The sequence below is a fragment of the Paramisgurnus dabryanus genome, chromosome 21 (genome assembly GCF_030506205.2).
Source record: "Paramisgurnus dabryanus chromosome 21, PD_genome_1.1, whole genome shotgun sequence".
Lineage (NCBI taxonomy): Eukaryota > Metazoa > Chordata > Actinopteri > Cypriniformes > Cobitidae > Paramisgurnus > Paramisgurnus dabryanus.
Genome location: NC_133357.1, coordinates 27,928,346 through 27,989,434, shown reverse-complemented (window position 1 = coordinate 27,989,434; position 61,089 = coordinate 27,928,346). Strand labels below are relative to the sequence as shown.

General features: G+C 37.5%; 1 protein-coding gene and 1 long non-coding RNA gene across 3 annotated transcripts; one reads left to right on the top strand and one right to left on the bottom strand.

Annotated features, from left to right (window-relative positions):
* Positions 1–18,759: 18,759 nt before the first annotated feature.
* Positions 18,760–30,973, bottom strand: LOC135776126 (uncharacterized). 2 transcript variants are annotated; one of them, XR_010544050.2, is made up of 5 exons: positions 26,596–30,973; positions 19,609–19,702; positions 19,379–19,510; positions 19,195–19,295; positions 18,760–19,084 (listed from the first exon to the last, which is right to left on the bottom strand). It is a non-coding gene; the product is annotated as an uncharacterized lncRNA (long non-coding RNA). The 2 variants fall into 2 exon arrangements; XR_010544049.2 differs by lacking the exon at positions 26,596–30,973 and having other exon boundaries at positions 19,609–19,892.
* A 3,008-nt stretch (positions 30,974–33,981) lies between these two features.
* On the top strand, positions 33,982–59,048 carry cdh26.1 (cadherin 26, tandem duplicate 1). Its single transcript, XM_065286485.2, has 19 exons — positions 33,982–34,188; positions 35,363–35,416; positions 35,754–35,849; positions 36,028–36,183; positions 36,305–36,452; positions 36,620–36,795; positions 36,892–37,020; positions 38,036–38,221; positions 38,461–38,732; positions 39,106–39,248; positions 41,106–41,333; positions 43,569–43,787; positions 44,795–44,928; positions 47,576–47,623; positions 49,244–49,303; positions 55,421–55,468; positions 56,499–56,540; positions 57,280–57,363; positions 57,563–59,048. Exons 1-19 carry the CDS (start codon positions 34,105–34,107, stop codon positions 57,779–57,781), a joined length of 2,526 nt encoding a protein of 841 aa, XP_065142557.1. The 5' UTR covers positions 33,982–34,104; the 3' UTR covers positions 57,782–59,048.
* The last annotated feature ends 2,041 nt before the right edge of the window (positions 59,049–61,089 follow it).

Below are 61,089 nucleotides of genomic sequence, written 5' to 3'. Positions count from 1 at the left end.
TACATTTACATTTATTCATTTAGTTAGCTGACGCTTTTATCCAAAGTGACTTACAGTTATATTATACTTCTATACTTACAATAGTGCACTTATAAAACCATGTGATTTAATTATATACCTAGTTGGTTTATAAGAGCTTAAATACAAGTAGGCTATAGAGTTAAATTATAAATTATCATTCAATTATATTCAGTTATTTGTAATACTGTCATTGTAAAAAATCAAAGTAGTTTTAATGTAGCTAGTGTTGTGGCAAAAAAAATCGTAGCTTAACTCTTCATGAGAAAAACTCAGAAGCAAAGGTCCAGGTGCCAAACAAAAATAACTTTATTCGCTCGAGCCAACAAAGTTCATTCAAAGATCATCCTCGTCTCAGTTCTGACTCCATCTCTTATGCAGTAACATCGGATACTTTTTATCTAAGATGACGTCTACTCTACTTGCAACTTCTCTCTGCCTACCACAATTCACCTATTGTTTGGTGTAGCAAAGACAGCTGGACTCTTTCTCAAATCTAAGATGCCATAATCTGCTTGTTACTACGCTTGGCCTTGCCATACTTGCAGTGCTTCTTTGTGCTTTGTGAAACATAATATATTTGTGAAAACAATAAGTGCATAATACGTAATAAGACATAATATATTTATGATCAGTAATAAGTGCATAATCAATTAAGAGACAGAATATATATTGGTGGAAATAATAAATGCATAATAAGTGCAAAATCCATAATAAGGGCTGTCAGTCATAAGTTTCTAGGTTTACATGTGTCTTTAAATCTGCCCAGGGCCGAAATCAATGTTGTTTTAGCGGAGCAGCATCTTTTTTTTTAGACCAAACTCATTATTCTCTTATCCAGGCTAACAGAGGACTTGATGATAGCATCACCCAAATAGCAATATTGTAGAAGGCTCTTGAAGAGGAGATCGTTGAATTTGACCTTCACTGACACTTTGTACACACAACATTGCAGAATAAAAGGCACAAAGCATCATCAGAGACTCACACCACCCAGCTCAGTAACTGCTCAGATATAAACACCCAATACCTGAGACACGGCAGACCGTGTGTCAAGATAACAAGAAAAGTATAATGTATTCACATGGGTAAATTCTGTTCAGGACTACAGCTTTAAAACTGCAGAAATTATGCATATGCTCATACATGTATGGTAAAGTCAGTAACAAATAGTTTCACTATCACGTAATCTGCCAGTTTCATTTGAATGAAGGAGACAGAATAACAGTGGCGGCTGGTGACTTTTTTTTTAGGGTGCTCGATGTGAAGTTCGGCACAACATGTATGTAGCCCGTCATGTGTGTGGTTTGTAATTTCAAAATATGTGTTCTGTGCGTCGAGTGATCATATGTGCATCACGTGTCTTGTCAAAATAAGTGCCTGCTGCAGACGCGTCTAAAGGGTTTATGATAAAAGAGAAGCTTGCGGTTGCCAGATGCTTACATAATCTCATGCGTAACATACTGTTAAGGGAGTGTCTTGCGTGTATTTTGTGAAACGAGGCGTCTATTTTATCATAAATGGTTTTGATGCATGTGCAGCAGGCACTTATTTTGACAAAACACGTGATGCACATAGTTTACATAACGTAACAAACACATATTTTGAAAACACAAAGCAACACTTATTTTGAATTTGCGCCCCTCGGAGAGCAGTCACGAGCCGCCACTGCAGAAAGGAGTGAAATAAAACATGACTGGACTTCTCACTTCATTTTCTTCACTATGCAAGTTTACAAAATAACTTTAAAATGTTGTAAATTAAAAAAAAAAAAACATTGGTTTAGCCACCTGGATGACATAACTGGTTGACCTTGTTGCTATGGATGATGTCATCAAGATTACTAACTATGGCCACAGTGATTGGCTGACAGGCAATGGGTCTTTGCGAGTGATTTAATTATATGTATATTGTAGAAGTAGTATCATGATCACAGCGAAGAAATGACCACCAACTAGAAATAACCTTTTGTTAAAATGAAAGTTACTTAAAAGTTTTTTGTAGAATCATACAGCCAAAAATTGTTCATTCATGTCATTATGTAGCGCCTTTATTTTTATAAGTGTATAATCAGACATTTAATGAACATACTAGAATAATGATAAATGAAAGTAAGACCTAATTTAAAAAAACAAACATGATACAAGAACAGCTGTTACTTCTTGTTTAACTTATAGATGAAAATAAGGCAACAGCCATTATAGTCCTCTTGACTACCCCTAACTTTTCACAGAATTGGGAGCTTGTTTTAGAGCTAAATCGATTTGTGAAATACAGAGATAAAATGTAGCTGTCCTGTGTCATGATCGCCACTGTGGCTCCCTCTGCTGGCCACAAAAGGCTTTTCTACCCAAGCTATCAGGACTTCATTCCCCACAATCCTTTGCATTACACTCATTAATGCCACACGTTTCCTTTAACCCGGACTAATGCTGCGTTCCAGGCAACCCGTAACCCGTAACTCACGAGTTCAAAACCACGCCTCACGACTCTGAACTGGGAGTACATCGATCTAGTACGAGTTCACGGGTGGGAAGTCACGGGTTTGACTGCCGTTCCAGTGCACTTTCACCGGTAGAAGGTTGTAAAAACACGAGTTACGGGCTGCCTGGAACGCATAAGGTCGTGAGTCGTGGTTTTGAAGTCGTAACTCACGGGTTTAAAAACCTGCCTGGAACGCACCATATTTATTTTAATCAATGCTCTCTCACACTCACACAACTCGCATTTGCGAATTATTGTTAGCGCACGCCTCCTTACCAAGCAAGGTAAGTTTCTCAGGCTGTGTCCAAATACCACTTAACTACTTACATGACATATTTCCTATATTTTGCCCAAGTGTTAAAATGGGCAAAAAAGATTCCAAGCGTACATGCAAAATTATTCAGCCCATGTGACACACTTAGCAAGTATAAAAATTGTCAATCCAGGGGTGCTTCTCAATTCTTATTTGTGCATCCTCGTTTCCTTTCCTTGCTTCCTTTCCTCGCGTCTTAGCTCCACCCTTCTAGGATGCAAGCGAGGAAAGAGTGAGGACTTAGGAGACGAAGTATTAAGTGAAATTATATCCCCTTTCCTTACTCTCTTTATAATGTTTATTCCCTGCTGAAAAAACAGCATCAAACCAGCATGGGAATTATGCTGGTCTATGCTGGTTTAGCTGGTGGTCACCAGCATACCAGCACCAAAACACAACATATGCTGGTCTTGCTGCTATGACCAGCATGGGATTCTGGTGCTAATGCTGGTTTGGTGCTGGTTTAGCTGGTGCTAATGCTGGTGCTTGTTAAGCTGGTGTTCACTAGCAAACCAGCACCAAAACACAACATAAGCTGGTCTTGCTGGTATGCTGGTTTTTTCAGCAGGGTTATCAGTTATCTATTAATCAAGCATTATAAACCACAAATATTTAATAAAATAAAGTTAAATATATATATATATATATATATATATATATATATATATATATATATATATATATATATATATATATATATATAATGTCTATACCACTGATCATTTATATAGATCGGTGGTTTATACATACATATTAAATATACTATGTCTGAAATGAGTTTACAATAATTTAATGATTAATAGCAAGATTTATGTGTGTTTAATGACGTGACGATGTGAAGGGGGAGGAGATTTATACGTGCCTCAGGTTTAGTTGATAAAACACTTCCGCATAGGATACACTTGTGTATCCTCGCTCATGACTCCTCAGAAAGCCTCCTAACTCCTCGTTCCTCACGGTGCCATTAAAGAATTGAGATGTCCTACATGATGGCGGAGCTAGGTCAGTTTCCGGGTCGTAGGATGTAGGACGTAGGAGCGAGGAGACGAGGAAGCACATTGAGAAGCACCCCAGGTAGTGGCAGCAATTTGCACACATAGATATGTACACTAGATGTCGCCTTGAGGAAGCATGCGTCAATACCACCGCCATCTTGGAATAGGGGGTCTTGTCATAGAAAGTAGCTAGGCTGCTGTCTCCGCCTGTACTTTGAATTCATGGAGGATGCCGGACTTTTTTGCTGTGTATGGATGTTAGGCCTACTGGCACTATGCATTATATTTAGAAAAAGTAGATTTTCTTTATATCAAAACGTTTAATTTTCTCTGCACTCAGTGAAAAATACGTGTCTGACCATTGGAATGAAAAAAAAAACCTAGAAAATTTAATTCATGATGATTTATGGTGATTTTATTTCTGTTACACTTTTGTCTACATTGGTTCCCCGCAATTGACAAGTTATCTTATCAATTAAGAGAAAACATTTGAAAGAAAAAAATGTGTTCCTTATGAATTTTTATGAAACCTTTAATACCACTAGATGTCGCACCCAATTTATAAAAAACTGAAGCATTTTTTTTTTACACTCTGTGTATGTTTTAATGATCGTTCTGAATCTGATCTCTAACCAAATTCCTTCACAAAAATGCAATCATTTAAGCTTTTTGATAAAAGTTTGGATTTTTGAAGAAAAATATCCATATTTAAGAGTTTATAGTCCGTTTCATCGTGCGTTGACGTCGGACGTGTCTGGTCCGAACTTTACTTCCTGTTTCAGTTTTTTAATGGTCTGACTAGTTGTTGAAACTGAACTCTTAAAAAAATACATTGTTGAAAAAAACAAATGTTTTGGTTTCCTATGTAATCTACGTGTTGTTTATTTTGCTTGTTATATAAATAAACTACTTTAAACAGATTTTGTTATTTCGTCTTAGCTGAGCTTAACGGAAGTTACGTGTTTTCCACGAAAGCCGCTTGTTTCTGTTGTTACTGCTGAAACCGTCTATGAACGGAGAAAAAATATAGATTGGATGAAACTGCTGGAGGGCAACTTTTCAAAAAAGACTGGCGGGGAAAGAGTTAAAATATTTTTTCCTTAGAATTCTGTTCCTAAAAATCACAGCAATCAGCCGACAGACAACTTTTGTTACAGAAAAGCTAAGAAAAAATCAAAACAGATTTGGAAAGGACTTATATGACTCCTCAGTGTGTTATGATGTCCTCAGTGTGTTTCACGTGGTTTTATTTGCTTTAAATCATATCAAGCTCCCATAAGAACAAGAGAAAAACATAAAGTAATTTGACAAAACCGAATCAGAGAACAAAAACATGACAATAGCCAGAAATTAAAAACAGCAAGCACATTTACATATAACATTTACATTTTGCCTTTAGGGGCAGACGCTTTTATGCAAAACAACTTACAAAGGAGTGTCACAAAAACACTGGCAGAGCAAGACTGTCTATAGAATTATTAAATAACCAGTTAACCAAAACTTTTAAAGCAAAGCATTTCTTTCTTTGTCTTGCATTTCTCACTTGGCACCCTTCCTTGTAAAACAACACGACGGTGTGTGCATTATTTAAATAAACTGAACTGAAAAATACAGATTGTGTGTTGCAAGAAACAAACATCCATCACTGTTGTAATGCTGCCAGCAATGTCAACAGTCCCTCAGGTATGTGTGAAAGAACATACATCATCAGTTAACTATATATCATACAGTATATCTCCATGTTTATGTCTGTGACAGCAAGCACGCCTTACAAGAGCTTACAAATCTGTTGCAAATGTCACACATACCTCATATTTATGTTCACAGCCAACCTGTGTAATGTCACTTCATGTTAAACAACAGGAAAAGAATTCATACTTATAACATTTCTAGAATGGTCTGAAGTTTTGCAACCCTGTTACCAAAATTTGAAACATCTGTAAATGCAGTTTAAAACCCTGGCAAAAGTGTTTTCTAATGATATCCACTAAAATAAATAATAAAATTGCATGATTTTTTTAACTACACCCAGAAAAAAAAAACATTCTGTCAGCAAAAACACCCATTCTCCTGTGCCCAAAAAGCGTGTTTGACTTCATGCGATGCTGCAGAGAATTTATATCTCCCATTGCTGAAAAAACCTATAAAATATAAAGACCAGAAAATCATGAAATGCTTTTTACTAAATGAGTCATTTATATTCAATGTATTCACACAGTGTTTTTAGGCACGAGATGGTTCACGAACACCACAATAATATGAATGAGTTCATAACTGCAGAGTAATGTCAACATATCAATAAAAAAAAAAAACAGGGATCCGATGCGGTATTATCATGGTAAAACCCAGAGATGCTCACAAGTCTCTGGACTAGAGTCCAAGTCAAGTCTCAAGTCTCTTTGTAACAAATTAAACTCTTATAACAAATAAAGAAATTACAAACATTTATTAAAAAAAGAACAAAGTTGCACATTAAGTGAGGTCTAAAATGAGGTACAGAAATCGAATTAAATGGATAATAACACTGTCTTTATTGTACAAATTAAATATTATTATTGTTATTATTTTTAGAGCAACAGAAGTGATTTTCTGTTTGTCTTGGGTTGTTTGATTAACCTAAATGACACAGACTTAAAGGTATTGCGGAGGATTTTTTTTCCGGGTGGATCATCAAGACTATTGGTCCTCCTAGTTGTCAATCAGGAGTGTTGCGCAATTGCATTTTTTTTAAAAGTGGAGAAGGCGGTTCCTTTCTAAAATTCGAGAAAATCCTTCGCTACACCTTTAAGCAGGTTAATTGAGGTTACTGTCTTTTTAAGAACAAATAAGCCCAGACTGGTTTCTGACTGGTTTCTTAAGACATAAACAAATGTTTTTATTAGAAAAAGAATACTGTGAGATCATTTTGTGTGTATGTGCCCTGTCAAGAACAGAAAGATTTTATGTTGGCTTACTTTTTGAAACACTTTTCTCCGTATGTGCACTACTGAGGGCACTTAAACGCGTGCTAACACACAGACGGAGGGCGAATTCCTAACAGCGCTTTAAGAAGAAGATGCAGCCTAAACAGTCGCTTCACATAAAAACGTTACGTTGTTTTTCATTGCTCTATTCAGCAAATGTATGTTAATGGACTACAGTATGACACAAAGTAGTGCAATTCTGGACCTGACTGGAGGTGGACCGAACACATTTAACCGCATGTGCGTACAGAAATCTGCTCACTTTAGCGCCTTTTTGCGGTTAAATTGTTTAACCATTTAAACATTTGCAAGCCTTAGAAACATAAACTTACCCTATTTAAATCACTCCTCAATTTGGCCCATCTTTGTTCTCACCGTCGCAAATGGAAATACCTATGATGCAATTTTTTTACCTTACGGGATGGGTTCTAGTGGACCAATCACAGTGCTTGCGGTCCGCGTAGAACGGACGTGCTGTTAACATTTTGGCGAGGTGCACGTCAGGCTACACAGAGCTACGCACAGCCTATGAATAACCTACGGCATAGACTTTATGCACTATAACATGGTCTTTACTCCTCATCTCCCGCTTTTTACAAATGGTGGAAAACCAAGCTTTTTTGGAAACTCTCATGATGGATCAGTGCAAGTGAGTGTTGCAACAGTTTTGCGGTCCAAACATGATCATAGTTCTAGTTTCTAGCACTAGTTTGTCTAGTGTTTGATAAAAAATCTTTGTGGTTTAAAAATGCAATTAAGGGTGGGCTGGCCAGTGGGGTGACTGTGATTATGTCTGTGGTGGCCGGCCACCCCCTGGCTCCACCCATGCGACTGACATATTTCTGTGTGCGGAAGTTAGTCAAAATCTTTTATATTGATGTCATATCCAGGAAGTAGAGTGCTGTAGTCCTTGAAAAGCACTTCTGTTTAAAGAAAATATATCACTTGGCATTTAAGTTTGAGCTTTATAATTTTGCAGACATTATTTATGCTCTTACAGCAACATTACACACTAACTAAAGCTTAAAATGGGATCACGAAAAACAGCGCTTTAAGTAAAAGTGAGCATGTTCCTGTCATTTTTACGGAAAGTAGCCTATACAGTGAGGAAAATAAGTATTTGAACACTTTGCTTTTTTGCAAGTTCTCCCACTTAGAAATCATGGAGGGGTCTGAAATTGTCATCGTAGGTGCATGTCCACTGTGAGAGACATAATCTAAAAAAAAATCCAGAAATCACAATGTATAATTTTTTAACAATTTATTTGCATGATACAGCTGCAAATAAGTATTTGAACACCTGAGAAAATCAATGTTAATATTTGGTACAGTAGCTTTTGTTTGGAATTACAGAGGTCAAACGTTTCCTGTAGTTTTTTACCAGGTTTGCACACACTGCAGGAGGGATTTTGGCCCACTCCTACACATAGAGCTTCTCTAGAGCAATCCTGTTGCTGAGAAACATGGAGTTTGAGCTCCCTCCAAAGACTCTCTATTGGGTTTAGGTCTGGAGATTTGCTAGGCCACGCCAGAACCTTGATATGCTTCTTATAGAGCCTCTCCTTGGTTGTGTGCTACAGGTCATTGTCATGTTGGAAGACCCAGCCTTGACCAATCTTTAATGCACGAGTGAAGGAGGTTGTTCCCCAAAATCTTGCAATACATGGCCCCGGTCATCCTCTCCTTAATACAGTACAGTCACCCTGTCCCATGTGCAGAAAAACACTCCCAAAGCATGATGCTACCACCCTCATGCTTCACAGTATGGATGGTGTTCTTGGGATGGTACTCATCATTCTTCTTCCTCCAAACACGTTTAGTAGAATTATGACCAAAAAGTTCTATTTTGGTCTCATCTGACCACATGACTTTCTCCCATGACTCCTCTGGATCATCCAAATGGTCACTGGCAAACTTAAGATGGGCCTGGACATGTGCTGGTTTAAGCAGGGGAACCTTCTGTGCCATGCATGATTTCAAACCAGGATGTCTTGGAAACACTGGTCCCAGCTCTTTTCAGGTCATTAACCAGCTCCTCCCATGTTCTGAGATCTTGCATGGAGCCCCAATCTGAGGGAGATTGACAGTCATGTTTAGCTTCTTCCATTTTCTAATGATTGCTCCAACTGTGGACCTTTTTTCACCAAGCTGCTTGGCATTTCCCCCGTAGCCCTTTCCAGCCTTGTGGAGGTGTACAATTTTGTCTCTAGTGTCTTTGGACAGCTCTTTGGTCTTGGCCATGTTAGTAGTTGGATTCTTACTGATTGTATGGGGTGGACAGGTGTCTTTATGCAGCTAACAGGTGCATCTAATTTAGAATAATAAATGGAGGTGGACATTTTTAAGGCAGACTAACAGGTCTTTGACGGTCAGAATTCTAGCTGATAGACCGGTGTTCAAATACTTATTATTCATACAAATAAATAGTAAAAAAATCATACATTGTGATTTCTGGATTTTTTTTTTGTTTATGTCTCTCACAGTGGACATGCACCTAAGATGACAATTTACACACCCCTCCATGATTTTTAAGTGGGAAAACTTGCAAAATAGCATAGTGTTCAAATACTTATTTTCCTCACTGTATAGGTTTTTTAAGGAAGGCCCCAGCATATTTGTGGAGCTCAAATATTACAAATCACCATAGCAACAGCACATGACATACTGTCCCCATTTGAACTGGAAGTGCTATTGCAAACTTTCAACGAACATGAGCATGTATTTCATGAGCATGTATTTCGAAGAAACACCCAAGGTGCTGTGACGAAAGAGGAGAGAGTTTTCGTGGAGGAAAACAGTTGCTTGAATTTAAGTTTCATGTTTAATCATTATTATAATATCAGAGGTGAAATCTAGCAGAACAGGCAGAAAATGTACTTTTTTAAATATATGTGCAATCCTGTGGGCATTAAAAGAGAAGCTGCTACAAATGAAATGTATAACAGAATTTAATGAGGTAAGGCTTAAGCATAAAAGGCTCTGTTAATTTTTTTAATGTGCATTGACTTGGTTTCCATTCATTTTATTCTGTTTTCACACAATTAAATAAATGTTAAGGAGTGCCCCTGTAAGTGTATGCTCCATACATTAGATCCATGTTCCAGCCTGTTCCCCAGGAATTCCAGAGTGTCAGACACAAATACATTTTAACTCTTTCCCCACCAGCGTTTTAAATGCCTTCCAGAAAAATGTCTTAAAATATATAAACATACAATATATCAAATTAAATAACAGACCCTCTGCTTTTAAACAATCAAACAAACAAACAAAAATTTTTATCACCTCTCAAACATGGCTAGGTTTCTTCAAAAATACCAAATTTTGAGCAAAAAGGTAAGTTAATTGGATTTTTGTGAAGGACTTTTGTTAGAGATCAGATTTAGAGCGATGATCAAAACATACACATGAATCAGTGGATGCTTCAGTGTTTTATAAGTTGTGTAAGAGCGCAACCTAGTAAATAATTGCGGAAATATGGATTAACATAAAATATTGTCATTGGCAAGAAAGCATTTTCTCCTAATTAATGGTGAGAAAATAGTTAAATTTCAATTTCAAAACACATAATAAGGACAAACATGTCAGTTTGTCCGTTAAGGGCTACTGTTGAAACATGATGGCGACCTGCGGTGTATGTAGATAAATACAACAAATTCTAAAGTAATAAAAAATACAGTAAATAGGAATAATGGGATTGTCATGTATTGTGAAAAAAACACCATGAGTCAAGTGACACGACTTGTCTGTGCATTACACCGTTTGTATAAGAATGCTTTCTTCATCACTTACGGGTAGTGTGCATAATCCTGTACATCGCATCTTGTTGACAGATGCTTCATATAACCAAATTAATGCTGCTCTGTCACACGTTAGCTAGAAAAGATAAAGCCAATCATAAAGCTACGTGGGTAAGAGAGGTGGGACTCCAGAAAGGCAAAGCCAATCCTAGAGATCGAGTGAGTTACGGGGGCGGACTTATTGCAGAGAATGAGATCTGTTGACCGTTTAATTTGCGCTATTTTAACAGAATGCAGTTGTAAAAGATTTTTACATTTCATTGTAACAATTCTTTAATTGGTAGGGACATGTCCCTAGTGTTGTACAGGACTTGTGCTGGAGGCAATAAGAGAACAGAAGTTACATGCCAAGTTGCTATTTTGTGATCACACATCCAACAGTTTTGCTGGGGGCACAAGTGTATAAAGTGCTACACACCTGGACAATGTGGCTAATATATTATTTATTAAATTGCCATATCTACAAATAACATAACAGTGTATGAGTTATTTGATAATATTAAAGGAAATTTGATTTTTTTATGAAATTACCTTAGTAGGAAAAATACACATGGATAACAGGTTTCAGTTTTTTCCAAGAGATGAAAAGCTAGGAAGAAGTTCTCATAACCAGTAGCAAACACTCCTTCTGAGAAGAGAAGTTTACACACACAATTTATATCATTATTTTAAAAACATACATAATGATTTCAACATCTCTATCAGCTTGAAAAATGAACTCTAAGTCTAGTTTCATTCATTAGAACAAACGACACACCTTCAATAAAAAGTACATGGTGACCCTGGACATCTTGAACTCTACATACACTTACATCATTGTTAATGCCTAAGAAATAAAGGAGACAAATTAATCTAAAGTAAAAAGATAAGAAGCGATTTACCGGACAGGTATTAGACTAGTTCCAGACTAAAATAAATATAAAAGCTGTCCAAACTGAAAACACCTTGCACTGACATATCTTAAAATGTACACAAGTAATGTTTTTAATAAGACATGTTTGTTAAAACTAGTTATATTTCATTATTAAACTAAGGACTAGTCCTGATTTAAGCTAATCCCTGTCCGGGAAACCACCCCTAAATTGTTGACCTTTAATTTCCATGGTATAATTTGTCCAATTTGGGTCCAGGAGCACCCTCAGAAAGAAGGTACCAGGCACAAAAGTTGTCCCTGGGGCTGTACCTTATCAAAAAGTACACTTTTGTACCTAAAAAGGTATATATCAATTTAAAAGTTTTTGACTAAACTGCCCACAGGAATACATCAATCGCCAGCTAAGCTCAAACAGCTCTGCTAAGCTAAGCTGCTATTGAATCACGACACACTAACAAACTACACAATCAGAACTCGTTACTTATTTCTGAAGGAGGGACTTCATAGAACAATGAAGACATCAGCCTGTTTTGAGGTCAGTGAAAACAGCGTTATACAGATAAGTAAATCGTTTTTTACACTTAAAATTTAGCAGATTGTAAACACAATCATAGCTTCAAAAATAGAGGAAGAACTGGACCTTAAAGGGGAAATATTTGTTGCGGGTTTTAAAGGGGTCTAGTCTTGTTCTAGATCTGTATAATGTCCATTAGTTCAGACCCACTTTTAAACGTCTGCTGGACGTACAGAACAGGGTCAGTGTCTGGACGTCACTCTTGCACCCCTCTTGAATGTCTGTGAACGTGCCAAAAAGGTTCAGTGTATGAACGTCTGTTTGGTTCACCCTATGGGCGTCTGTGGACGTGCAGTACAGGTTCAGCGTATGAACGTCAGACACCCCTTATGGATGTCTGTGGATGTGCCAAAAAGGTTCAGTGTTTGAACGTCTGTTTGGTACACCTTATGGATGTCCATGGACGTGCAACCAACATGGAAAGAACCGGCTGACGTTAACTCTCCTAACAGCAATGTAAGTATGAGACCATGAAACATGTGATAAAAACAAGGTTATTCCATCAAGTACAATTGTTCCTAAAATACATGTAAAAACATTATTTTGTTTTAAATGAACATGACACCAAACACCAAGGTTTTTTTATGCTCATCCACTGTATTTTTTCTGCCTGCTTTCCCTACTGAAAAATCCAGCTAAGACCAGCATAAGCTGGTGAGCTGGTTTTAGCTGGTCTCCAGCTTGGTTTTAGCTGGTTTTGCTGGTGTAGCAAGCTGGTCTAGCTGTGTTTTGGTCACTTTTTAAGCTGGTCTAGCTGGACTTAGCTGGTCAGGCTAGAAGACCAGCTGGCCCACCAGCATGACCAGCTTTGTCAGGCTGGCAGGACCAGCGTAAACCAGCTAAAACCAGCTACCAGTTATGCTGGTCTTAGCTGGATTTTCAGTAGGGTTAGCATAGAGCCTACATCTTTAGATTCATATCCCTTAAAAAGAGTTACTTGGGGAACTGAGTTTGGAACCAGTTGTACATCCACCTGTTGTAGGTGTGGCTCTTATTACTGGCAAGTCCAAATTTTGCCTCCTAGCATTATGATAACTTCTTTTGGACGTGTTTTTGGTCAGTGGGTTCTCTGGACAAATGCAGATGACATTTCTGACTACTACAGTCTGTCTGGAAGCTAAAGGGAAACAAAGTATTTTGCCTTCTTTTTTCGATTCAGTTTTCTGCAAAGACATGTATAGAAAAATATACATTTTCTATGTACAAAAAAGGCCTATTTCTCTTAAATATTGTTCAGAAATCTATCTAAATCTGTGTTGGTTAGCACTTCTCCTTTGACAAGATAATCCATTCAACTCACAGGTGTGGCACATCAACATTGTGATTAGACAGCATGATTATTGCACAGGTGTGCCTTAGGCTGGCCACAATAAAAGCCTTGGCTCTACAGCACCTTGTTTCCAGCCAGGCTTTGCGTCTGTCTGGCTACATCTCATGCCGGATTTCTACCAACTGCGGAGCAGCTGCAGATCCACTGTGGAACGACGGCGGAGTCAATCGGTTTCCATTCAAGTCAATGTAGGTATTTCCACTGACTGCGTTCCGAATCCGTCACAGCTCTGGCCATCCGCAGCCGGATAATAACAAATACGCAGAGCTTCTATTTTTGCCGGATGACAGACAGTTGAGTGATCATACCTGAATTCGAGGGGATCTCGTGTTGTGATCTGGGCTGGTTTGTAAAAATGTCAGAATTCAACGTCATAATGGGATGGAGACAGAACTAGATCTCGCGTGATCATCACATGAATTTGCGAGACCTTCATGGGTCCTCGTCACTTCAACACGCAGCCGCTCTGCAACAAATACGGAATTGGTGGGTATTGGTTGACGGCGGAGCACGAGCCATAAGGCGGCGGAGCCGATCTGCAGCCACTCCCCAGTTGGTGGAAATCCGGCGTCAGGCTCTTCTGCCACCGTCTGCAGCTCTGTGTCCATCAGTCGGCACCCTGGTCTCTTCCACGATGACTCCTCCCTCCTTCAATTGCTCGTCATTGCTCTCCACAGTGCTAGTTTGCAGGGATCATCTGCCCTCTCTCACCATACTACATTACCCATAATCCTTTGCAACACCTCAACCTCCATCTTTAAATATTTTATATATATATACACATACGTGCTTACCATTGTCTTTATTCATTGCCGGTTCTCCTCTGTGTATTTACCCATATTCTGTCAAATAAAGTTCTGTTTAGTGTTACCTATTGTCGTTCTTCTCATCCTTCATACATTCTGTGACCCATATTACAAAATGTCTCTGCACACCTATAGTTCTTGGACATGTCAACCAAGGGGATAGGTATTTAAAATTTTAAAGCAGTAGGTGTGCACACTGTCAACAGGCAGTACCTGAAAAAGTGTTGATGTCCAAACCCTTGTATAGTATATTTGGTGGTAAGACCGTTTTGAACTGTGAAGAAGTAAAATAGTACCTGTTTTAAATGGAGGTCAACAGGGATTTCTGAAATTAAACATTTTTAAAATTGTATGAATGTCTTTTTAGATGTCTGCAAAAACATCGAAAAACCCTGTAAGGATGTCACTTGGATTTCTATAATGAACATGTGAAAAACATCCTTTAATAGATGTCTTTTAAATGTTTAACAAACATGTCAGTAAGACGTCTAATTTCAACACATAAAAGATGTCTAGAAAAGACGTTGAATGAGCATTGTCTCTGGCTTCCCAGTGGACGTCTTTTCAACATTCAACAAGCATGTCTGTAGGACGTCTGATTTCAACACAAAAAAGACGTTGCAAAAACTTTCATTCTGGATACTCAGTGAACGTCTTTTAAACGTTAGACAAAGACGTTATAATGACGTTTTTCTACGTGTTTTTGCTTAGTGGGTCAAACAAAATAAAACAAATTCGGATATTGGCATCAGCTTAAGCCCATATTACGTTTACCTTCCAAGATCTGCACAGTCTGGTTTTACTGAAAAGTTGCCACAAAATAGACATGTCATGTTAACATGACATGTCTGTGAAGGGTGAGGACAGAAAGTTTGAATAGAAACCGACACACCCACAAACAACTTGCATTGCACAGAGTTCAGCAGGTTCTCTAGGTTTTGGCTAGCTGGGATACAGTTTTGATCTAAATCTTGCGACATGTTGGGTTTAGCATCAGGTTTGGGTGTAGGATTAGAATAAAAACAGCATTCATTGGGCTAGATTTTGGCTGAAGCTGTATGCTTTCTTGCCACAACCGGTTGTCTATAAAGCAATGATTCTCAATTCTCTATCTGGTTTCTCTCTTATCTAACACACCTGACTTTGATCATCAGATCATTAAATGAGAGTTTCATTAACTGAACTTAACATCGTGTTAAATTCATTCTAAACCCTGCTTTTAACCTTGGGTTAAGGAGCATTTTACACTCTGTATAAGTAAGTGACATAGTAATGACTTCTCCATTTAACCCATCCCAGGTTTCACTTTCATCAGTTATTAAAGCGGTAGCGGTGGCTAATCATGACTTTTAACATTGCAAATATGCAAATGAGAAAGTTAACATGGTTTAGGAACATCAGAATATGAATACGCAGGGTTATCTCTTAATCCCAGTTAAGTATGAACACAGGTTGAAACTTGAAACAGATAATCCAGGATTCTGTTAACCAGAGATTTAGAATAACCCAGAATTAATTATTTCAAGTGTGAAAAGCCATTAAGTCTGTCAGGTAAGAGAGACATACACAGTGTACTTAACATTGCTTTTTTAGAATAAAGCTATATTATACACTCTATTGGACATAAAACATGTTGGATTAATCAATAAACCTATACTAAAAACCTGTTAAGACATGAAAAGTGTCTTCAAGGCAGTCAAGTGTGTTTCTTCTCTGAAGGAGTGACAGTAGCAACAGTGGTGCTGTTGAATGACACAACAGAAAGTTGCTATGTTAAAGATTTATTGTTGGGTTCAGTTTTGTAATGAAGCATAAATGCACGTAAAGCCACCCGATGTTACACTCCCTGAGTCGATGAAGTAATCATAACAGCTTTATTGTGAATAAACCACAGCAATTGATCGGTCATCATCAAGCACCAGAACTATTAGCCTATAAATGTATATTAAGCAGAAAAGTCACATACAGTAAGAAACACGTATTTCAGTGTACTGGTTTGTGACTTTACATTATTGGGTAAGGCAACACGGTGCACGGTTGCATAGTACCCCACTGGTCAGGTCGGGTCAGCTCACTTCACTTTGGCTTGGTTAGCTTTTCCATTGAGTTTAATACCACTTCAGAGTGGGAGGGATTACAGGTGTGTCTTATATTTGCGCTGCCTGGAAGCGAGCGTCATTGGAATGCAGTGTTACCCATACATTCATTTATGTGACAGTCCACCACAAAAACAAATAGATGATAGCACATTGCATTTATCGTTATACCGCTGTCTCACATGACAGTTTTTGTACAAACACCCGTGACGTCAGTCGATGCATTCCTCTTAGTTGCAATAACACTGTGCATACATGCTAACGTGGGCATCGTGGATAACTGCATTTGGGCATTTCTATCTGTTTAACAAACCGTAGTTTTCTCTTACTGCCTTTTATAGCCATTTTGGTAAATATATGGTGTTGCTGCAAATACATTATACTACAAATGCTAATGGGTTTGAGTGAAAACCTTTTTTTTACCCGTTTTAAAGTCAGTTATACCTAAAAACCGATATGCATACTACGTCCCAAGCCATTTGCTCTTTGACATACTAGCTTCTTGACATATATTATTTATATGGCTCTGAAACCTGGGGGAGAAGATTTCCTCATACATGATGTGCATGATTTATTCATTCAGACCTATCCAGCTTCCACTGACCTGATCATATTTATAGCCAGATCAACTGAACTGTGAAGCTTCTCATTCCCATCTGGTTAGTGAATATGACTAGAATACAATAGAATATTTGTGTCTTTATTTGATAGCGTGGAGATAAGAGTGACAAGAAGTAAAGAGAGATAAACAGCATCAGGTACAATCTTAGAACGGATGTGTTAAAACTAACACATTAGTTTTGATTCTGGTACAACACACTAAATGCCACCCATCTCTGTGTTATTATTAAAACAACACATTTTAACACAACTTCGGCCCTATCTTGCACCCAGCGCAATTGACTTTGTCAGTGACGCATGTATCATTCGTATTTTGCACCGGCGCACAGCGGGTTTTTCCCTCCACAGACGCACGTCGGCAAACTAGGGAATGAACTTGCGCTCCCTGGGCGGTTCAGCGCAAAAAAGGAGGCGTGTTCCGGCGCAAACCATCCCTGATGCTATTTTCCAGTTTCAAAAAACAATTGCGCCACTGACCAGAAAAAAAAAGTTTAAAGAGCACCAATTATGCTAATAAATTGGCACGTTAGCACGTTATTGCAATATCCCATAGTACATCCATGTTATTTAAACTTGAACTAATGCATTGTGAGTCTTATAAATTGCTTACATACCTCACCGATTTCCCACTGTCTGGAAAACGCTCGGTTTAGTTCCTGTCTCCGCCTCCCAAAATGTCTAGTGTAATCGGATTGGTCAGATGACTACTCATCTGTTATTGGTCAACTAGGTTCGGCGTGTGTTTGAAAGGTTACGCCCCTGACTACGCGTGGGAGAGTCACAGCCTCAGAGGCAACGTAAACAAGCGTTATATTTCTCTATAAACGATGGTGTCTGTACTGCCTTACCACTTCGAGTTCGATCCAGAGAGTTCAGAAGGCCGTTACGATATAAACGATCTCCGTCAATGAATGCGATTGGATTTAACTTTTTTAGGTGTCCTTAGCTCTGCCAGAATGCTAAACGAAGACGAAAATCCAAAAGGTAATTATAGCGTACTACATAACTATATGGAAACACCAAATGTAGCACATAGAAAGTATTTGTTGAAATGATTATAAAACTATTTCATTTGGTAATTTCTACATTATTTTACTATAGTAAACTTTATTATAAAAGACTGTTTACATGCTATTTTACTGTGCAAACTATATGGAAACACCAAATGTAGCACATAGAAAGTATTTGTTGAAATGATTATAAAACAATTTCACTTGGTAATTTCTACATTATTTTACTATAGTAAACTTTATTATAAAAGACTGTTTACATGCTATTTTACTGTGCAAACTATATGGAAACACCAAATGTAGCACATAGAAAGTGTTTGTTGAAATGATTATTAAACGATTTCACTTGGTAATTTCTACATTATTTTACTATAGTAAACTTTATTATAAAATACTGTTTACATGCTATTTTACTGTGCAAACTATATGGAAACACCAAATGTAGCACAAAAAAAGTATTAATTGCAATGAATGTTAGTTCTACATTATTTTACTATGGTAAACTTTATTATGAAAAACTGCTTACTTATAAGTGCTATGTTTTTACTTATTAGGTTTAAGGAGAATGCAACAGGTTCCAGGGCTTCTTACCTGCGTGATTCATCATCCAGGTTTTGCACAAATTGTCTAAATCCCTACACACAGAACATTTATTGTACCGACTATAAGCCTTTGAAGCGCAGGACTAGAGTAAGTTTTATTACATTTTTAAACCAATAACACTAAAGTATCATTATAGTAACAAAGTACCCAAAAGAACAAAAGATATAACTTTAAAGAAAATATAGTAGTCAGTCAAAAGTTTATTTATTACAAATATATATTTAAATGTTAAACAATATACAAATAAACATACTTTAGTAACCATATTGTGTTCTTCTTTCAAAAATTGTTCAATTCATTTCTTACAGCTATCTATTCAGATAAATGGCATATCAAAGCTTTGTCAGCTGGTGCTATCTAAGACGACACTTTAGGGTTATCATCCTGTCGTGTGTTGTTCTCCAGATACGCTTGGAGCTTCCTGATCAGATCGGTCACAATTTTGGCTTTCGACGACCCCTGCACTGAAGATGGCATGCAATCACGTCCTCCTTTGAAGGTCTCTCAAACTGTGATGCCAGGTCCATTGGAATCGGGGTTTCCTTCAGCTTGTCTCCAAATACCTCAGCAAACACAAGCCTGATCACATCCTCCACATAACTGTAGAAATATTGCAGTCAATAAATCTTTTGTCTTGATCATTTATTTCCCTGCTTCATACATTAAGTTTTTAATTATGAATGTATTTGAAATAAAACATTACTGCTTACGGTATGTCACTTGTGTGTTTTGGGAACATAGCCTTGTACTTTCCCTCTGTTGCTTTTGTTACGGCTTGGTGACATTGTAATGGATGGCTGCAAGGTACAACCTTTAATAATATAAACAAGGAATACATTTATTGTAAAAGTAAATACTACTTTATTTAACACAGTTACTAAAATACTTAAATACCTGCACAGCATTCCAATAAATGGGAAAGTCAAATTTTTTGCTGCAAATCTGAAATCTCAGGGTACGGACGGCAAAGACATCCACTGATGATGGTGATGGAAACATTGTGAAAAGATGCTACTGCCTGGGTTCCTATGATTATGCAGAGAAAAAAAACTTTGTCATCATCAGTTATACATTTAAGACTGGTAGTGGTATCACTAGCTAAATACATCATGTGTGTTACACACCTTTGCTCCTCATATGCCAGTCTGACTCCTTGTACTGTGTGTTATGATGTTGCATGTTTGCATACAGTGTAGAAGGATGTGTCCAGCTGCGAATCTAGGATATAGACAAATAAAACAAACATGTATTCAGTCAAAAAGACATATTATAACAATAGAGTACCATGACTATAAATCGTTAGACTATTCATTAAAACGTTAATGTATTACATATTACATGGCCCAACATTAGCAACACACATTACGTGTTTAATTACTTCGTTTCAAAATCTAAGAAAGCTTCAAGTAAAAACAACAGTAAAATACATATAACGTTAAACAAATCATCTGTACTTATAGTGTACTTATAGTTTCTTGAGTTTGATCATGAGAACAAACTTTACCGGTAACAGTTTAGCTGGAACAGCTTAGCAAGTTTGTAAACACGTCTAAATAAACATCGATAAAAACGATAGTCTGCATAATTCAACATACACGTGTATAAATATGGTACGTTGTTTATGAAATACAGTATTACAACACAAAACAACTAGCTTGCAAGCTTAGCTCTAGCTCTACACATAGATATATATCTGAGCTCTTGTTGGACTTTAAGGCGTCCATTGCGTGTAATTTAGAGGAAAGGCACAAGATACGAATATCTAAGTTCAAATATTTATTGATCAGATTGAAAAAGTTTAACAGCGCTGGGTCCTCTCAAGTAGCGAACAACCAGCTCAGGAAGTAACATGCTTATTTATAAAATATGTGACGTCGATGTTTCTTCAGAAAATCTCCACCCACAAAGGCCGTTCCCCTCGTCCATCTGACTCCATCACCACACCCAATTTTAGCCTGTAGGCAAAGATGGACACACATAGACAAAGAAAAAACAATCTGTTCTCCTCTCATCCCTGGGAGCCCTGCAGTTCTTCTCCAGTACTCCTCCACTTTGAATAGCATGTTATAATGCTTTCTTAGAAACAAATCATTAATAAAACATTCATTTATAAAAAACATAAGCTGTAAGATGAAAGTGATTATTATGTAAAACATATTTCAATATCATGACATCATTTTATTATTTGTAAAATTGGTTATATGAATATGGCACACATTAAATTCTTTAGATAGATAAACACATATTAAATCTTTTACTGCAATACTACCTCTAAGCAAACACTTTAATTATTATTAAAAACCATCTGTTAGAAAAGAAATCACACACACACAGACACACAGGAGATTCTGTTCTTCAAGGTTGAGCTGCCCTGCCCCCATTAAGTTATTCTGTATGCAACCTTCATTTCATTGGTTAATACAAATTTATCAAAGACAACATCTTATATTTATTACATCAATTATTCAATGATTAATACTGATTAAGTAAGAAATACATTGCATATTTTATCCTGTGAACATTAAGGCATTAGTTAATGACATAGTCGCCTGTTTGCTTTCCCCCTCAGGCCTCTCTCTTATCTTGATCCATGCCAGGCGTAAATTCCTCAGCATATGCTGTCTCTCCCCCAACCGAAACCACACAGACAACTTTCTTGTATTCAGCACAGAAATCTTTGTTGTAACAATACACATAATTAAGATTATAAACAGCACGATTAGTAAAACAAAATCAAATCCCACAATTCCCTCTCTTGACCTCTGAAAGAGGTCACACATTTTCTCCTCATCATCCTCCAGGTTCTGTAGGCCTAATAGCGCATGCTGTATTTGGGTGGATTTTCTTTTTTCTCTATTGCAGACACTATCAGTCTGTTACACAGGGATCTCCATTGTTTATGCCAAATACTATGGTGACTATAATTGCAGTTATAACTCCTAGGGCCCACAGAACCTTCCAATTTGCATATAGCTTCATCTCTGTGGAAAAAATACACTTATGCCTATTGGCTAATACTCAAATAACAATCGTAAATTCAAAAAGGAAAAGAAAAATGAAATATGAAATTAATACTGTAGAATTGTATAAGAAACTTAAGAAATTCAAAGATCAAAATTCAAAGGTCAATACGGAATGTAGTTACCCAGGTTATAATGAATATATGGTAATTGTGATATTCAGGTCTCTAAACACTTCTGTCAGGATTTCCAGCACTTTGTGGAAATCCAATTTATCCAGGCCACACCCCAGCCGGGGAGTGGATACACTTGTTATGTTTTCTTTCTCACACCACTCTCTCATACATCTGAGGCTGTAGGTAAAATTCTCATATGTTGATAAATCAGTACAATTTTGTTTTATTATTAAATGAAAAATCAATCTGCCGTCATCCTCGTGGGTAACTGCACATTCACCTGTGTGTTTGTTCTGTCTTACAACCTTTTGTGTACCGTACTTCGCTTTGAACTGTACGGCTATACCTGTTCCATAGGCACAATCTGTGCTCACACAGTGTGCTAGGGGTTCTGTTACTGGGCTGGAAAAAATTTCACCTTTTTTATGCACAATTTTACAGTGTGTTTATTGACTTTGTTGTTGGTGTTGTGTGAGTGTTACCACTGATGTGTTACCACTTCCTGTTTGTCCTCTCTGTATTCCAGCTGATTCACTTTCACTTTCAACACTCTCCCTCTCTTGGACCTGAGTCCTCAGGTCCACACCTGTGTCTGTTAGAAACCCAATCATCAGTTTTAACAGCTAGGTCGTTCTCACAATTTCGTTGTTTGGTAGCCTGGCAAGAAAAATGTTCAATCATAGCAGTTAGTTTGTCAGATGAAACGTCATGTGTTATAGGCAGGATGGGATCCTGCACCACGTCATGCCTTGGACCTGGAAACTGACGACCTGTAAGCAATTCAAAGGTTTTGAAACCAGTGATCCTGTTAACAGAAGAGCGAATAGACATTAATGCAATTGGTAATGCCTCAAGCCATGTTATTTGTGTCTGTGCACAGATTTTGTCAAGTCAAGTTGTAATGTCAAAGTCAGGTTCACTATTTCAGCATTACTGTAACATTGGGGTGATAAGCAGCCCCGAAACTTATATGTCAATTCCATTACGTGTTTGTCAGTATGTCAGATCTAACTTTGTCTTGGGAAACCATGGTTGGGGATATAAGTGGTTTATTAGGCAGTTGACAACAGCCACTTCATTAGGTACCTTCACAGCCTGTAGTATGTGTCAGGCTTTGCTAGCATTTACTATAGGCCGGCCTTTCCTGGTTTCAAACCCACCTATCTGCCATATGGCAGTTCCATATATACTGCACCAATCACATATGCAGATTCACTATAAACAATCACCCTCTCTTCACCAGTGTAGTGCAAGGCTTTGATAACAGCTGTCATTTCAGCTCTCTGTGCTGACCGTTTACCTTTCAATCTACCACTCAGTCGTGTTACAAAATCACCCTCAACTTGCTCAACCACAGCAAAGCCTGCCTTGAATGTGTCATCTGCTGCTCTGAAACAACAACCATCTATAAACAGTGTGAATAACGGTGGGGTAGTTGTCAGTGGTACCGCGAACAAACCATCTCTCAATATATTTGCTTTTTCAGTCAATGGTATAACAATTATAATTAATTACAATAATAATAATTTGTATATCAGTCAATGGTATCCAACATTTGGCTCACCCTCAGTGATGAGATCTGCCATGTGAACACCTTCATGCACATATATGATGTCTGGGCTGGCGATTTCCTTAAATACAAAGTTTGTTACAATAATCAGTTATTTTCTATACTCACAGCTTTTCTTGTTTACCTTTTATAGTGTTCTATGGTGTTCTTTTTTTCTTTTTCAATTTATTTCTTATATCTATTTTAATTTCCTTTCTGCCATAGCTGTTCTATGCCATATATATTTGCTTTTTAGCTCAGTACCATCAGTGGAGTTCTGACTTCCTCTGTATATACCAAATTCAATTATGCATTTCTTCCTGTCAGATTAATAGGAGTCTGATTTGATTTTAGAACAGGTAGTCACACCTAACAACAAAGTTCTTGATCAGCTTTTAAATTTGTCAAGCTGATTTTCTCATAAAGAATGTCTGTGTCCCTATAGTAACAAGGTCTTTACTAAACATTGAACGGCTGTTTACTCTTTCCCCCTTTTCACTCAAAGGCTCGTATGAAGATGAAAAAGTTCAGTGTCCAGTGAAGTATTGTCCAGTTTCTCTTGCCTCCAAGAACATTATTGTCTTTGTTAGTCTCTTTCTGGATTCCACTCAGTCTTTTTGGTGTTTCATCCTTGTAAATGTCTCTGACCATATGCAGTGCCCCCTTCACTGCTTGAGTTTAAGTATAGTCCCATTCAAATAGAATGTGTTCTCAGTCCAGTTTATGAGTTACTTCTCTCTTTGTAACTCCAACACTTTGATGTCACACACAGTTTTTGCCACTGTCTTTTCATTGCCAGCTTTTATTCACTTTCTTGAATGTCAAAGGATGGGAATAATCAGCCCACAAGGTTTCAGCTTGACCCATGCAAAATATTGCCTTTCAATTTAAAAATAAAATTTATCTTGTGACCACCTTCCATCATCAGATGAAGACTCCTCTTCATTTTGTTAAATCTGTTTTTCCTTTATACAATCTATCTGTTTCATTCACCTTTTAACAATTTTCTGTCCTTTTTTTAATTGTTCATCTATATTTCCACATTCAATAACTTGGTCTACTCTTTTCTCTAATTTGTTGTTTTTCTTTCAAAGCTTCGCCTCAGTCTTTCTGCTAGATTTTGCTTAATCCCATGTATGGTTTTAACAGACTCATTATATCACAGACACACTACATTTTCACACAAATAAAATCTGCATCTACATTTAATTCACCGCTATTGATTTGAAAAACAGGCTGTTTCATTTGGGCTTTGGCTTTCTCATAAGGATTAGGTGTGTGCAAGGAGGGGTAGATCGATTTCACTGGGGGTGGAGCAGCAGGAGGAGCCGTAGGTGTCATACTTGAGTCTGGCTGACTGTTTCCCTGTTTAACTTCCTTTGGCTTTGCAGCTGCACCACTGTCAACTTCCCCTAACTAATGCAACCTCTTTCTGTCTTTTCTTAACATCTTTAGGATCAGTTTGGGCCATCATTAATTGAATTATTTTTTGCCATGGCACATACACCGGTGAACACACATATTCATCACACTCTTTCTGAAATTCAGCCATAATATATATCAACGTTCAATACACGGTACAAATACTATTACAATACAATTTCTCAGACAAAACCACAACAATAACAGTAAGACGTCAATTTTCTTTTCCAGTATTCGTAGGCCTTACACCTCACGGGCTGCTGTACACCCCCTACGGCTACAACCGAGTCGGTATTTTATAACACCTAATGTATTAAAGGAATCCTCAACCTTATATTTAATTCTGTTAACTTACACCGCCATTAACAGTATCTATGGACCTTTCATCCAAGAGCCTCTCACTCCTTACGGCTACAACCGAGTCGGTATTTTATAACGCCTAATGCGTTAAAGGAATCCTCAACCTTATATTTAATTCTGTTAACTTACACCGCCATTAACAGTATCTATGGACCTTTCATCCAAGAGCCTCTCACTCCTTACGGCTACAACCGAGTTGGTATTTTATAACACCTAATGTATTAAAGGAATCCTCAACCTTATATTTAACAAAAAAAAATTCAAAAATTTCAAAAAGTTTTTCACTCTGATCAATTCTTATTGTTTAAATAATCAATTTCAGTTCGGAGCTCCCTATCAACACAATTAATTTGATATATCCAAATAGCAGAATTCGATACAACAGGTTTCTGCTTACCTTGTTTATTAGAGCGCTCTTTGTGTTGAAATGGAGCCCTCCCTTACTCTGGTTTCTTCAATGTGAAACCCTCCTTCCTCTCACTCTCTCCTTTCCCTCCACAAAACGTCGGTGGTCACCAATTGTTGGACTTTAAGGCGTCCATTGCGTGTAATTTAGAGGAAAGGCACAAGATACGAATATCTAAGTTCAAATATTTATTGATCAGATTGAAAAAGTTTAACAGCGCTGGGTCCTCTCAAGTAGCGAACAACCAGCTCAGGAAGTAACATGCTTATTTATAAAATATGTGACGTCGATGTTTCTTCAGAAAATCTCCACCCACAAAGGCCGTTCCCCTCGTCCATCTGACTCCATCACCACACCCAATTTTAGCCTGTAGGCAAAGATGGACACACATAGACAAAGAAAAAACAATCTGTTCTCCTCTCATCCCTGGGAGCCCTGCAGTTCTTCTCCAGTACTCCTCCACTTTGAATAGCATGTTATAATGCTTTCTTAGAAACAAATCATTAATAAAACATTCATTTATAAAAAACATAAGCTGTAAGATGAAAGTGATTATTATGTAAAACATATTTCAATATCATGACATCATTTTATTATTTGTAAAATTGGTTATATGAATATGGCACACATTAAATTCTTTAGATAGATAAACACATATTAAATCTTTTACTGCAATACTACCTCTAAGCAAACACTTTAATTATTATTAAAAACCATCTGTTAGAAAAGAAATCACACACACACAGACACACAGGAGATTCTGTTCTTCAAGGTTGAGCTGCCCTGCCCCCATTAAGTTATTCTGTATGCAACCTTCATTTCATTGGTTAATACAAATTTATCAAAGACAACATCTTATATTTATTACATCAATTATTCAATGATTAATACTGATTAAGTAAGAAATACATTGCATATTTTATCCTGTGAACATTAAGGCATTAGTTAATGACATAGTCGCCTGTTTGCTTTCCCCCTCAGGCCTCTCTCTTATCTTGATCCATGCCAGGCGTAAATTCCTCAGCATATGCTGTCTCTCCCCCAACCGAAACCACACAGACAACTTTCTTGTATTCAGCACAGAAATCTTTGTTGTAACAATACACATAATTAAGATTATAAACAGCACGATTAGTAAAACAAAATCAAATCCCACACTCTACAAGCACATAATGTTAAGCTCCGGTTACCGGTAACGTAACTTACAGTAAAGGCAAATAATAAACATGAATACTTACAGCCTGTGATCCAGAAGTGCACGGTAATCCAACTTTCAGGAGGAAACGTCACGCAAATCCAGCTTCGGTTCATAAAAAGGAGTTATTGTGAAAACTCCGTGAACAACTTCTGACTGGATTTTTCCGGAACCGTATTAAACATGATGTCCTCTGTGTAAGTCCATAAAGTGCTATTTTGCCCTCGCATCTAAAGAGACAGCGTCTACTCGAGACATTTAATCACTTAAACAATGAAGCAAGAGTTTGCAAAAAGGGTCCAAGCAGGGACTCCCAACCTCCGCCATTTTAGCTCTCTTCTGACTCGGCGCTCCCCACCCCCGTCTTTGAGGGCGTACCCCAGCCAAGCAGAGAGGGCTGAACTATGATAATGTTGGTCTTATCTACGTCACTAATCCCAGGAAGTAAACTGTTGCCTACAATCCGAGTGTTTTTTGTAGTCCTCGAACGTTAGAGATAACTCGCGTCATCGTTTTCTTTGAGGTATGTGCTTTTTGAATATCGTTAGCATGTACTAATACACACTTACACACAAAAGGATGTTTAAAAACGTGTATCTCATAATAGGTGCTCTTTAAAGTCAGTGGCGAGTTGCGCGTTGTTCATTATGCTTTTTTAAGGGCGCATGCTTGAGCATAATGTATAGCGTGCACAACGCACACAAACTTTGCTTATCTAATCTACACAGATGCAACAGTTATTTTTGCAAATCATAAATTGTTACACTAAAAAATATTAACACATGAGATAAGGGGAATCATAGTGGTGAGCATTGTGGTGATAGTTTTTATTTATTGTGTGGCTGTGTTAAAAAATGATCATGCAAATAACGATTAAAATATTTTCATAAGTTTGTTGTATGGCTGTATTACATTTATTTTATGTAAATAATAATTGAAATGTTTTCATAAGAAACCTTAATGTATATAAACTTGATTTGTAAGTGTACTTTGGGGTTGGACCTTGCTTGCGTTTCTTGGGTCCGATTTCAAAGCCCCCAAACCCTTTCAGTGAGGGTGGACGCAACGATGTCCTCTGCTGGCATCTGGTCCTGTGTAGAAGCAGATCCACCTCCCGTTACACGGCGTGCCCGATTTATGCTGGCAAGCTTGGGATTCCCCGTCTCCTGACATCATTGTAGCGCTTGGCGCAACGATGGGGATGCCAGCTGATGAGACAATTGTGGCTATAATTCCTCTCACGCCTGTTTAACCTACGCTGATTTGGGCGGGTTTCTCCCATCCCCATACAAAACAACTTCTCTGACTTTGACTGCTCTTACAAGAACGTCGGTCTCCTCGGCTGTGAACCGCTCCTGGCGTACGCCTGGTAAATCCGTCATAATAATAGCAACCCGCCATGGAACTTGCGCCCTTGCGTTTAAAGGGAATGTTGGATAGCGTTCTGATTGGTTTATTTGACGTTACGCCCAAACCACACCTATGAATAATGAACCTACTTCAGACCAACCCCTTATTGATTTGCGCCCGGCGCAAGAGTTATTTCTCACGCCGGGAAAATAGCAACAGCGCCCAAGATCCGCCCACAAGCTCACTTGCGCGTTGCGCTTCGCACTTGCGTTTAAGATCGTTAAAATAGGGCCCCTTGTGTTATATTTTAACACAAAATCAACACAAAATGACACATAATGTGTTCAAATTACTCATAATGTGTTAAAAGATTAACACACAAAGATGTGTAAATCCTTTCTAAGAGTGTAAGGGCAGGATTCCCACAAATCATATGAGTCACAGTGCCAATGGTGTTTTGTAGCCACATTCATTATCTTTTGGATACAAATGTAACATATAATCCCTACGGTGTGTGTGGGAAACAAATGTCCCCATAAAGATAATAATACCAGTATTTAATACCCACGAGGGAACAAACTTCTAAATTAAACACAATAATGTTTTTGAAAATGTAAAATAGCAGATAGTTTTTTTGGGGGGAGTTTTTTTAGGGTGGTTGAGAGATAGAATATGCAGTTTGTACAGTAGATAAACAATAACTTCTATGAATGTTCCCATAAAAAAATGGAAACCTGTGTGTATATGTGTGTGTTAATGGTGGTGTTTGTAAATTTTAGCAGCATCTAGTGGTGAAATTGGGAATTGCAACTAACAGTGTATCCCACAATTTCAAAACGCATAGCAGCCACAGGAGAAACATGTCGTCGTTTGAGACAACGTAGGGAGGATACGCTCTGTAGATCAGTTTGTTCATTTAGGGCTACTATAGAAACATGACGGCGACTTACATGAAAGCAGTATGTAGATAAAAACGACAATTTAGAGGTTTCGGACGCAGCCACTGTCTCTGCTTAACTCCTTCCCTGCTAGCCTTTTTTTGAAAAGTTGCCCGCCATCATTTAGATTTTCACAAAAGTTTCACAAAATGCCTTCCAGGAAAATTTTCTTCAAAAAATATATATAAACATACAAATACACTCACCTAAAGATTTATTAGGAACACCATAATAATACTGTGTTTGACCCCCTTTCGCCTTCAGAACTGCCTTAATTCTACGTGGCATTGATTCAACAAGGTGCTGAAAGCATTCTTTAGAAATGTTGGCCCATATTGGACAGAATAGCATCTTGCAGTTGATGGAGATTTGTGGGATTCACATTCAGGGCACGAAGCTCCCGTTCCACCACATCCCAAAGGTGCTCTATTGGGTTGAGATCTGGTGACTGTGGGGGCCATTTTAGTACAGTGAACTCATTGTCATGTTCAAGAAACCAATTTGAAATGATTCAAGCTTTGTGACATGAATGCTGGATGCTAAAATTCAATATATGCTATTCAATAATATAGCTGTTCCATCAAATGCAGATTGGGCATTTCCTTGCTTGTTGGTCGCTAAGCCAGATGGGTCGGTAAGGTTTTGTACTGATTTTCAAAAATGGAAGAGTGTTAAACCTGATTGTTTTCCCCTGTCACGCGTGAAAGATTGTGTGGACCAAGTAGGTACAGCCAAGTTTGAAACTAAACTTGATTTACTGAAAGGCTATTGGCAAGTGCCTTTGAGTCCGAGTGCTCAAGAAATGTCCTCGTTTGTTACTCCCTCAGGTCTCTTTTCTTATAAAGTTTAAGATTTGGCCTTAAAAATGCACCAGCCACCTTTCAACTGTTGATGAACCGTGTGATTTCAGGCCTAGAGGGGTGTGCTGTGTATTTAGATGATCTAGTGGTTTACTGTATAGTGACACATGGGATTTAAATTTAAAACGTCTCCAAGCAGTTTTAGCACATTTGTCAGAAGCCAGACTCACTGTAAACCTAGCTAAGTGTGAGTTTGCTCGGGCTACGGTAGTTTATCTAGGCAAAGTGTTGGGGAATGGGGAGGTTCGACCAGTAATGTCAAAATTCAAGCTATTCAAGAATATCCTCCACCTACAACCAAGAAAGAGCTAATGCGATTTTTAGGATTAGTAGGATACTACCGTTCTTTTTGTCATAACTTCTCCTCCGTTGTTGCACATCTGGTCGACAAATTGTATGATGGCTTTTGACAATGTTGAATCTCTACTGTGCCCTTCTGATGGCTGCACGTTGGTTTGCAAGACCTTTCTCCTTGCAGGTAGATGCAAGTCAAGTTGGAGCTGGGTCTGTTCTTCAACAGGCTAATGAGAGGGGCGTAGTCCATCCTGTCAGTGTCTTCTCACACAAGTTTAATTCCTATCAGTTGAACTACTGGTCTTGATTTGGGCCTTGCAACATTTTGATGTCTATGTTTGCTCAAGTAAACCTGTTGTTATTTTTACAGATCATAACCCCTTGACGTTTTTGAACTCCCTCCACTGCCCAAATAAAAGACTGATACGTTGGTCTTTGTTTTTGCAGTTGTATTCACTTGATAGTCGTCATATTTAGGGATCTGAAAATGGCTGATGCACTTTCACGTGCTTTTGTGCATAAGTAATTGGAGTACTCTGGTCTAATTGTTTTGCTTGTGGCTGCTCTTCCTTGTCCTGAATTTGGTAATTGGTTTGTTTGTTGCTTTCTTGACAGATCCCTCTCTTAAGGGGAGGGGTGTGACTGCCTGGGTCTGCTGACTCCGCCTCCCAGGAACTGCTGTTGGCAGTCCTTAATGTCCAGCACCTGTTGCCCTCTGATTGTGCACCTATTTGAATGGAGTTGATGTGTCATTGAGGAGAGAGCTGGGGCATGTTCAAGTTCAAAACGGTGTGCAACAAGGTTTGAAATATGTTATTTCTTGTTTGGTGGGTGTGTCAGAACTGCAGTCCAATGAGCAGCAACATTTAAATAAACCATGCAGTACTAAAGAGACAGCTCGCACAATGGGTTTAAGTTGGAATGGGTAACACTTTATTTTACGACCCGCAAAGTACCGCGTAATTAAACCGAATTTACAGCGTAACTATTTGTAACAACAAAGTACCTCTACAGTACGTACTTGTAGTTATAAAGGAACAATATTTTAAGTTTGGGGTAATAAGGGGGTAAGAATATATGGACATTTATTCTCTAAGTATTTCATAACTACAGGGTACCTATTGTAATATTACGTGGTATGTATGACTTACGTCTATGGGTAATATGGTCTATGTGTAATATGTTTTTTTTTCATATTTGCTACTTACCTGATGAAGTGTTTTGTATAGCCTACAGTTGATGTCTACAAGCCATGTCGGCAAATAAAATATAACACACAATAAAAATAATAGCAACTTGTACCTCTTTGATCTGTATGTATACAGGAGTTACCAGGTAACTCTTATATTTGCGGGCTGTAAATTGAAGTGGGGCTTATTCCCCGATTGTTCTGTGTATGTACCAGGTAACTCTCATATTTGCGGGCTGTAAACTAAAGTGGTGCTTTGTTCACCTCTTGTTATAAATGTTATTGGGTAAATACCATAAACATACAGAATATTTTTATTTTTATTTTAAAACAACTTATTTCAAAACATCTTTAAAACACAATAATTAAGCCAACACTTAATGTTTATTATCACATAACTTTTATTTAAAATAAAAAGTCATGATAAATTTTCATTGTTTTTGCGGCTTGGCTTCCTCTGTTGGTGTTCTTGTCCACTCGGATGATGAGTTGATGTCGTCTCACAAATGCTGTTCTACATTACATATAAAAAACATAAATGAAAGCCTTCAGTAAATGTTTCTTCACTGTGCCTTGACAGAAACAGAGTTTTCTGAGCCAGTTACGTTAATAACTTTAGGCTAACTTATGTGCTAGCTAACCTGCTACCGTTAGCTGGCAACTTTCTTGAAAAAACATTGTTTGAAATGCGTGAGTCATGTATTAACAAAACCAGTCACCTTATCCAGCATGGATCCTGCTAACATCACTCGCAGCCGTACTCCACAGTGTAGAACGTTTTTAAAACCTCTTAAAGAAATTTCACCTCAGGATCGCATTCCAGCAAACCTCCTGCAGACGGCCGCGCGCTCTACACCTGCGCAGTAGCCTACGCATGTAGTCGTCTTTTGCTTTAGCGGGAGCTGATATCTGCTGTTGTTTCATTCTGGTTTGCCATTGCATAAATTATATTTGGCTAAAATACTTGTGTTTACAGTAAATAAATTGCAAAGCACCACTTCAAATATGTCCGCAAATGTAGGAGTTTCCTGGTAAATAGGGAATAAGTTGCTATTTGTATTGTACTTACCTTAAAAAAAAGATAACCACATTAAATCAGCTGGACTTTTGTTATTAAAAGCAAGTAATATAGGCTACTAAAATAAAAGTGATATGCTGTTATATTTATTTGCCGATGTGGCTCGTAGACATTGACTGTATACAACATTCAGTAGTCAATAAGAAAAATTCACAATAAAAAAAAATAAAACATAATTTCCCCATAGACTTGACTAAGTCATACATACCACGTAATATTACAATAGGTACCCTGTTGTTATAAAATACTTAGAGTATAAATAATTTATAATTCTTCATATTGTTACCCCCTTATTACCCCAAACTTAAAATATTACAGGTTACCTACCCTGTTGTTACAAATAGGTACGCTGTAAATTCGGTTTAATTACGCTGTACTTTGCGGGTCGTAAAATAAAGTGTTACTCACGTATTAATAACGATTTCATCAGGCTGCAGAAACATTTAAAAAAGAACACAAAGCATGGCCTCTCAGCTACCGTAGTTGCAACTCTTGCGTCATCACAACAGGGAGTTTAACGCATCACTGTTTCTGTTTAATTTGTGCATCCAACACTGCAACAGGACATTTACATGAACATCCATTCACCTTGCATTATACTACTGCTTTCTGACTGCTACATTCTACTGGTTTGCTTTGTATAAGTTCCTTTTTTGTTAATAAACCTTTTCTTTTCATTATACATTGGCTTCTGAGTGTACTATTGTTAATTTTCGTTTTGAGCCATGAGCCATAACAGACATTTTATGGCATTTAAAGCATTAAACTTTTGTTGGCAGGGAAAGAGATGGGTAGATGTGTGCGGTATACAATATTGAAGACAACTAATATGATTAGTTATCCCCAATTTATTGGATTGTTTCTTCTTGCTTTTGCTTCACGGAGTTTTATTTTTTTTTTTACGAGCACTGGAATATTTCAACAAAATTATCTTTTGAAAAGCTGGCTGGTTACGAATCTAACCGCAAACCACACCTTCACACATACACACGATTTGTGGTCTAAAGCACAAACACTTTAGAGTGTTTGAAGTCGTGTGCTTAAGTTTTATAATGGGTCAAACTCCCAGTTACCCTGAACAAACATTAATGATATTTTTTTGATGTGTATAACAGAACAAAACTCTGTGCATGTAACCAATATTGGTACAAATATTGCTATTTTAGATGTCCCACAATTTTTTTTCACTGATCTACATTTTTCCATTTTTTTTTCAGTCATCAGTTAAGTAGAAACAATGCTAATACCAATTGTTTTTAAATAGGCAGTTAACCTTTTACATGAAAAATGTAGACAAGCATGTGCTACATATAATCTTAACTCTCATCTGTTGAATGTAGCCAGCAGCTCTGCCATTATCAGATCGTCACTAACATCCCCCGTTTCACAGAGCTATCGGATATCCATAAATGCATTGCTCAGGTAAGCTTTGTTGCAGATGAAACTTTAATTTTGCAAATTAAAGTTAATATAATTTCTTAATTCGGCATAGCGATTATTTTGAAATGTTTAAGATAAGGAAGGCTTACCGCCAAATGGGCTGCTTATTATCTACTCTGGTGACTGATGAAGTAGACAAGCCTGTTTTTCCTCTTTAGGTGGAGGACAGAGAGGGCGGGTTATAAAGGTGAATGGTAACTCGCTGTTTTGTGCCGAATGGCCACTCCCAACCTGTGTGTCCTGAAGCTCTTTGTGGTTGTGATGACTCACTACTCTATATGAAGAGATCAAATACACACACACAGAGACACAAACACACACACATATACACAGAAAAGTTAACCAAAACTGTGGGATGCCTCTCGCTCTTCTTATCTGATCTTAGTTAAGGTGATCACCACAGATGGTGCGCTGTCATTTTAGGCGGGTTAGCAAAGAGGAGCATTTCAACATGACACACATCATCGCTTTCCTGTTTCTGCTCACTGTAAGTATAATAATAGATTTTTGATGCGTCAACCTCAATTTCAAATGACTAACATCATAGATAATCATTGTAATAGCCAATAGACTGTAAGAGTTTGTATGGAGTCACATATAAGATTACTCATTACTTAAAATCAGTTGCCTTAGGAAAAGCAAATACATGACAATCTTTAATGTCTCAATTAGACATGTATTAGATTTCTACCTGCAACATATCACTGTGTGTTTTTCATATACAATACACTTCAGATTCTTGAAGTACGCCATAGTACAAACAACTTGAACATGCTTGCGCAGGGCACAGGGTTCATATGGGGATATACAGGGTTATATAGGGTTAGGAGGATATTTTAAAAAGAGTTAACCAACAAAACAAAGTGTGGAGTTTTCACAGACAGACAGTCTGTATGACAGTTACACGAGTGTCCTATATTTCACATTTATATATTGTAAACTAGCAGCCGTAAGTTCATTCAGACGTTGGTGTATATATACATTATACAGTGAATTAACCTTTAAAAGTTTAAATGTGTTTAATACGGGGGAGTCAGCTGGCATTGGCTTAACTTAGCACCTTCTTCTATACGTTACATTATTACTAGTACGGTTTAATCTTACCTGCTGTATTTTGCTGGTAATGTTGTCCTTGGCTTTTTCTGTGTTTTCTCCTGCATCTGTTAATGAAAAGCGCTTTATAAATAAAACTGAACTGAAAAGTGATTCTTGCATACCCATTTGTGAAATATCTGAAATATCCCTGATGTCTTTAATGTTTCTGATCTTGATTCTCCTTTATAAAAAAAAAGGCAACAATATGACACAGTTACATTTAAAAAGTCAAGAGAATGTCTACAGTATTTCTAAGGGAGTATATAAGGTATATATTTCAATAATTCAAACTGATCCAACCAACAACAACAAAAAACTCATTCTTTATAAATGATAATATTGGTGTTGGTTGTAGTTTGTTGGATCTTAACACTACCGAATCTTTGACACCAATCTCAGCCTGCACTTATTGTGAATTACACCTTAAATCATTCAGTTTGTTAATAGATGTGCTATTAATGTTCAAAGTCTACATACTGTAGATATCATGTGAGGACATTGGCCATTAAACAACAATAACAACTGCTTGGAAATTCATTTTTAATGATCTGTTTGTTGTTCATCAGCTTGTTGAGGCGAATGCATCCAGCACAAATGTCACGCTCCGCCGAGAAAAACGGGTACGTAAGGAACAGGAATTGGACAAAACATGGCCAAACATGTTCATCAGTCCTTTTTAAAGAGATTTATGCTTATATTCCAATTTAAGTCTTGTTAGGTTCTCTTATCAACATCAAATAATCTCAATGTATTCTGCAAATGTGTCATTTAGAAAATATGCCCACAATCTCTTTGAAACTGTAGTTACACATGTAACTAAAACATATAGCAGATAAATAACTGAACATGTTCAACAGCTAAATCCAAAACATTTCAGATTCTGTATTTAGTTTCATCTAAATAAACACGAACCGGTAATGCTTTCTGTTTATCTATCTCTCTCTGTTTACTCCAAAGGATGCTGTTCTCATTCGTTCAAAAAGAAGATGGGTTCTGTCTACCATTGATCTTGAAGAGAACATGCCAGGACCTTTCCCTGTTATAGTAACACGGGTAATTTTACCACGTACTTTAATCACGTTGCATTTAAACTGTAAACTTGATTTAAAATGATATATTTATACATTACTTCAAAAAGTTGAAGTTTTTTTTATTGTTATCCCCCTGGGTTGAATTTGTTTAACTTGCTACAAGGTGAAGAATTACAATACTCATTTTTTTTTCATGTTAGATGTTCAATGACAAAGAAACCGACTACAAACTCAAGTTTCAAATCAGAGGAGAAGGGGTAGACTTAGACCCAAAGGGTTTGTTTAGCATTGACGAGAATGAGGGATATGTGTACGTGCACCGGCCCGTCGACAGGGAGCTGAAGCCCGTCTATCACGTAAGTCCACAAACTGCACATGCAAAATACAGGGCGAGATTTGTGATGGCATTAATGCGATCGAAGTTAATGCAATTCTCAGAAGAGTTTCCATGTGGGATTTGTTTTGATTTATTCGCAGCTGGACTTTGATGTCCTGGACAAGTTGACTGGTGCTCCGGTGGACCTAACGCTGTCTTTTAATGTGGAAATACATGACAAAAATGATAATCCACCTGAATTTACTCCTCAGACCTTTCGTCAAAAAGTTCCCGAAAACACAAAAGAAGGTTTGTAGAACTACATATTACTTGACATACTTTCTTCTGTCCAAGCTTAACATGCAGATACCACTATATTCAATGTATATAATTCTGAAGTGTCTCAAAACACCAGACAGAAGGTCAGACAGTAGCAATACTTTTCTTATTCATTGTAAGCTTCCTTGTCATTTCAGGCACACTTCAAGTAACACTCCAAGCTCATGACATCGATCAGAAAGGCACTCCTAACTCTCAGTTCACCATGAGATTGGTGTCACAAGAACCTGCTCTCCCAAAGTTAACCCTTCAAGACATCACAGGAACAACAACAATCAAACAGCTCAGCCTCACCGGATGCTTTGATTATGATGTGAGTTGATTATGATGCTTCCCACCGCATTAACATTTTAAGGAAACAGAGTCATGCATCTGCTTTCATCTTTGTCTCTCGTTTTTTTATTTTTAGAAAGCTAAAGAATATAAAGTGTGTGTTGAAGCCAAGGATGAAGGAACACCAGCGCTTTCCTCGACCGCAACAGTTTTCCTAGACATCACCGACTCCAACACTCATCTTCCTCAGTTTACAGCTGCCAAGGTGAGTCTTCGATTGGCAATGGTGATGTGCATGATGTACAGAGAAACCATTCATAGTTGAAAAGTGTAACTGCACCTCTTTGGTGCTTCATCATTTCATCTTTAATAAGAACTACAGTAGGTTTTAATGAGTCGTTTCATCATAAAGCTTCCCAGCAAGCAATTTTGGCTAAAACAAGGCAAAATTTGGGCCGTCAGTGAAAGTCTAATAGACGTCTAAGCCCAAGAATAGACCATACGTATACGCTTAGAACATATACAAGAAATGAAAGCAAACACCTTGAACACCTGTTGACTTTGCTTACATAATGGAATATAGTAGGGGTGAGCAGGGCACAAACTAACACAGCCCAGCTGAAAAAACGATAAAACCATTTCAGAAAATTCTAATGGTTTCAAATACCAATAGGAACCATTAGCTTTTACCATTAAAACCACTACACTGTAGTGTGTTTTGGGCCATATTCCATTAGAACCAATAAAATTCCCAATAAAACCAATAGAAGTTCTGTGATAATGTCTATTGTTTGTTTTAGCAGGGAGGTTAATTGTAACACGGCTACTTTACATATTTATACACGGCCGAGCAATCTGTGCTTTTGGTCTTTTTCTCTTACTGTCAGAAGATCTTCTGTGAATTTATAAACAGTTTTGGATAAGATATTGAACAAAGAGTGATTTGGAGGCATGAAAGTACATTTATTAACTTATGTTTTTTTCGATTTCTGAGTTGGGTGTGTAAGTCACCAAATCCAACCTTATATTATTTCAATATCTGCCTTGTTACCTGAAACAAAAGACCATTTTGAAAATGTCAGCAACTCCTAGTAACTGATGAATGAGCTGGGATTGAAAACATTTTTACACAGCGGGGTTAGTTGTAACGCAATCTTTAGCCTCAGGTATAAACATAGTTATATACTATACTAGCCGTAATTTTCCTGGCTAGGTTATTGCTTGCTGGGTTTTCAGTGATTGTGCTATGATGCATTAATATGCATGTTTATTTGGATCAGTACAATACAGAAGTGATGGAAATGGAGTCCAACAAGGAGATCTTAAGAATCGGTGTAACAGACGAAGACACACCAAACACATCTGCTTCAAGGGCTGTTTTCAAGATCCTGAAGGGCAACGAAGAGGGAAACTATAAGATCGATACCGACCCCCAAACCAATGAAGGTGTGCTGTATGTTATTAAGGTACGTGACACATGTTGCTTTTATATTTTGCACAACTCTGTAGTTTTGTAGATTATTAAGATAAAGTCTATTAGAATCAGAAACAGTTTTAGTTAAGAAGTGTTACTTTTAAAGCCATTGACAAAAAACACCACCTGGAAAACAGCTAATATCACCAAGTCTCCAAACACAACTACAGCTGATGTCAAATATGACAACAGAAATGATTTAGCAAATTATGTATGGTTGCGTTTTCACAGGGAAAAAATTTTGAGAAAACTCAGATCACAGAGCTGGAGATATCGGTGGAGAACGAGGAGAAGCTGTTTCAGTGTATCAATGGAAATCCTGTAACAAACTCCAGTCCCAATCCAAACACAGCTAAAGTAGAGGTTAAAGTCATTGATGTGAACGATCCCCCTGAGTTTAAAAGGACCCTAGAGACCGTATACAGAAATGAAAACATGGATCCAGGAGATGTACTGTTTACCCCCGAGGTGAAGGATGAAGACTCTGACATTAACAATATCAGGTGCGTTTGACATTTCATTCATAAAGTCACTGAAGGATACACAAACTATACAAGCAGCTGTTTTGCATTATCTCCTTCTATATCAGCAGCACTATGATCTGTATATGCATTCAGTTGGCTTAAAAGCATTTGAAACAAGGGTAAGGGGAAACATTAAAAATATTTTGGGAAATTATAAAATGCTAAAACAATCATGCTTATTCTTAAAATGTACAACACTTCCTATTTGTGTGCTTCTGTAAAATAATACATTGTAGATATCATCTGTATGAGTGCATGAGCAGTTGGAATCCTGTACATAAATCACGACATGAATCATAAAAGGTGACATAAATCAAACATGTCTGATTTCTTTAATGTGTGCTGTCTAAAGCTACAAGTTAGTGCAAGATCCAGCCAAATGGGTGACTGTTGATCCAAAGACTGGAAAGGTCACTACAGTTCAGAAGATGGACCGGGAGTCCTCATATGTCAAAAATAACACCTACAGCATTGTGATCCTTGCTTTAGATGATGGTACGTATGAAACACTGAAGAAGGTCAAACACTAGACAAGCAAATAAAAACATAAAAAAGCCAGACAATGTGTAACTCAGTTGGTAGAGAAATAGGTTAGCAGCTCAAAGGTTGTTTGTTTGATTACGAGGGAACAAACATACAATTCAGTATGGATTAAACTACTGCACTGTTAACGCATTTATTTATTCAGAATATTTATTATTGATAGTAAGAGTACTATTTCATCTCTAAATGAAAAATATTATCTTGCGTGTTCAACCTAATGTTGTGTTTGGTTAATCTTGGTGTCAGAGGTGTTTTGACAACAGTTAAAGGTCCCGTTCTTCCTGTGTTTTTGAAGCCTTAATTGTGTTTACAGTCCCCAATATAACATGTGTCCATGTTTCATGAAGTCCCTCCTTCAGAAATACGTATCGAGTTCTGATTGTGTAGTTTGTTTACTGTGTGGTGATTCGACAGCAGCTTAGCTTAGCAGAGCCGTTTGAGTCAAAGCTGGCGATTGACGTATTCCTGTGGGCGGAGTTTGGCCCTGTCCCAAATGGCACACTTCGGACTTGTGGTCCTCCTCATGCAGGGTTCACACCAGACGCGGTAGACGCGGCAAGCGCGAGTGATTTACATGTTAAGTCAATGCAGACGCAATTAGGCATCCTGTGGCGCGTTACAGATTTTTTTCTTCAGCGAAGCTCATACTGCAGAAGTTCAGATTTTTCAACTCGCCCATTTCCCGGGCAACGCTCAATCAGCGCTGCACCTTCCACGCCATTCGCGCCACACTGATTGAGCGTTGCCGCGGGAAATGCGCAAGTTGAAAAATCTGAACTTCTGCAGGGCGGGCCTCGCTGAAGACCGCATCAAGGGGGCAAAGAGGGTGCTGATGAGCACACTTAGAAGCGTAAAAATGACAGATGGGACACCCTACGGACTCGTAGACTAAGTGAGCACGCGCAATTTAAGGCCACGAGACCGAAATCCACATGAAGTGCGCCATGTGGGACAGGACCATTGACATCATTCAACCAGGAAGTAGAGGACTGTAGTCTAAACCGTCCGTTCGCTGTAGGCTTTGAAAGGGGAATTCTGTTAAAAAAAATATTTCGCCTGACAGTGAACTTTGAGCTTTATCATTTTACAGGTATTATTTATGCTCTAACAGCAACATTACACACTAACTAAAGTTTAAAAAAAATGGGATCAGGAAGAACGTGACCTTTAAAACTAATAATAGCATTTTTTTCATTTAGCAAATTTAGGGCCAGATTTACTAAACGGGGCAAATTAGCATGAAAGTGCAATTACAAAAAAGCGCAGATGGGAGTGGTAATATTTGTGTTATTTACTAAAAAGGCGCAAATTAAATAACAACAGCTGATTTCCATAATGCCCAACGAATTGTATCACATGGTCTCTTATACTATTTAAGCCATTTCAAGTGCAAAATGATTTAGACTTGTATTTTTCAGTGTTACAAAACGGCGCAAATACCAGTAACATTAGTTAATCGCGTTGCGGGAATCATTTAAATCATCTCCTCCCAAAAATGTTGTGTCTGAAAGGGAAACTCCTAGAAACGCATACAATAAGGGCAGTCTCAAAAATAACTAAACCAATCCCTTTTCAGCACTAATGCTCCACTTTGGGTCTTTAATAAATCCTGAGAGTCGTTATTTCATGCCAAAATGATGGTTTTTGCTGGCGCAAGCCGTTAGTAAATCTGGCCCTATATATCATTCACCATTCTTAATCGTACAGAAAATATTTAAATACAGAAGACATTAGTGTTGAGACTTTCTCATCTTATCTGATCTCACAGATCTCAATAACTAATAATTTTTTTCAATGTGGTGTTCACAGGGAAGCCACAGGGCACAGGTACGTGCACCGTACAGATACATCTGGGTGATGTGAATGATAATGCCCCAGTTCTGCTCAACAAGGGCGCGGTCTTGTGCGGGAACAAGGTCGACCGTGTCCAAATAAAAGCAGAAGACAAGGACGAAAATCCATACAAGGGTCCGTTTACCTTTTCTCTGATGGGGGACAAGGAACTTAAAGATCTCTGGAAGTTTGATCCTACCACAGGTCTGTGACTTCACATACATTTTGTACATAATTTTTATACTTAAAATGAAAATTTGCTGTTTATTTTTCTTACCCTCAGGACATCCCAAATGTTGGTGACATTATTTCTTCAGAACAATAAAGAAGTTGTTTGGCAGAAACCACAGTGCTCTGTGATTCATGTAAGTCAATGGTTCCACCGAATAAATAATGTCACCAACATATCGGATGGCCTGAGGGTAAGAAAAAGTAAACAGCACATTTTCATATTTGGCTGAACTATCACTTTAACATCTAACAGTTACATTAAAAATGTATATATGGACTTCTCATCTTATCAGAGAGGAATTTCGAAACAGCTAGACATACTCTAGCATGTGTAAATTGTTTTCATTTATTTATTGAGCAGTGTGTTCATTTTAAATGACAGTAAAGCACAACTGCAGTGCCCACCACCATGCACTTCCAAATGTGCGAGTTTGTGTACGCAGGGAGTGGGCAGATGCCAGTTGAGTGCGCCAAGTAGTGTGCACTGATTTTTTGTTACTCTAAAATATATTGGGTTGTTTTTAACCCAGGGCTGGGTAACTATTGGACAGAACACATTTCTGGGTTAAAATGACCCAAGTAATGGGTTGTTTTAACCTAACTGCTGGCTGTTTCAACATGATGTACAACGCAGCAAGAAGCTAACATTAACGTCTTCTAAGGTTAACGTTACGTTAGAGATGTTAAAGATAACGTTCAAAAACGTTGTTGACTTATCTTAGAACAGATGTAGACATCCTTGTTTAATATATCCACGTTTAGTTGGTGTTGTGGTTTACTGCCTAACTTAATCCAGAGCAGACACTTAACATTATCTCGGTTGAGATGTGGCTTGGGAAAGAGTAAAAACGACACAACGTCACCCACCCTCTCGATACCTAGTGTCAGATTTGCATGTACCCCATGCACACCATTTGACCATTTTTAACTTAACATTACAAGAAAAAACATATAGAAAACGAATGAAAACTGCACTGCAATGCATTTCAATGAATGTGGAATCAGAGAATGTCAGAGTGTATTGGGTTAGCTATGCGTACTGTGATTGGCTCATCACTTTTGGGGGCGTGGCTTAGCCATAGGTCAATTATTGCATAGGTGTGCCTTAGGCTGGCCACAATAAAAGACCACAAAAAAATGTGCGCCAAGCTGACAGTGTGATCAGGACCCGACGCGAAGCGGAGGAACATTAAATATTGATTTGAAATATTTTATTTGCTCATTGAATGCAGAACTTTTTTTCAAAACCCCTTTTACTTTTGGTTTTAAGATAAGTCTCAAGTCTCAAGTCTCAAGTCTCAATTTATTTATAAAGCACGATTAAAAACAACTCCAGTTGACCAATGTGCTGTACAATGAGATAATGACTAATTAAAAAAAACACAAATATACAAACCACATCAACATCAGACAACAAATATCATCACGAGTCATAGGCCTTAGTAAAAAAGTATGTTTTTAACTTAGATTTAAAAATATGTAATGTTGGGGATATTCTTATATGAAGCGGTAAAGTGTTCCAAAGTTTAGGTGCGGCTATGGCAAAAGCTCGATCACCCCTAGATTTTAATTTGGACTTTGGAACAGTTAACAGATTCTGGTTGGCAGACCGAAGAGTTCTTTCTGGACGATATTCACCCAACAAATCCGAGAGGTAGAGGGGAGCGAGTCCATTTAACGATTTAAAAACGAGCAAAAGCACTTTAAAATCAATTCTACACTGTACCGGCAGCCAATGTAAAGACATTAGCACAAGAGAAATATGTTCGTATTTACGAACGCCGGTTAACAGCCGCGCAGCGGAATTTTGAACCATTTGTAATCTCGCTATTAACGAGCTATTTATTCCCACATACAGCGCATTTATAAGAGAATACAGATGTCACAAACACGCTATTTGGTTATAAAAGACATATTTGTAATGAATTTTTGTGTAATATTAAACTTTACCCGTCAAAATGATTCACAGATTTGAGCAGTTGTTATCTGGGAATAACAAACCTGCAAATGTTGCAACTGGCCAATCAGAATCAAGCATTCCAATGAGCCGTGTAATAACAATAAATAATTGCTAGCATTTTGATTGCAAATGAAATACTATAAATCAAACATAAAAGCAAGATGTGTTTACTGTTAGGAAATCAGATACCTTGTTCTCTTGCACCTTTAAAAATTTCACATGAAAGATTTGTTTGGTTTACACCATAGGGGACAGCACTTCTCTGATAAGTTTGAAGAGTTTGCCATATGGAAACTACTCCATTCCCTTCAAGATCCAGGATCAGCAGGCCTTGGCAGCAGAAGAGTGTTTTTATGTGGTTGTTTGTGACTGCACTGAAGCGGGTGTTTGTCGCGGACGCCAAGCGCCCTACTCCAAGTTAGGTGCGGCAGCCATCGGCCTTCTGATTTTAGGATTTCTCATGTTCTGTAAGTTGTCAAACTAAAACGCTCACACTAACAATACAAAAGCTATTTGGCAAAACTGACATCTATTTGATGAAATTTAACAAATTTTCAGAATGATTGACTCATATACAGATTTTTAAAAATGCAGTATTCGCTTCATTGACAATAGACACTGGTGTTATAGGAACCACACGTTATATGAAGAGTTGCCAAATCCGATTAAAATATGCAACCTGGCCATCTTTCTTTGTAAAGTTGAGGTATAATCATGGGTTGGGGGTTTTTGGGTTTATTTAAAAAAATAAATTTATATGGTTGCTTGTTAGAAAAATCTGACAAATTTCCACATTGTTTTTATATTTATGGCTGCAGTTATCACAAATGCATTGGTTGACAGTGTCTGTTCACAGCTAACAGCCAATCAGTTTAATGATAATGTCCTAGCGTAATTTGTCTTTAAACATCTCGCCCCGTTCCCCTTAACTTCACTTAAAAAAAAAATCTTGTGCAAGTAATTCTGATCTTGTGTAAACTTCGAGTGGTTTCAGTTTAATTTGTTTCAGGCTCATTTACTGATGACAAATATTGCTTAAAGGAATATACTGATGATAATAATTAATCTTGGGCTTGTTTTTGAAACTGCAGTTGTGCATTGGCAACATTGGGGATGTGCCAGTTTATATGCCTTTTGGAAATTGAAAGGAGTCATCACTCTACACTCTTAAAAACAATGACATAAAAAAACTGTTTTCTTCTGTATGGTTTCCTAAAGAACACCCATAACATCAAAACCTTCTATTGCAAAGGTGTTTGCGCTGCACAAAGGTTCTTACCTAAAATGCGTCAGTATAAAAACGTTTTTACTGGATGATTTATTCTATGACGTTGCAGAAGATAAACTTTTGTAGCAACCTTATTTTTAAGAAGAAAAAATAGTCTGTGAATGAAAAAACTTTATTATGCTTTAAAGATTGGTGTTCCTCGGATATATATCAAATTCTTATTTGCATCTATTTGTTGTTGTACAGTATTGCTCCTGTTGTGTTTGTTCTGCGAATGTGGAAAACACAAGAACTTCCAACATATTCCACTGAACCTGAAGGATGAGGGCAACCAAACCCTTGTCAAATACAATGAAGAGGGAGGAGGCTCTGTCTATAAGGTATCTAATGTTTCTTTTATAGTTATGTTTAGCAGGGAGTCACCTTAAGGAAATTCTTGTAGCTTGTAGTTTCTAGGGAAAACAAATGATTGTTATTGCTGTTCATAATTCCTTTGTCTTCTCATGGGCTGGGTTATATTATTCATTGAAAGCGCCCTGGCTTTAAGTCAGTTAATTAAATCCTTAAAACTTTTTCAAGGCTATAAAAACATTTATTGAACCAGTTGTGAAAAAAAAACTTGTTGTGGACTTTAACGACATCACACAGATGAATGCACTCGTGTGTAAGCACCCATGTTTTGCATGTCAGTGACAGATCCCAGGTAATTACATGCTATTATTCCTAAACAAAATTGAAGATTAAACATGCCCTTTTATTTATTTACATTTATTTGCATGCCCTTCTGAAGGATTCCCACACAACAAACATAATACTTTATAATAAGGGTACAGGATTTATAATTAACTTACTAATACCTAAATTCATTCTTACTTAAATATGAAGTAATGCTAAGTTAAGGTATGTACTAATTATAAACTAATGTAGAGTCATTATTAACTACAACATGACTCATGACTTAACACATGATTTAAGTAACGTCAAGTTGTACTTAATGATCACTCAATAGTACTTAATAATCAGTAGTTTATAATTGTATCCCAGTTCATGGGCAAGCACTTCAAAGAATGCTGTTGACACAAATTGGTGAAGCACTTAAAGCATATCCCATGCAATCCTAATATTGGGAAAATTTGGAGCAAAAACATTACATTGTATGCTGACTCCAAAGGAAAAATTCCTTTGACCCTTTAACATGTATTTCTAGTGTCACAATGATTTCTTGTACATGCATAGATATGCACACAGTAGCGATCAGATTTTATTATAGTATTTTATTTCTTTTTTTTTTAATTGTATTCCAAACAAATTAGTAATTTATAGTGCCTTCAAGACATTCTGGCGTTATCATATTCAGTGCACATGCACATGATGTCAGAATTATTGCTGGGAAAACTTTTGAGTCCCAACACTGCAAATTGTGGGCGTGTCAGTTGAGGAATGGTGAAAGATTACACTGGCTTGAAAGTACCATTCATTTTAGTTGTATTATAACTTCAAAACAATATTTTACATTCCTGTAAGAAGAATGCTATACACTACACAATTAAAGACATGCAGGGACATTTCAAAGTATCAGTGATTTATGTAAACACTTTTTTTGTTTGTTTTTGGTCTGTGGTCTGATGTGTAAGGTATTACCTTAAAACTTCAAATAATAGCCCGGGCTTTTATTTTCCCAAACCTATCATCACACCAGGCGTCTATAAGAGACAGGCGTCTATAAGAGACAGGCTTTTAATTTAATTGTTCCAGCATGACAGCAGGAGGTTACCACATATTACGTTTTATTTTTAATTTGAATGTGTTTAACAAATTAGTTTGTGTAATAACAACAGTCTTAAATTATTGGCAGCATAAATAAAGCAAACGAGCATATTCTTTTTTTATTGGTTGTTGCGTGAAATCTTACCCAGATACAACAGTGCTATTTTCTGATTGGCTATTGTGTAGCCTCTTTCTCTTTTTTTTGTATTGGCTCGCTTGACTAGAACTCTAGGGAAGACGGGCTTGATAGAGAGAGAGAGAGCAGTGCGGCCAGATACATTTTGGGCGCTGCAGCGTATTAAATATGATAAATAGTGTTTCCGCGCGAGAAATACAATGTGTGGCGGGAGTGCATGCATGACAAAAGACTGAAAGCCCGGCTATTATCAGTGGCCTCAAAACACTACCGGCCCACCGGGAAAAGTCCTGACTCTCCCGATTGCCACTTCGCTACTGTCATCATCACCTCAATCCTGGGGCATGTTCAATCTCACACCGGTGCGCAACGTTTTGCTACGGTTTCCGGGTTGAACGACATGTTTCCTGGAAACGGTGTGCAACGGAATGCAACAGGTTTTAGAAGCGTTTTCTCTTGTTTGGTGGGTGTGTCAGAAATGTCAGCCCAATCAGCGGCAAGATGTATAAAACCACGCGATAGTAAAGAGACAGCTCTCTCAATGGGTTCAAGTTGGAATGTTGTCTTTCATTTTGGACAGCAAGGTCAGTGATTGTAACATCGAGGGTATTTTACAGTATTAAACACACATTTATAACGATTTCATCAGGCTTTAGAAACATTTAAAAAAGAACACAAAGAATGGCCTCTCAGCTACCGTAGTTGCAACTCTTGCGTCATCACAACAGGGTGTTCAATGCATCACCGTTTCAGTTTAATAAACGTTGTGCTACGTTTTGTCGGGGCTGAACGCAGCCCTGGCGACGAAGCTTGTTGTGTTGTCATAGTGATGAGTAACGGAACGACTGCGTCTGTCACGTGACATCTACCGGTAAGCAAAAACAACTTTATCCTGTTCAATCTGCACCATAGAACTGTCTTAAACAGAATATCTGACGGGTTTTAGAAGATTAAATACAAACCGAAACTAAAAAACAGACCAGGCCTTTATTTGAGACAGGCGTTTATTTACCCAAACCTGTCGTCACACCAGGCGTCTAAAAGAGACAGGCGTCTATTTGGGACTCGGCTATTATTTGAAGTTTTACGGTACACATTCATTTTTGTTTTCCTTCTCTCATCAGCCTGAATCTGCTGTCAATGCTTTTTATGTAAAGAATGTACCTGCACAGGTAGGTTTAGTTTCTTTAACATTATTTCTAGTGCTGGGCAAAGATTCATCGCGTATTTTGTATTTAAGAAACATTTACATGTTTATATATATTTATTTAGATTTTTATATATTCTATATTAAATATAAATTACAAAAATTGATATATAGGTAAAATAATTCTGAAATGAATATATGAATGTGTGTGTGGTTAAATATACATAATAATTAGACACAGTGCACGCACATATATTATCCAAAAAATCACTTTTATTTTGTATGCGATTAATCGTGATTAATCTTTGCCCAGCACTAATTATTTCATTTCTTTATGAATTATCTCATTGGCTTACAAAAATAGTCTATACAATAATAAAACTAATGTCTTCATTTATCATCTTCATGTTGTCTCAAAATGTATGCCTTTGTTTCTTCTTTAAAACACATATGGTGTATCTTCTTTCCGGTAATAAAACCGAATGAGGTCTGGGGACGACGCAATGATTTTTGGGTTTCGTTTCGATTCTTCTTTAGCCATGAAATTACTCTGTGTGTGTGAATTATATTAATACTTAAATTACTTTAAAATTCTTACTCAAAAAAAGTTTATGTGGAAAATAAACGCTCTGAGAAGTAGTGAATAATGACTTGTTTGTTACGCAAAAATCTTTAAAAGACATATTTGGATAACTTTTGTCTTATTGCAAAAGGTGGCCAGGAGTTTCCTCGGGAATTTAATGGATTTAGAATGACATACAAATTAAAATACACAGCATTTTTGTCAAATCAACATATATTTTTATATTACTTTAACTAAAAAAATAATAAGTTAAACAATTTCAACTTGTTTTTTTAAGTTATGTCAACTTATCGCAGGTAAAAACACAAAAAATTAGGTTGAATTGGTTAAAAACCAAGTTGTTTTAACTTCATGCTTCATTTTGTTTTTACAGTGTATGATAAAAGCTTATTTGCTTTATTGAGCTACTGTATATCTTTAATATCTAGATGGCCTCAAGCCATTGGATTAAAGACAGCAGAATTGAATGCGAGTCTCTGCACGCATGCAACAGTGACGCATTTAAACAGTTGGTTAGCCCCACAATGACAGTAGCTGGGTTTCCATCCAAATGTAAAGTGAATCTTATCAAAATTTGCAAAAAAGAAAGACAAACAAATGTGAATTAGGTGCGTGCAGCGTTCCCATCAAGTTGTCAGAGCGGTAACCGACGGTAAATAAAACAATGCATGCTTAGAAAATGGAGACATGACTGCATGTAGTCACAATGGGGCAAGTTATACATTTTCTAACAGTGCAGCTTTATATTGCCAAACGCAGCATTTGTGATGCAGGCATTAGCAGCAAGGGCATTAAGACGACGTTGAGAACTTTATATGAACTAGCGGAAATAGATAGACGTTTAGTCACCTGGGTTTAATGTTCGCTACATCAGAATGTATTTGGCAAATGCGTTTCCATCTCCCATTATTCGCATTTACCTGTAGTCGTCAAAAACCACCTCAAGCGAGCGTAAAAACTTTTTTGCGAATTAATGGATTTTTATGTGAAATTTGGCATTTCCATCCCTCATTTTTGATGGTTAACAAGTTCTGAACAACCCACATATTGTTGTTTTTTCAGCCTGATTACATGGATGGATACAGAAGGGGTGAAAATGGCACAATGAGAGAATCTGTTGGGGTAAGTGCCAAATCAAATCAATGTTTGTGACAAGAAACTCATTTTTTTGTCTTGACTATAAGGTACTAGATTCATTCAATTTACTTAATTTTTTAAAGAGGTTGCAATGAATTTATTTAAGCTACATTTAAACAAAAAAAGTAAAATTAAATAAAACCAAAGACTTTTGTTTAAATGTAGCTTAAATACATTTTTGCAACCACATACCTTAAAAAAAAATTGAGTAAATTGAATGAATGATTTTTTCAGTGTATTAGGTACTATTATGATCTCTTTAGATACAAATATGTACTTGTTGAAAGGGTACGGTCCTTGTGACAGATTTTAAAAACTTTTATTCTGAGAGTGCATATGCCAGCTTATTAATAGACAATTAAATGTGAATTTTTTTCTGTATTGCACCCTTATGGGTTACCTAAAAACATCACATTAGCGAAAGAGTTCACTAAGTAAAAATGTTCACGTTTTAAATTTTGGTATTGGGTACTGAATTTTACCACAATTCTTACGTCGCAAAGATGTTAAAATCCACCAGTGTTTTAAAGAAAGTTGGTACTGCAAATTAGGTCACTTAGTGCAATGAAATTACTCTTTCTCAACCGTATTACAACTTTATTTAGCCAATCACATGTCAGTGTCATGAAGCGAATCGTTTCTTGTGTACAAACGTCTATATGAGTTTTTTTGGTGTTGCTATCTTGATAAGGTTTTTGATACATTTAAAATTTCAATGACTGATGCTCGTAACATATTAAATACACTTGACTTTGTGTTAGAAATAATGTTTGATAATCTATGGCATTAAGTGCACTACTTAAGGAGCCTATGAAATGTTGTAAATAATAACTGATTTACGTGTAGTTGTCAAATGGCTTTAAAAGACATATTTGGATAACTTTTGTTGTATTGCAAAAAGTGGCCAGGAGTTTCCTCGGGAATCATATGGATTAGAATGACATATGGATTAATATATGATAACAGCTTACTTGTTGTAGTGAGCTACGTTATATCTTTAATATCTATATGGCTCAAAGCTATTGGATTAAAGACAGCAGAATTGAATGCGAGTCCCTGCACGCATGCAAAAGTGACGCATAAACTGTTTGTTAGCCCCATAATGACAATGTTTTTTTGGTTGTTTTTTATTTGGTTGTCAACCTGATTACACAAGTTAGGAGTTATTCTGCCAAATTCCCATCTCATTTTTAAATGACTTTATCATGTGGGGTTTTAACATTATTGTCATTAAAATAATGATAACGTTCAGTCACAATGATTAAATTGTTAAAAGTTAATTTTATAATCTTTGAAGAATCCATTAAATTAATATTAAAATTTTAGTCCACTCTTTTTAAGGTCATTGATATGGTGATGTGGTTCTGAGTTCTCTTCTTTAAGCCAGATTTAAAAATTGTAAACATGATGTGGGCCATACTATTACCCCTAATTTTAACCTTTTATACAGGTTTTACTTTTACCTATATATTTACTTTTACCCTATTATATATGTTAAAACCAGTGGCGGCTGGTGCTAAAAAAATTTTGGGGGGGCGCAAACACACTCAAAATCAAACTTTAACTGTAGTAATGCAGTACTCTACGCCATTTATCAGGTAATGAGTATCATTAGGCTACTACTTAGCTAAAATGCTGAAAATGTTACAGTTGAAATCAAACGCATGCACGAAATAAATGTAGTATGAAACTGTAATGAACTAATATCAAGGTAATCATTCACACACGCACGCGCACACACACATACACACACACACACACACACACACACACACACAGGTTGCGATAAACTTTTTCAATCTCCGTCATTTTTTGGATAAACAGCGTTGTAAAGAGGCCTTCACAGTCAGTTATTATCCGTCATTTCATGTTTTAATTATTTTAATTTTCGTTCACATGTCCATTTCTAATCATAAACTTACACGAGCATACAAGTCAAATGTGTTTGTTTAGAGAACAGATAAACGGAGACCGTGCATCACTTTACCATCACATGAAGCAGATGAATTAATGTATTTTTCTCACAGTGACAGCGGAGGCAATAAAACACGCGAGCTGTATGCTGAACAGGCAAATATGAACAAATCAAATAACAAAATACTACTGCGATTAAAATATCAATAAACATGTAAAAATCTGAATTGAACTAAACTAAACCATCTTGTGTAATAAACGCATAAAGGCAGATTAATGCAGACTCTTGTCATTAGATTTTGCATCTTCACCTTAGACAGGCGTCTTGTTGCAGCGCTCCTGACCTGTAGTGTTTAACTTCAGCAGCCATGCGCAGACCAATCAGTGTATGACTTCAAAATATTGCGAGAATGTTTAGAAACCAGGGCGTCATTTGAGCAACACACTGCCAACAACTGGACATGATTAGGAATTACATTCTCAAGTTGAGTTGTATGGGCAGTCTGCCAAAATGGCGTCTTTATCCTGCTTAAATTTTCTCCGTCAAAGACTTTTCGTTTAACGCGACCGAACACACACAAAAAGAGACATTAAAGTTGCCTAATCACAGACTCGTACATTTCTTTTTGCTTTTATAGCAATAGCACAAGCACATTTTTCCCTCATAACAGACTAAGTACATACAGTCCATCAGCTCAATATGCACGGTTCGTGAAGTTTCATTTAAAACAGTGGTTTTCTCGTGGGTGCTTTTTTAAACTCTACAACAACAAAACTAACAACAAAGTTGACCAAGCCACGGAATATAACGGATTATATGAGCTCTCGCTCTCATTATGTCCACGCAACACAAGCTCAAACGCGCCAGAAAAGTGAATGTCCTGCACGTCTATCACACATTCAGACTTTAAAACAGCAAACAGGGAAAAAAATAAAACTCAAGACTTACATGATATCCAGCTAGCCAACTCCGTTTGCCATGAGAAGTGGTGGAGCACCACACAGACTGCCATCATTTGACTCCGTTGGTCGATCTGGTCCAAGCTTCTTAATCCTTTATTTATTCATCAATTAAATACCTTGTATAGGGTGATTTTGTAAGGATAAAAGCATATTTTCCTTCATCTCAAGATATTTCACTTGCTTTCACTGATGTGTACTGTAGCTATCAGTTAACACAGCAATCTCCAACGCGGTTATGAGACTCTGAGAACGATCCAATCACAGGAGGTAAAAAACATTAAAAGCAATATTGATTCGCTTACAACATAAACGGGAGTGTTTGGGGCGCACAGTCCTGCACCCCAGGGCGGATCCGAAACCAACCACTTAGAGCTCAGCCTCAAGTCACATGTTTTTACCCTTTTTCCTGACCTACATAGACACTCATTAGGGGTGTGCCCCAGACACACAAACATGACACACACACAACGAACCCAGTTTTGATTTTTAATTGTTTTAAATGAATTATAACATGACTAACAGTGAAATAGTACAACTAAATGATTTTATTTTGTATTAATTAGCACTATATATTTAACTTTTTGGTAACATGTTAAAGTAGCTTTCCTCTCGGGCCAGCTTTAAGGGTAGTGACCAGCCGCCACTGGTTATAACTTATGTTGTTTTTGTTATAGGTCATATAATAAAAAACATGAACATTGCACAAAAAAAGTGTAAATAATCAACACATGTATTTTTGTATAGCACTAACTCATAATGAAATTTCAGTTTCATTGTAAATCCATGTCAACATGGGAGAGAAGCTCATTCCAGTGCAAGAGCCTTTAATATACGAATATACGCACACGTTTTTTTTATGAATCCAAAGCTCAAATTGGATCTGATAATTATACACCCACAGATGGTTGGCACCCCATGCAGCCCCTTTCAGACTGTAATAGTTATGTTCATGTATTTTATTTTGAAGTTCTTGTTTCATGTTCTAGGGTCTCATTTATAAAACTGCATAGAATCCTTACTAAAAGTCTACGTAAGCACAAAAGCCAAAAATAGCATACGCCAAAAAACATTAGGACTTATAAACAAATTTCAATTTTCTATTTATAGAAACTTTATTGTCATTGTCATTCAAAGAACAGCAACAAAATTACGTGCAATGTTCCCTTTATAAATCACAGATCACCTGCAAGTGTGCATACATGAATCATCCTTAGATCCCACCCTGCAAGCCCATTCTCCCATTAAGTTTGTTTTTTATAGATCACAACCTTTGAGTTAGAACTGGTGTACGCAAGTTTCCAGCCCTGTTTTGTGCGTATGCACGCTATATAAATGAGACCACAGGTCTTTTATTTTGATATTGTCACAGCCATGCTGTCTCTTGTTTCCCTGTTCCTTGATGTGTCATGTTCTGATTGGTATGTATACAGTATATAGCCCTCATGTTCCTATTGTCCTTTTTCAAGGTTTGTTAAACTGTCCTTTTGTTTGGTAGAGTTCATGCCATGCCTTTGTTTTTGTTAATGATAAGCTTAGTTCTTGTTTATGTGTATGTTTCTTTATGTTTATTTAAAATACACTTGGGTTCTTAATCACTCGCCTCTCAGTGGATAACTTTACAGAAAGCCTGACCTACCATGAACCCAGCAGTTAAACTATGAAGGCTATGCCAGGGCAACTGCCCCATTGAGGGTTATGTTAAGGATTTTCTGGAAGGAGTCTTGTCTGCTCAACCAGAGTCAGAGATCTGTCCCCTGCTTGCAGTACTAACGGTGATGGCTACTGCTTTGTGGTGTTTGGGCCACACACTGCACTACAGTTTCTATGGAGTTCACTGCAGCCCATAAACCTGAGTCTCCTGAAGCCACAGCCAAGATGGCCGGCACCACGCCTGAACCATTTCCCAAGAAGGCCGCTGCCATGCCTGAACCAGTCCCCAAGATGGGCGCTACCACGCCTGAATGAGTCCCCAAGAAGGCCACCGCCACCCCTGAACCAGTCCCTAAGATGGCCGCCGCCACGCCTGAACCAGTCCCCAAGATGGGCGCCACCACGCCTGAACAATTCCCCAAGATGGCCGCCACCACGCCTGAACAATTCCCCAAGATGGCCGCCGCCACGCCTGAACCAGTCCCCAAGAAGGCCCCCGCCACGCCTGAACCAGTCCCCAAGATGGCCACAGCAACGGCTGAAACTGTTGCCAAGATGGCGTCTCCCTTAAGTACTTTTTGGGGGAGGGTGAAAAGGGATGAGGCTGAGAGCACAAAGGACGTTGCCGGTGTGTCTGTACAATTGCTTCACGGCCCAGACCTGCCATTTCTCCACGGTCCAGGCCCACCAATGCTCCATGGTCCAGGCCCCCCATTTCTGTTTATTAAAACTGCAAATGGGTTTTCCTCTTTGGATTACTTGGATTACTTTAGACCGACTCTCCTTCCAGTTTATCGGACATCATATGTCAGCCATCTTAAAGAGATGATATATTGTAACCATCAGGGTTTTAAATATATTTGGTATTGTAAATTAGATCACTTAAACGTTTGATATTAAATCTAGACAAAACAGTAAAACCATGGGTATTTTTAGATAAAATTACTTTGTCCCTTAAACTTTCTCAAGCCTATTACAACTAATATTCAGCCAATCACACACTCTAAATTCTCAGATCTCAATGCAGTACTCACAAGTTTTTTTTGTGTGTGTTTGTGATCTACACATGTGCCTGGAAAGCCACATCTCAAGGCTTCAGACAGCATGCAAATACACAGAAATGGTAAAGACTTCCTGGTAAAGAGTGTTAGGAGTAATAACATGAGAAATACAATGCATGCAAGTATATTGGATCCAAGTGACAGCGTAAATCTAATGCTGTTAGTTTAGTTAAACAACAGACAACAAACAAATAATTAATTTGTCTTGACTGATAAACTTTAAGTAATTTCTGTACCACCAGAGCACTGAGTCTGTGGCTTCAGGTCGTGTCGCATTACCACATCGGGTGTATATTATTTTCAAAAGATTTCAATGGCCCATCGTCAGTAATTCCTTTCATACTGTACTGTATTTGTTAAAGCTTTGACTGTTACACCAACTGACAGCTGTGTCCACTAACTTTTAAAACGCTTGCTACACCCCATGTGTAAACACATATTAATAATTCAAATGACCTTATGAGCCTATGCGTATCAGTACAGTTCTTAAAGATTTTGTTCTTATCTCTTACAGTACATGTCATATCCGGACATCCCCAACGGTGGAGGAGTAATGAGTCTGGTAAGTGACAGCGTCAAACTGACACTTGGGTGTGACATGTGACTGGGAGGGGCTTTTTTATTTCCAGGAAGAAAACCACAAAAAAACCTTCTAAAAATATCAACTGAATCAAAATGCTTCACACGGTTTGATTGTTTCATTGAAATGTGGTATTTACACACCCACACCTGTTCATGTAAATATTTAAAACAACTTTATATTATACCATGGGTTTGTTGAATGCTTTATTCTGATTGGCACTGATTTATACTGATATGCTCGCCCCTCGAACGCAAAACGTAGAAAGGGGGGGGGGGTCGAGACATAAAAGTATGCATGCTTTAGGTCGAAAACTGCAAACAAATCATGGGGACAGAGGCATCCTAAAATGCACTTCTGTGTCAACATTTTGAACGGCATCTTGTGAATTGCCCTAGACCCAAAGATGTGGGAAACTGGTCCGTTGCTGAGAATTTGGGTACAAAAAGTAACTCCAACAAAAGATTCTCAACCCGACCCCTTCTCTGGGGGAAAGAGCGCAGTCCTCGTCATCTCTAGCTCGCCCGTCTCAGGGTAGTTTACCCTTGCATCTACCAGGAGGCTTTGGGGGCAGCTGGACTGGCCTTCCTACGTACGGCTCCACGCCATTGCTTAGATGAAGGCTGTTGCTGCGTTGGAGTGGACGTCTATTTATACTCCCTCAGCAGATGCAAATACTGCATGCCAATATTCACTGGCTTTTTGTAGTTAAACTCAAGGTGGATTGGTCTCTTTAGCAAGTTCCTAATTTGTCTGTCATCGACGTGACTTTGAAGTGACCGACTGAAAGGGAACTGTGATCATTTTGTGGTAATTTGTGAAAAGAATAATGAAAATTTTTAAGAAATGGGCCAATTTATTGATACTTTAAAAAAATATTGTGCATTTTTTATTATTATTATTTTAAAATGCATGTCTAGTTTGTCCCTTTATAGACACATTTATATTTTTGTTCTTAATTATTATATTATTGATGATGGATATTTACTATTTTATGTTTTGTTTCTTAAAGCCACAACGCAGCTTTTCAATGGCCCGAACCAACACATTAAGGGTAAGTTTTGCAAATTAGTGGAGAAAATTGAAAGTATTGGAAATATGTTACATAATGTTATTGATATAAAATTGCAGTCTTTATGTATGCCACAAGACTAAAATTAAAATGAAACTATCAAAACTGCACACTGAAGTTCTTCACACTGAAGGCCGAAATTTGCATATGCGTTTATTCGTATTCGTCATCCTAAACTTTCACAGAAACCTTGCATGCGTATTGTTTAATCCATTTCAAAAGAATTCATGAAACAATACAAAATGAAGTCTTTATTATGTTAGCTGCCAACTGCTCCAGGTGTGCGTGAGTTCACTACTTACTGGGATGGGTTCACATTTTGACTATAGGCTACCATGCCTGACAATCGCGTCACCTTCACTTAATTTACATTTCTTCTCTTTGTATTCCTCACTTTGTTTGTGAGGAATACTTTGTGCTGTGAGACAAAGTGGATCAACTTGTCAGACATTATTCTGGAGTTTGCTGTTGCTCTGAATGTCAAAACACCTCCCATGTTTGCTAAAAAATCAAGAAACGCAGAAAATTTTATAAAAGGACAAAAGTTTTAAAGGCAGAGCGTAAACGTGACTTCATATTTATTTTTTTATATTCTCGGAATGACTAAGTGTGCAGTGATCTTAGGCTGAATATGTATTACAGTAAATAAGAGTAACTTGTTTAACTGTTAAAATAACAAAAACCTGATGTGTTTTAATGTAAAGTCACCGTTGTGTTTCAGAATGGAGGAAGTCAGATGATGCAGCGAACATACAGTTCACGATCAGGAATATCAGGAATAAACCTGGCTGATCAGCTTGACAAGGTAATTTCATTTAGTTAGTGCACATCACCACCTACTGCACAAACACAGTAAGTGTTTCTGCATGAAGATCAGCAGTCAATGTCATCACGGCGTCATCCCTACTGCACTGTAGATGTTGCTTGGAAAAAAATCACTAGATTTTCTGAATTTATATTAAGGATTTGGATTTGATGTTTCTCTTTTTATTTCTATCTTTTAGAAACTCTACGGGTTTGAAGAAGAACAGAAGGACTATCCAGTTTATATAGCGTATCAGTATGAATATGAAGGGAGGGGCAGTGAATGTGAGTCATTAGATCAGCTGACTGTTAGCAATCTTGGAGATAACCTGGAGTTCCTGCAGAACCTTGGGCCGAAATTCGTCCCTCTGGCTGGGGTTTGCCAAGAGAAAATGCCACACAAAAGCGTCAGAGTTTGAAGATGAATGTTCTGGCTTGTGGAAATCTTTTTTATTTAGATATTTTTCTAACATTTCTGTTATAAACATTTCCTCGCAGATTGGTGTGGGACACAGAGCGGTAACAGGGATTTTGGTTTTGCTTGGAAGCTTTAATCTGAAGGACAACGCTGCTGAGAATAGCAACAATACAGCACATGTTCAGTATGGATTTATGCTTTAAACAACAAGTCTTCAATGCCACAACAGGATATAAAGGAACTCTGGGATACAATGTGCACTCATGGTGAATTTATACGGGAGCGCTAATAATGTTTGCTGCTTAAAGTGAAAATCACAGGACTTCTGCATTTGCTGGAAAAAATTAATTACCTGACTAAAATTTCTGCCATGTTTTCCAGGGAGGACATCCTGAAATTATAAAGATGCATTAATTCAGGAATCAAAAGTGTGACCTGTGTAGCATTTTTTTTTTTTCAGAGATACATTTTAATTTTTCTTTACTTTTTCTAACCCGTTGACATTTTTACACTGAAATGTAAATATGTTTTGTAAACATTGGCCAAAAGGCTGAGCAAAATAGCTAATTAGTAAATGAAAAGTAAATTTTTTTGATGGTTTGATGGAAAAACAACAAAAAAATACTGATGAAGATTACTGGTGATGTTTGCACTTTTCTATGAGGTTTGTGTGTTTTAGGAGCTTTAGAACTTGTGGCAGCTTAAGGGTTCATCAAAAACAATAAATGCAATAAAGAAAAACATTTCCTGAATTTTCCAGTTTAATGGAAAAATAAGGAGGAAAGGAAGTGTACATAATATATTAGGAAAACACCAGTTGAGCCCGATCACAATGAACAATACGGACAGACAATCTCATCCAGTTTAAATCTAGACTAAATTCCCATCTCTTCAGCCTAACACATTATTGCTTCCTGTAACTTTGCACTAAGTTTATAAATAACTTTTACATTTTGTGTGTGAACATGAAAACATACAGCAGTATGCATCTGTTTATTATTTCTTGTGTTTTTTAATCCATTGTTTTTTACGTAGACATGTGGGTTTTAATTGGTTTTAACAGACAGTTGTGTAAATATTGTACATTTTGATAGTTTTGGTATGTGGGCTGCTGAGCTCCTGAGACTTTGTCTTCAGTTTTACTTTGATCGCCAACCTCAGTCTTTTTAAAAAATAACTTCATCAGTCTGAAGAGAATTCATGAACAGGATGCTACATCAAATCTAATAAAATCCTCCTGTAATGATAAAGAGATTAATCAGATTACACTGAACTGGTTATTTGACTTTTTTTCTTTCTCCTATCTCTTTTTAATGTGCAATGTGAGTTTGATTATTGTTTTGGACACAATGCTCAATGATGTCAAAGCTGCTGGTGAGGACAGTTAAAAGTATTGGCAGTGATATATATTTTCTGTTTTGCAAAGTTTGTTGCTGCGGTATTTGCAGATTATTCGTCCATGTTTTTATTGTATACTGAAAAACAAAAAGTTTTAAGTTTTAAAGACTTATTGGCAAAAAACCTTAAAGCTGTAATAAATGTGAGGGTACCCATTTGTCCCACCACCAGGGGGCATCCTCTCCCAATCTGGACTATGGACTCACTCTTCCTTCTACATCCACTTCCTGTTCATAGTTATTAAACTAAGCTTTTCCGTGTTAACATTGGCTGCGTCTGAAACCGCATACTCTCTGAGTAGGAACTACAATGAGTACCTACTTAACGAGTCCGTACATACCCAAAAACCGACAGGAGGATGACATCACAATACCGCAAGAGTGATTCGAAATCAGACTTCTTTTTAAGTAATTTCAACAGAATTAGTATGTCTTTAAGATGTATATGTTTTAGAATGTATGTGTAAATCCACTTTAAAGAGGTATGTGAGCTTAATGGAGCTTACTGTAAGCTATAAATATGTGTTTTACAGCAAAATCACAAATATACTATAGTATACCGTCTTTACACATTAAACAATTAACAGTAGGTCAACAAATGCGAAACAGAAGGCGTTATTTGTTAGCTACTTACATTTGAAAACACCCGAGTTGCTGGTCCTCGGTCAATTTAATCATTGCTTGGCTTTTCTGTGGCATTCTGGAAAAGCAGGGATAGAAAAGTATCCATTGATCAGTGCTTCAGAATCTGGGCGGACCCAGAAGGGCATCCAGGGATTTCTTTCCTACTCATTTTATGAATACTGAGGATTCGGACATACTACTCTTTTCATGTACTGTGTCTCCTACTATATAGAAGGTAAGTAGGCGGTTTCGGATGCAACTTAAGTATAGGTACCTCTGATGCCCTGTCCCAAATGGCGCACTTCATGTGGACTTTCGGTCTCGTGGCCTTAAATTGCGCGTTCTCGCTTAGTCTACGAGTCCGTAGGGTGTCCCATCTGTCATTTTTACGATTTGAAGTGTGCTCATCAGCGCCTCCTTTGCCCCCTTGATGCGGTCTTCAGCGAAGCCCGCACTGCAGCAGGCTTCGCGCACTTTACCAACCCAGAAGTCCTTGCGAAAGGCCAATCAGACCAATCAGACGATGGAAGGGAGGAGTTCACACTGACGGGCAACTTCTCTACCTATTTCCGGTGTGATGCTCGAGTCTGTCCCAAAATACGACTCCGGTGCACCCACGTGGACTCGCATCAAGAGTCCCTAAAGTCTGGACTACGTGATGTCATCAAAGTGTGGACTCTGAGGAGGACCACAAGTCCGGAGTGTGCCATTTGGGACAGGGCGTGAATCGCGCAAGAAAAACCCTATTATTCTTGCCTACTATTTTATGTATACTGAGAATTCAGACATACTATTCATTTGCATACTGCATTTTGCCTATGTAAGTAGGCAGTTTTGGATGCAGCCATTGTGAAGTGTAGTCATTGCCATTGTTCCATCTCCATGTTTCACGTTATGACCATTGTGCCTGTTTACTCACTCTAAATTCTAAAAATAAAAGAGTTATTTTGTTCCAATGCTGGATAAATATTTATTACATAAACCTATGCTGGGTTGTTGTTAACCCAACCATTAATTAAAACATCCCAGCATTGCTATGAAGTTAGGTTTATTACAGTAGGTTTATATATAACCCAACATGTGTTCAGTCCAATATTTACCCAGAATTGGGTTAAAAATAATTTAGAGTGCTGGATTACGGTTTCATGGAGTACCCTTTTGTCTTGTTGTTTGGTTGGAGTGTTTCTCTTTGTTTATTGGATATATCTGCTGCCCTTGACTACGTTACCTTGCCTCTCATCTTCTATGTGACCTATCACTCTCACCTTGTGACATGGTGCTTCACCAT

Excerpts from the sequence above, each read along its gene's own strand:
- cdh26.1 (XM_065286485.2), top strand. The coding sequence starts at position 34,105 with ATGGTGCGCTGTCATTTTAGGCGGGTTAGCAAAGAGGAGCATTTCAAC. Across the intron at positions 38,733-39,105 it reads TCTGACATTAACAATATCAG|CTACAAGTTAGTGCAAGATC; the intron begins GTGCGTTTGACA and ends TGCTGTCTAAAG. Across the intron at positions 47,624-49,243 it reads TAAAGAATGTACCTGCACAG|CCTGATTACATGGATGGATA; the intron begins GTAGGTTTAGTT and ends TTGTTTTTTCAG.